This window comes from Falco peregrinus, chromosome 7 (assembly GCF_023634155.1).
Source record: "Falco peregrinus isolate bFalPer1 chromosome 7, bFalPer1.pri, whole genome shotgun sequence".
Taxonomy (NCBI): domain Eukaryota; kingdom Metazoa; phylum Chordata; class Aves; order Falconiformes; family Falconidae; genus Falco; species Falco peregrinus.
The window spans coordinates 68,157,946-68,230,034 of record NC_073727.1 but is presented as its reverse complement, the minus strand read 5'-3'; the positions used below and the strand labels follow the sequence as shown (position 1 = coordinate 68,230,034).

General features: G+C 37.8%; 2 long non-coding RNA genes across 2 annotated transcripts; both read left to right on the top strand.

Annotated features, from left to right (window-relative positions):
- The first annotated feature begins 7,520 nt into the window (after nucleotides 1–7,520).
- Nucleotides 7,521–23,208, top strand: LOC114012371 (uncharacterized). Its single transcript, XR_003554766.2, has 3 exons — nucleotides 7,521–7,691; nucleotides 21,220–21,262; nucleotides 23,116–23,208. It is a non-coding gene; the product is annotated as an uncharacterized LOC114012371 (long non-coding RNA).
- A 3,079-nt stretch (nucleotides 23,209–26,287) lies between these two features.
- Nucleotides 26,288–62,424, top strand: LOC129784936 (uncharacterized). The gene is made up of 3 exons (XR_008748238.1): nucleotides 26,288–26,388; nucleotides 51,662–51,836; nucleotides 60,205–62,424. It is a non-coding gene; the product is annotated as an uncharacterized LOC129784936 (long non-coding RNA).
- The last annotated feature ends 9,665 nt before the right edge of the window (nucleotides 62,425–72,089 follow it).

Sequence of the window (72,089 nt, the reverse complement as noted above, 5' to 3'; positions counted from 1 at the left end):
GGTTTGCATGGGCTCACTTCTCAAGCTTGTCAGGGTCCCTCTGGATGGCACCCCTTCCGTCTAGAGTATCAACCACACCTCTCAGCTTGGTGTTGTCAGCAAACTTGCTGAGAGTGCACTCAATCCCAGTGTCCATGTTGCTCACAAAGATGTTGAACAGCATGGGTCCTGGCACAGATCCCTGAGGAATGCTACTTGTCACTGGTTTCCACTTGGACATTGAGCTATTGATCACAACTCTTTGAGTGTGACCACCCAGCCAATTACTTATCCACTGAGTAGTCCACCCACCATATCCATGCCTCTACAGTTTAGAGAAAAGGATGTTGTGTGGGTCAGTATTTAATGCTTTGCACAAGTCCAAGTAGATGAAGTTATTTTTCCCTCATCAGTCAACAATGTAACCCCATCACAGAAGGCCACAAAATTTGTCAGGCATGATTTGCCCGTAGTGAAGCTATGTTGGCTGTCACCAATCACCACCATATTTTCACTGTATCTTAACATGATTTCCAGGAGGATCTGCTCCATAGCCTCGCTGGGCACAGAGGTGAGACTGACCAGCCTGTAGTTCCCTGGGTCTTCCATTTTTCCCTTTTTAAAAATGGGGGTAACATTTCCCCTTTTCTAGTCAGTGGGAACTTCACTGGAGTGCCATGACTTCTGAAATATAGTGGTTTTGCCACTTCATCCACTAGTTCCCTAAGGACCCGTGGATGCATCTCATCAGGTCCCATGCACTTATGCACTTTCAGGTTCCTTAGATGATCTTGAACTGGATCTTCTCCTACAGCAGGCTTTCTTCATTCTCCCAGTCCCTGCCTTTGCCTTCTGTGACTTGGTTGCTGTGGCTGGAGCACTTGTTGGTGGAGACTGAGGCAAAAACGTCAATGAGTACCTCAGCCTTGTCCATGTCCTGGGTAACCAGGTCTTCCTTTTCCTTCTGGAAATGGCCTACATTTTCCCTAGTCTTTCCTTTATCACTGACCCTATAGAAGCTTTTCTTATCACACTTGATGTCCCTGGCCAGATTTCATTCTGTCAGGGCTTTAGCTTTTCTAACCTGACCACTGGCTGCTCAGACAATTTCTCTGTATTCCTTCCAGGCTACCTGTCCTTGCTCCCACCCTCTGCAGGCTTCCGTTTTTGTGTTTGAGTTTTTCCAGGAGCTCCTTCTTCATCCATGCATGCCTCCTGGTGTTTTTGTCTGACATCCTCTTTCTTGGCATGCATTGCTCCTGAGCTTGGAGGAGGTGATCCTTGAATATTACCCAGCTTTCTTGGGCCCCTCTTCCCTCCAGGGATTTATCCTATGGTACTCTATCAAGCAGATCCCTGAAGAAGCTAAAGTCAGATACACTGAAAATTATAGAAAGTTATAATAAAGTGAATTTAAATAAAAGCTGTATGTCTTACTGTGGAAGGTGAACGTCAGTTTGGGACTATGCAATAAACCAAAAGGTGCAGCTTTTCTTCAGATTTTAAAACAAAATGCCTCTTTCTGATGAGGGAATCTAAATAGATAAATGAATGCCTGAGTCCTATGAGGACTATAATCCTATAATGGATCTCCAAGAAGGCAAAGTGACCTCTTCATTTTTCAGTCCTGGATACTGTTGCTTTCTGTAGTGATCTTAACCAAAGACTGTTGTATGATGAGGAGTTACTGATCCATAGAACAGCTGACCCAAGTAGGTGTAACTGTATGCTTTACTGCATATATTATTTGGCCTCTAGGACTGTGCTGTGTGGCACAAATCCCTTTGACATAAGATCACCAGTGATGATGCCACTGGCATGTCCTAGTATTTATCTTTAAGCGAAGCAGCATATTTTCATATAAATATAATTTGTTCAACAGCAGAAATGACAAATAGTGTTGTTTACTGGTAGGAAAACCCAATAATCACTGTAATGCTGTTGAACCTCACCATGGACAGGATGTGTGCCATGTGCTGTGCCCTGACCAGAGGTCCATCAGATGCTGCATTGTCACAGCATTCCCAGAATCAGAATGTGTGTAAGAATTTTTAATATGGTATAGAAATTCTGGGTTGTTAATAAAATAGTTGTCTTTCATGAAAGTCTGTGTGGTTTTCTTGTTGGGATCCAAAAGTAACCAGCATGTCCTGGTACAAAACACCTTCCAAAAGGAAAAATCATTATTGGACAGCTACTTCTTAGTTAATTGTGAGCAAAAGAAGACCAAAGATCTCTAAAGCAGTTGATTTATAGTTTCTTTAGTTCCCTAATTATGGCCTGCCCAGACTGCAGACACTTCATATGTCTATTCTTGAGTAATCAACCTGAGGTCAGCCCAGCACCAGTACTGAGAAAACTTTTCTGTCACAGTCTACAGATGAAGTTCTGTAACAGTTTAAAACTTGTACAGAAGAGAAAAGGGGAACAAGAGGCTTCAGTCTGGACATAGTCTAACAGGGAAGGATTCAGATATTGTCTTTTCTTTGACATTTGTAGTTTGCAATGGCACTGACCTATTCCATTCAATATTAGCAGCCCAGCTAGGTGGTTCTAGGTAGGTCTGGGTGTGCTCAGACTTCAACTTCACTGCAACATACAGTCCTGGCCAGCTGGAATGATAACCTTTAGCTGGCACAGGGCTGTGTAACAGGCAGAATGGGTGTGGAAAGCTGTCCTGAGCTCTCCACAAAGCCCAGGAAGCTAAAATGCATTAAGGTTAGAGATTAAATGACCGACAGATCTATAGAGCCAAATAAAATCAATGACATTTTGAACTAGAAGGGGGGGAAAAAGGGGGGAAAAAAAAGAATCCTGTGAAGTCAGATAAATTCTATAAGGGCGACCAATTTTGTACAGCTCTGGTGGTGTACTGAGATGCAGGATGTAGGGTCTCCAGGGCCAGCTTGAAGTGCTAAAATAATGTAGGAAAATAAAGAGTTACAAAAAGAAATGTTTCACTTGGGAACAGAGCAAGCAATAAACCTAGCCAGACACAATGTTTTTGGCTTATGATGTGAGAGAACATACAACATTATATCACAAGAGCTTATGAGTGTGTGAAGCAGGAAGCCCAGATATACTTAGCAGACATAAGTATTATTTCCCCAACACCAACTTTCTTTCTAGTTCCATTGTTTCCTGGTTTAATTATGCCTTGAAGCACAATAGCTTTTCCCTTATAAGTGATTTTATCTCTGGTGACTCCATATAAAGATGCTTTTAATACTGTTATACTGTTACATATCATGTGGCAATCCCTTATATAGGTTTCTTATGCAATTTGTAAACAAATACTTCCTTGTGTTCCTTTCTATGCAATTACACCTTCTAGCATTCTGAGGTAAGTAAAACCAGAATACCTTATTAACCACTATTTTATAGATCTATTTTAGTCTTTCAGTCTCTCCTCTAATAAAGGGTTTTCCGTGACATTATTTTTATCATGTACTTCCCCTTACAACTCCACTGTAATATTATTCATTAATCTGTTTGAAGTGACTAGGTGAGACTCCTTGTTAAGGCATGGCATTGTTTAAGACGTTGTTGTCACAGTCTTTCATGTGGACCCGTTTTTAATGTCAGTATTCAGATCTTTCCCTACTGCTCTGTGCCACCCCACCCCCCCACCCCCCCCCATCCCAAGCAGTTAGTTAAGTAGTCTCCAAGAAGTTGCACAGAGTGGAATCTTTTTTTAGCAAGGTTAACTTTCTCAGGAACAAAGTTTCTTTGACAATTTGCAGCCTACTGGGCCTAGTTTTATAATGTAGTGGATTAATCTTAATTTTTTGGTTACATAGTTCTTCTCCATCTTTCTTTCTTGTATGATGAAAAGGAATTTTGTGGATGTATATAAAAAGGCTATTTAAGACACCTAAGTCTGTGCATTGTGTTCTAGGGTATGTTGTTTCTAGAAATTAACTTGTTTCTCACCTTGAAGGTTCATTGTATCTTACCCAGTGTCTACTTAGTTTCATAGTAACCTGTTTAGTTGGTTGTTTGAAATACTTTCTGAAGTCCTAATAAATTTGTTAGATATCCCTTACTGGCTAGCCGAAATATCACAATCATTACTGCCCATTACAAACCCATATGATTTTAACAAGGTAATTTATGGTTCTTGCATCAATTATATTTTTAGGATTCTTGTTCATATTCACGTGTTCATTTTTGGTGGTACATTGAAGGTTGTCACTGATCATATCCTTCAAATTTGTCATTGATTTTTAAGGTAAGCTAAGCAGCTCAACTATTTAATGGTTAAATTCTTTCAAAACTGTCAGATGCAAGCTGATATGTTATGCCATGGGTGCTCTATGCTGTAAGATAATCATTTAGAATTACAGAATCATAGAATGGTTTGGGTTGGAAGACGCCCTTAAACGTTATCTAGTCCAACACCCCCTGCAATAGGCTGGGACATCTTCAACTAGATCAGGTTGCTCAGAGCCCCATCCAACATGGCCTTGACCAGGCATGAGGCATCTACTGCCTCTTTGGGCAATCTGTTCCAGTGCTTCACCACCCTCATTGTAAAACATTTCTTCCTTATATCTAGTTTGAATCTACCCTCTCAGTTTAAAACCATTATCCCTTGTCCTATTGCAACAGGCCTTACTAAAATGTCTGTCCCCATTTTTCTTACAAGCGCCCTTATACTGAATATACACTGAACAACCCCAGCTCTTTCAGCCTGTCTTCACAGGGGAGGTGTTTCATCCCTCGGATAGTTTTTGTGACCCCTCCTCTGGACCCACTCCAACAGGTCCATGTCTTTATTGCACTGAGGACTGCAGAGGTCAATACAGTACTCCAGGTGGGGTCTCACGAGAGCACAGTAGAGGGGCAGGATCACCTCCCTCGACTTGCTGGCCACAATTCTTTTGATGTAGCCCAGGATACAGTTGACTTTCTGGGCTGTAAGCACACATTGCTGGCTCATATCTGGCTTTTCATTCACCTGCACCCCCAGTTCTTCTCCTCAGGGCTGCTCTCAATCTGTTCTCCACTGAGACTATATTTCTACTGGAGGCTGTCCCAATCCAGGTGCAGGACCTTGCACTTGGCCTTGTTGAACCTCATGAGGTTCGCATGGGCCTACTTCTCAAGCTTGTCAGGGTCCCTCTGGATGGCAACCTGCCTATCAGGTGTGTCAACTGAACCACTCAGCTTGGCGTCATCTGCAAATTTACTGAGGGTGCACTCAATCCTATTCTTTATGTCATTGATGAAGATATTTAACAATACTGGTCCTAGTATGGACTCCTGAGGAGTCTCCATCTGGAGATCCATTAAACTATTGACCACTACTGTTCTCCAGTTTAGCTCCTTAACTGTCTTTTTGGATGCTTCTGCATTCAGTGGGGCCTTAAATGTACCTGAAAAAATTAGCCTTCATCCTGGTTGTCACTTTCAACAAAGAGAATCATGATACATAATCATTAATTCCTTTCCTCCAATTCCTTTGTTTTTCTGTTTTGTTCAGATTCAGATCTCTTCCACAAGGTTTTTGTGTGATTCAAAAATTCAATATTCGTTTCTAATTCTAATACTTCTCCCAAAGGATTGTGGATAGCCCTTACCTGGTGTTGACACTGCTGATGTTCCTGGGCTAGAATGAATCATCTCCTGGGCACACTACAAAAAGAACTTCTTGCTGAAATACCTAGTACCACATTTATCTTCAAAAAAGACATTAACCTATTTAGAAGGAAAAGAGCTCTTCTGACTGGAAGGAGGATACCCAAGCCTGGACACCTAATCTATATGTTAAAAACTGTGATTCATGTAAACAGAGTGCTCATCAGACCTCATGCATGCACACAAGAAGAATGTGCATGTTTCCCTAGCGAGTCTTCAAGATGACACATGAAAATAATTGGACAAGTTTGGGTTGCTAAATGAACAAATACCTGGAGATACCAAAGCAAGGGTATTTCTGATGGATTTCTAGCTGAATTGTTTAACTTGCTCCTTTGGGCAAAGGAAAGCTAGAATTACTTTAGAGCTTGCACTGCTGCTATTCTATCAATATTTGCTTGCTTGACGTCTAGTACTGCCTTTCAAATTCCCTGTAATGTTGTATCTTGTATTTTGCCTGTCAGAATTTACACTGCTTTCTTTTAAATTTGAGTACCATCCTGCTGCTGCTCTTTGTGGAAAAGAGCTTCAGCTTTCATAAATTACCACACCTACAGAATGGAGCTGTGAGAGCTTTATAACTGAATATTCAAACACTTTAACCCTTCCAAAGCTGACATTTTTTTGCCATAAAGCACCGATTTTTCTATGTTTTTAAAGGCCTGAAAGTGTTCTTATACTTTGTAACCAGAGATATCTTTAAACTGCACCAATGGATACATTCCCAAAACACTCACAGAGGTCTCAGCAGATCAGATATTTGTCCCGATCACCATTGTGCCCCAGACATCTCCAGCTACAGCCATGCTCACGCTGTGTTAGAAACAGCTGTTTGATACGGGGTAGAGACTGAAACCTCAAGCAAGCCAACATCAGGTGTAATCCCTGACTGCGTACTTCATCTGTTGCTGCCATCAGAAAGCAAACAGAATTGCTAATTTTTACAGAAATTGAAAACTTGAATTTTATCAGTTGGACAGAAATTTCCATTTTGAATTAAAATGGAAATTATTTGAAATCAATAAAGAAGAGGAAAATTATTAAGATACTGGAAAGCTACAAAATAGAGTCTAATTTATGCAGATTACAGAGCTTTCGAAGTACAGAAATACTCCTTAATTCAAAGGAAACAGATGAACTGCTATCTAAAAATGGCAAAAAAACTGCCTTGACTTTCATGTTGGAAGGACATTTATTTTCTGCAGTTTTTGCAATGAGCTAAAATGAGCAATTTATTTTGTATTTATTTATCTTCAGACATGTTTCTATTTATGCCCACGTTGCACGCTCAATGGAGTCTTAAAATAGCAAGGCCGGGCTCACGGGCTGACTCAGTGGATCAGCATGTGGAGCAGGGCAAACGCAGCCGCTGCCCGCCAGGAGCAGGGCTGCATGGCAGCACGTGAACGTCGCTCCTTCCCGCTGGGTGTCTGTGGGCTTCTGCGGGAGCCGCTGGTCCTGTCCCCCCATCGCATTGCTGAAATAGCCACAGTTAATATTTGACATCCCTGTTGGTCTTATCAATTGAAAGGCTAAAAGCTAAGTAAATGTTGGTGGAAAATATTGTCTCTCAAATTTTGTGAGCATTGGGATCAACTTGAAGAACAATGATGGTTAAGAGTGAAATGTTTCCACTGCAACCTCCGGCAGCACACGCACTGTGCGGACTAGTCACAGTTTTCTCTGTTCAGTAACACTGGCCAAGTGCAGGGCCCCTGTGAGGAGTGACCGGGGCTGCCCTGGGCCGGGCACAGCCAGTTCCTGCAGGCTCCAGCCACCACAGCCAGGCCCCACGGCCTTGTGAGGTGGTGGGGCCTCCGGGTAAACCTGTTTATAAAAGGTCAAAATCCTGCCTTGCAGGATGTGAGAAAAAAACATGAGAGAAAGAGCCCTGTGAGCACCGAGGTGAGAGCAGAAGGAGGGGCAGGAGGTGCTCCAGGCACTGGAGCAGAGATTCCCCTGCAGCCGGTGGGAGACACCACAGTGGAGCAGGTATTTCCCGGCACCTGTGGACGACCACGGTGGAGCAGACATCCACATTGCAGCCCATGGAAGACCCTACACTGGGGCAGGTAGATATTTCCCAAAGGAACCACAGGCTATGGTGGAGCGGGTTTATCCTAAAAGACTGCAGCCCATGGAAAGACCTACGTTGTACCATCGAGACTGGGGAGGAGGCAGAGGAGTTGGGAATGAAGGAGTGAAGCTGAGCTGGGGAAGAAGGGGTAGATGGAGAGACAGTATTTTTTCGTTTTTCTTTTCCTTTTTTTTTTTTTTTCTCCCACTACCTAAATCTATTTTAATTGCCAAGAAATTAAACTAATTTTTCTTCAAGTTGAGTCTGTTTTGCCCATGATGGTTAAAGGTAAGTCATCTTCTCATCTTTATCTCAACCCACAAGCTTTTCCACCTTATTTTCCCACCAGTCCTGTTGAGGAAAGGGAGTGAGAGAGTGGCTGGGCAGTGGCCAGGCAGGCAGCCAACTTCAACCCACCACCGACATCTCTCATGAACACTAAATTAACTAATTTCTTTTTTAAAGAAATAAATTACTTTTTTTTTTTTTTCATTTGATGCATTTCTCAATTCTGAAAATAAAAGGCAACGTGTGATAGAAACTCGCATTCTAGGAGCTCATTGCTTGCTAATGGAGAGCAAAAGTTATTGCCGGAAGACTGTTAGATTTTTCTAGTCTAGCAACTTTGCATGTCATGTAAGTGCACTTGCAAACCAGTATCTGCCATCCTTTTTCACAGACTATGTGCAAGAAATTGTGTTGCCTGTTTGAGGCCAATCATTTTCTGATGAACAGGATAACTCAGTTCTAATGCCAACAAGACTTTAATTAGAATTTATGTAAGTTTGTCTTCTCCTTTTGTAAGGAGGTCTGTCAGGACTGTATAGTTATTTTGTAAAACCCAACAGACTTTTTATACTTCTAAGCATATATTATGAATGCACTTTAACTTTAATTAGAAGATGGGTTGTTTTATACACTAGTTTCTTCTTAAGATGCTTTCTGGTAAGTATGGAGAGTGAAAATTCTCTGAGTACCTTCCTGTTCCATCTATTTCTCCATCGATTTTCAAAGCCAGATCCAAAGGGCCTGGCCAGGTAGCTTCATTTTAGAGAGCATGGCATCAGGTGATTAAAACGATAGTGGCAGACTTGTCAAAGTAGCTTCAGGTGAATATTGACATGTTTCATCTGTGAATAAACACTCCAAAGTCTTATACAGTGAAGGTATGCATAACTCTATGCAAATAAATGAAATTAATTACATTCAATCAAATACCAGCTTCTAAATAGACCTTTCTTAAAAGGAATCTGTTTTTTTATGTTATGCTTCTAAGAAATTCTTCCTCAAAACCTAGACAAGACAGATTACTTATGAGCTAATATTGTATCTGCTGCCAAGAGTCTGAGATCCCATAGAAAATGGAAGAAATTACTGCAGTTTTATTAAAAACAAGCAAACAATCAAACCTTAGCATTGCAATGGGAAGATATTGTAGCTCTCACAGCATTGTTTTTCTGTGCTCTGCTGTCCCCAAGGAAAGTACGTATTGAAATGGACGTCATTGGTACAGATGCTCAGCAGCTACTTCCGAATATAGTTAAGAATAGACTGTTCCGCAATATTTTTCTAAATGAATTACCAGGTGCATTTTTGATATAAGACAATGTTTTCTTACATTTCTATTTTCTTTTGGAAAACTGTCCAAATTGCTTTTTCTTTACCTGTTTTTATTAAGTTTTTATAACTTCTGTATATTTGATATCTTTCTTTTGTGATTAATGCTGTGGATTTGTAGTAACATATTATGTTGTTTAGTCTTCTGCTGAAAAAAAAGTGGTTTATCCCCTGACAGCAGAAGCTTCATCTGAATTCGCTCTGAAAATACATGGTGAATCTTTGGCATCAAACCATGTGTTGTGGTTAATTTATTCAGTTGGTCTTTTTTATTTTTATTTTGTTTTATTTTATTTTATTTTTGCTTTTCTCATCACTACACAAGCTTTCTCTGTTCCAAGTTTTCATCTTTGTTAGTATTGTTATTTCCTTCTCTCTCTCATTAATTTATTGGGGAAAGTTTGAGTTTTTCTTATTTACTAACTTCAACACTAAATTACTGATTTATCGCAACTTTGTTATATATTTAAAAATAATCCAATACTCAGCCAGAAAAATATATGAATAATTCTTTACAGAGTAACACTCTTCTGCTGGAAGCATAACAAGAAATAAGTATCTCCCATACTGCCAGTTAAATGGTGAGGGATTAAGTTTATTGACAGGCAGGGAAATGCTGATTGTGGCTATACTGTTGTTGCTAGCTGAATTCTGTGCTATTTTAAGGAAAGTATTGATGTGAAAATTTTAATTATAGAATCGATAGTGAGAGATCAGTTTACTAGGACCTCATTCTTTGAATATCCATAATTTTCTAACCCTCCTCCCTCCATATCTTATGGTAACAATAAGTTAATAAACATGAACTGCAAGGGAGGAATATCTGCTTCCTTTCAGGTCAGCAAGAATATTATCCAATATTATATACCAAAATCTGGCTGACTGAGTACAGCGTAGGCATTAGAAAAGTTCCTGCTGTAAATTTAACATTGGCCATATCATTATTCACAAATATGAAACAAAAGGAAAAAGCATGAACCATCTGAACTGTGTATTTCAGTATCATCACACTGATTTTTTATATCAATATTTCCAGCACAGATCCATGAAAGAAAACTAAAGTTTATGCTGAATCTATCTTCTGTTAGGTGGAGAGTGAAAGTGACCTCTTAGAAACTCAGAATGGGAATATTGTTCAATGGTCTTATAGTGGTGTTACATTTGCCATAATTCAGTCAACTTTTAAAGAAGACATAATGACATAATGTTTAAAAGGATCAACAAGTGAAATAACTAGGAGGACCATTGCAATGCAGAAGATGGTAAAATAGGCAACCAGATTTGCTACTGGGATTTGATAATTTTCAGGAATTGTGTGTCTTTTGGATGTAGCAACAAGTGTCAGTATAGGTAAATACGAGATTAGATATACCTTGAAGAGAAGACATAGTCAAACATTATTAGATTATTTCACATACAGTCTGGAGTTAACTAGAAAATGGGTAATAGAAAGTTACCAGATAAGGTGCTGAAGTAAGTCTATTAGTGAGCAGATGGCTTGTGCTTCTGTGTGCATGTTTTGTAAATTGCTTAGATCCTTGTTTACAGTAAAGAAATTCATGAGAAATGAGAATCAGATTATCACAGTCACATAGCCACAACCACTAAAATTTACACAGAGCTGCTTTAGTTCTGGTTTTCCTATGATTTGTGTTGTAGTGGTAAATTGTATTACAGCACTTCTTGGCTGGACTTATTCACAGCTACTTTTCCAGGTTACTATAGGTCATATATTTTCATGCACCTTTTTTAGCCATATATGAGACTGGGTTTGTGTCTTTTGTTTTAGGGAGAGTACGATAGCACTTTTTTTCTAAACAACTATATTGGTATATTAGTAAGCTTGTTTAGTTCTTTCTCTGCATTTGTATCTTTATAGTTTATCCTTAGCCACATCTATATGAAGTTAATCTATGCTATATTTAGCATATTTATTTGTATGCAGACAGATATTTCCTTGAACAAACTGACCAGACGTTCTGAATGTGACATCAGATTAAAAATATTGCAGAGTGTTTTTGCTGAGGACTTGTTAAAGTTATGTTGTTAGAAATCACTGGTACGTGAAAGAAATATGCAGTCATTTCCCACTGGATTTGTTTCCATAGTGATGAGAAGGTTTTGATATTAGCAACTCTGTAGATATGTAAAATTTAGGTTTTGATCCAATTCCTAAAATCACCTTTTAGAATTAAGTTTTTGTGTTCTGCTGGTATCATTCTAACTATGTATAGCAACACAATCTATGACCATTTTTCTTTGAAGACTATGATGTGGGGATGAGAATTACCTTCATTAGTTTAGACACTTAAAATTAATTGTCTAAGTCTAAACTAGTCACTTTAAACTCCTTTTATATTCAATAGAAAAAAAAATCTGCCACTTCCAGGGGAAGTTCTTATTATTATACAGTAATATTCTATGCAAAGTTGCATAGAATGAATTTTACCCAACATCTGGGGCTTGTTTTCAGTGCTATGTTACTTTGAGGCGTTGTTTGTGTTGCCTGTTATCTGACATCTGGACACACGTAGGAACCTTTTGCTTGAAGTGGTACATTACACTTGAAACACACATGATTTTGTGTGGCTTGAACATTGTTTTGATGTGTGATCACTCTTGTTTAGCCTAAGCTATCTCAAGAAAGGTTAACCTGTGCATAGATAACTTCAGTAAAACACCGTGGAGAAAAAAATCCTAGGAATGTAACTGACTCACATCATTACTTTTCTATCATTGGAAGACTAACCTTGACAGCACCTCGGACCTGATCATGCTCTGCACCAGGCAATCAAAATATTTCTGAAGCCCAACTATAGGCTTCAGTGCAAATCAGTGAATAATGTCTTGGGAGTCAAGAAATGTTAAGCTACCATCTGATGATCTAAACACGTAGATGCTCAGATACTGGTCTGAGCCCCACTGGGCATATAGCAATGAGCCACAGTCTGAATTATTCCCAAATTCAGTTCAGTGTCTTATTCAGTATCTCACGCTCCCTATTCATGAACTGGGCTTGTTCAAAATCCAATGCATATGAAAAAATTGTAATGAGATGAGACTTTGAGACTAGGAAAATTGTGGCTTTGAGTATAATGTCTTGCTGGGAAGTGTGGTTAGATGAAAGACAACAGGTGTTACTATGAATTTATTTAATGTCACTAATGTTGAGGACTTTGGTTGGTTTTGCTGTTTAGGAGCACAGGCAAGAATGCTGAACATTTACTGGGTGCTTTTCCAAAGTTTCTTTCAGTCCAAACCATAAATAAGATGGCTTGTATTCCCTGTGCTGGAATTCCCTCCGGGTTTTCTGGGTACTTTGTACAAATGCTAACCTTTCACATCCAAGGATAACATTTCTGCAGTTTTTTCCCACAGAATTCAATCAGTAAATAAGTTCCATCTTTCTGATTTGTTATGCTAAACCCCTTGAAGTTGTAAGCCATTAAAATCTTTCCTAACAACTCAGTCATGGTAGGCATAAACTTATTTTCTTTAAGGACTCCCATGGTCTGATACTTATACTGCATTAGAATCTTTCCATATGTTTCTTCTTTGCCTTTGTTTGGTTTTTTATTTTTAATTTTTTTTTTTTAGAGATGTGTGAGCTCCTCAAGATTTTCAAAATATAGTTGATGCAAAATAAGATAAGTGTCATTCTCCACGGTGGAGAAAGCTGCTGGAAAAGTTGAATCTTCCTGATTAGCACTACCAAGTGCAGTGTGAAAGCTTTGGTCGCAGCCCCACATCTAAGCTAGGGTTGTTTCTGTAACTGTTTCTGGTTATCTCCATATGTGGGCACTGTTTTTTGTGCAATGTGAATACCAATGCATGGAGTTAACCAGGAACTGTCAGTCGGAAATGTCTCCATATATAGAAAATTATACAAATACATTGTTTTGCTGTTTCAGATTAATGGCTCTCTTAAAATCATGCTATAACTTCTTGGATCTTTCCCACATAAGCATGTTTGGCTTAGTTGCTTTTTGTACACAGTTTCCAAGAAGCTTCTGAAGAATCCACCCATGTTCTTCCCTTCCATAGTGACTCTGGTATTTAGAGTAAAACGTTTAATCTGCTTCATTTCCCATACAGTTTTGCAGAGGTATACTGAAAAACATGTATCCCATTATCCAATAACCCCACTTGTGTCTGAATAAAGGTAATATCTTTCTAACATGCAGGCTTCAGAACACATAGAACCTGTTTGGATAAAATTTTAAAAGGTAGAGGCTTCCAAGAGAAGTTACGAGAATGACCATTGAATTAAAATATGTGTCTCCTAGAAAAAGAATTAAAAATTTTGTCTCAGTTAAATTACTAAAGGCGATGATACAGCATAACTTGCCCTCAGGCATTTCTAAATAACTATACAAGCAGCAGAAATGTGGTTGTGGAGGGCATTCAAGTATAACATGGAGATAACAAGGACCAGAGGTGGCTCACAAAATTACAAGGTTTCAGATTAGAACTAAAGATGCTGTCTTTTCAGAAATGCAACTACCCATTAAAGTACCTTACTACATATGCTGAAAATGTTTCCTATCAAGAGTGGATCTTTTTCTAAAAAATAAGTACAAAATAGACACCCACCAGCAAAGATAAAGGAATGATAAAGGGCAAATGCTCACATTAAAAATTCTGATTATTGTCCCAGCTTCTCCAGCCTGACCATAAAATGTTTTGGTGAAAGAAAGCCAAAGTCAAAGAACAAAGTGGAAGGAAACTACCCCTCTGTGTGGATTTAAGAGATACACTCCTGTGGGGAGAAGAGCAAAGGAGAAAAATTAAGTTGGAGCTCTGAACTGTGAAAGGCTTCTCAAGGCCATGACAAAATGATGATCATTTTGGGCTACGATAGGTATGTGGGCAGCTTGTTTGCTTTTGTTTTCTCTCTGGTATTTGTCCTTACTGCTACATAGACAGTGGTTTTGTTCAGACAAAGCTCTTTGGCAACTGTATGACAGGTCACAACCTCCTGAAAGGCACACAACATACATCTAAACTCTGTGGGATAAGAAGGGTAGCAAAACTTTAACTTACAAGGTACCTTAAATCCTTTTATGGTCTAGTGAAGGAATTCCAAGCACTCACCCCAACACAGTTTGATGTGAGCATCAAGCTTAATGATTATCTGAGTAACTGTGACAATGATTAGACAACCCTCTGGTTAATCAGTCATGACACGTGGCTATCGTCTTTTCTTTAAGGAAATGGCTCAGCACCAGCTTTTTTATTTTGCCTTGTTGTCTGTGTGTTTTCAGCAATACCTTCTCTTCCATTCCAGGACCTCAGGTGTGACAGCCTATAGTGGAAATAGCCAATCAAACTTACAGTCTGAATAAGAATTATCCCGATTTCTTTTCTCTGGTAATAGTCAAACCTTCTTTTTCTTGACACATAGAACGAGACCACCTCCTTGATTTTTTTTCTTCTCTGAAGGACTAGTTTGTCAAATGGAAAGAATAACTCTATGTTATTTCTACCTCTTTCTTTTTTGTTTGGTTTTTCAGGTGGAGTTTTTCTTTGGTTTTAAATTTCTGGCCTTGCCCTTCATAACAGCAAGTTTTCAACAGCAGCTTTTCCAGAATACATCAAGTAACTTTCATTACCTACCAAGCTCTGGTCCCTGTTGTGACTATTAAAATCTGATTGATTGAAAATCTAGAATTAATTGATTTTAAACAAAGAGAATAGTTTTAGGGCCAAGTTGATTTTTTCCTTCTGTATCCAGCTGAAGTCCGCACAGAAGGCAACATATGCCATGTATTTATATATACTTTGTTTATTTAGAAGATTTTGTGCTTCACAGCTGTTATAGTCAGTTCGTCATAGTACTGTACTTTGCCTGAACCTCAGTAGTGGAACGGATGGGCAGAAAAATGAATATTTGGCTCAAATGCACCCTGATGCAATGAAGATTGATAGCTTGTAGTTTCCAATTGGCCTTCTCTATCTGTAGATAAGGGAGGTGGCAAAGAATCCACCTGAGTGCATTGCATTGCATTTTGGTTTCTCAGTCTCAGTCCAAAATTCAGATATATTTTTTTCAGTTTGGAAGCTAAGCTGAGCAGGAAATGAAATTACTGCCAGGACATCCAGTTTTTCATACCATGGACTGGAGCAGCAAGAATGACATAAGGGAATTCCAGCAACTCATCTGTTTAATTGTGCGACTGGGACCCATTTGGCAACCAGTCTTAATCATTGCCCATACTCTTCCAGTCACACCAAGGAACTGCTCAGTTCAGTCTAATTCCTATAACATACATTCAGCAGGACATCCCATGTTAGGGTTTTCTTCCACCTGGCTACATATCCTATCATATTTCTGAAAAGTTCCATGGTGTGAAAGACCCAACATAGGTCCCACCAGATAAACAGTTATGTTCCTCCTAGTAAGCAGAGACAGTGTGATAATAAAAAGTCTGCTAATATATTGTGCAAATTATTTCCAGGTTTGTTCCATTTCCCAACACACAAGGTTTTATTTTTAATAATCCATTGAGAAATGGACAGGAAAAAGAAGAATTTCTGCATTGACCAAACATCACAGGCAGATACCTCATTTCTTCTTCTCCTCAAACGAAAAAAGAACGTCAAGCACACCACCACCACCACCACCACCCTCCCAAATTAACCAACCAACCAACCAAAACCCCCAAAACCCCCAACCTCCCCAAAATTTTTAGTTGAGCAGGATAGGGTGCAAGCAGAGGCAGAAGGAAGAGGAAGGTTAGTGAAAAGGTGAAGAGGGAATCCGAAGTGAAGGGAGCTGGTCAGGCATCTCTGTTGTGGCAAAACAAAAGGAAAGTTTAAAAAGAAAAAAATGGAGCTAGGTTACTGAGAAATGGGAAAGAAGATAAGGAAGGGAAGTGTCCACAGGCAAATAACGAAGCAAAAAATTAATCTAAGTATCGAGTCCTGTAAGGAATATTAGAGGACAAGAGGGAAAGAGCCAATAAGTAGGAAGGGCAAAAATAAAAGTTTAAGGGGAAATGTAGAGGACAGTGAAGCAACATATTTCAGGAGCCCATGTTATATGTATTTTTGTCTGAGAGACAAAGGTGAATTTGAATGACTGAATAGATTCAGCAAAACTAGACCCAACATACAGGTGTGCTTAAAACATGAATCACCCTGGATAAATGTGTCTAGGTTGTTTATTGTCTGCAGACCAAAGAAGGTTAGAGGTAAATAAGGCACAGATGATTATTGTCACAGGCAGTTACCTGAAATGAAATCCACCTCCAAGCTACACTTGATCAAATGGCTCATTCTTAATATTTGTTCCAAGGTTAGCTTTCCTGTGGCAGATCAACCTGTGATGAGCCAGACAGGTACTCTTTGTTGTCAAGTACTGTTTGAATGTTTTCAACAAACACTTCTCAGCTTTCTGTTTGCCATTGGGTATTTGTGCTGTGTGAACAATCAAGAAAATTAACATGTGTGAAGATATTATTTGTTGGTGGGATCTAACCTACCTAATTTAGGAACTTTATTTGTGCCTGTTTTTAAGTACCTAGGAAGCTAGTTGGGGTTCCCCGCCAGTCGCAGGTGGAGGGCTTTGGGGATCTCCAGAAGGCAGTCCTGTGCACTTCAGTTTGATGACTACATGTTGACTCTTAAAGATTTATAATACTGTCTGCATGGGATTTTCATGAAGCCTTGGCATCTCAGGGTGCCCAAATTCTGTTCACTTGGCGTTACTATTCAAATAAAACCACATACATAAAAAAAATAAAAATTAGATATTCAGGAGCTTCCACCTTGTTCTTTTTGAGATTTACTCATTGTAGATGACATGGTTTCTGATGAGAGAGATTGTAAACTCATCTCCAAGCTATTTATTTCTAAAATGGATTTTGTTTGGGATATGCTTACAAATGAAGTGTATGTGGTTTTACTCTAGCAAGTCTTATAAAATAATGGATTTATCAACTTAAAGTAAAGGTATTTTAAAGCTTATTAGGGGAAAAATATGTAAAAGCTGCATAGGTATAATTATTTTGGGGGAATACAGATAGATATTAAAATAACTGAGAATTTCTTCATTATTTTAACTGTCTATAAATCACCTCTAGGAGCATATCTCCTTCTTTATTTTAGAATACTTGCAAAAATATGAAGTGGAAGAAGCAAAAGCTGGGAAAAATGAGAAAAAAAAAGTTACTCAAAGAATGAAAAGGATACAAAAAATCTAAGAACAAACATAAAACTCTCTACTAACCTTACACAGATTCATGTTTCAGTTTTAGGTCTTCTGTACTGCTGAAGTCATTGAGTAGATATAAGATAAATAGATAATAAATGTATATACATTTAGAATTCTGATCAAGATCAGCATGGTTATACATGAGCAATTGAACTCTCCTCTCATTAGCCGGAAGGCTTCTGAATTTCATGCAGTGGCCGTCAGCCAGTGTGGCAGGACTGTTTAGGCCTGCCAAAGCTATAACCTGATGGCACTCTCTCACACAGCATAAAAATGCTGTGCAAAAAGTTGGAGAAGATTTTATTTTTTATAGCAATATGATAGCAAGTTATATTTCTCTGACTTAGACATATGACATGCTTATGTATAGCACTGGGATTGAAGGCAGACTTATGTCTTAGAGCAGTACAGCTATCTTTTTCATTTCCCATGCAAACAGACAGAAAGCTGGCGTAGGGGAAAAAGTGTGCTGTAAAATTAATTCTAAAGGAACAAATAATTCCCTAAAAAGTCTGTATATAACAGCGCTCCATTTTAACATAGTTAAATTGCTTCAGTCTAAAACAAAGATAAAATTTTTACAGTTCTCATTGTCATTATCAAAACCCATAGGATGAAGTATAACTTTAGCAAAATATTATGATTGCTGCATTTTTTATATAGTTACTTTAGAACTGCTGAGCCAATTAAAAAAAAAAACCATCAGAAACTGTGTTTGCATATACCAGATTCCATTGTCACATGCACAGGGTAAAAAATAGGCAACTACTGAGCTATTAAGTTTGATAGCCATGCTACTGAGAACTGCTAGCTTTTGGAAGAGCATGTCAATTTATATATATATATATATATATATATATTATATATATATAAAAAATACAGATGTAGCAAAAGCACAGTGAGCATGATTAGTATGGATAATCTTTAAGCTTTTGTGGTGGGTTGATCACAGCTACCAGCCAAACCCCCACCCCTTGCTCACTCCTCTCTACAGGAGATAGGATGAAAATAGAAGGAAGACAAGAAGAGTCATAGATGAAGATAGTGATGTTTTGATAGAAAAAGCAAAATGTGTGTGGGCAAGCAAAACAAAGAGAGGAATTTGTTCACTGCTTCCTTTTGGCAGGTGTCCAGCCCCATCCTGGAAAGCAGGGTCTTTTGACCTGTAGCATTTACTTGGGAATACAAATGTCATAACCATGAGAAACACCCTTTTTCCTCCTTTCCCTGAGATTTTTATTGCTGAGTGTGACATCACTTGTTGTAGAATATCCCTTTGATCAGTTGTGGTCACCTGTGCCAGCTGTGTTTCCCTACAAACTCTTGCTCCTCTGATCTGTGGCTGTAATGGCCATGCTGCTAGAACGCTGGTAAATAGCCCAAAGTTCGTTTGCATGAAAGTATCTCTATCAGGAGTGTTCTGGTTTTCACAGTCTGTTATGACCCATGACTTGGATAGGTGCAGACTCCAAAAGAACGTATCTACTGCATTTACAGAGTGTTCTGTGAAGGTACTGTGGAAGAAAATATTCCAGTGGGGCCTTGAAAATAGCCTGCTCTCTTTAGGGCTATACAGGGCTAAAAGGGACTGCTTAGAGAGTGGTGGCCTTATGAAATTTGAACGATGCTTTACTTGTCCACATTATGACATGCTGCTTTCATTTTCATTAGGCTGAATAGCGTGTCTTTTGCCCTAAGGCGAAGTCCAGATTTCATAATTTTGAGAATAGATTGTCAGTTATTTGGGTATCTAGTATAATTTTAGAATATTGTGAGGTTTTGTCACATACACAGAGCACACAGAAACTGTCCCAAATCACAGAATATGGACCCCAATCTAGAGTGTTTCTAGTCATTTTGCTTCCAGTGTATGTTTTCATGATCAGTAGCACAGAGGGCTGAGCACTCTGAGTTCAGCAAAATCTGGCATATTACACAAGCTTCAGGCTTCAGTGATACAGTCTGGGATGGCAGCCATGGATACAGCTCTGGCAAAAGTATGAACTCTTATAAATGTTAATCATTGAGAGCAATTCAAAGCCTGACATGCAAGTTATTTCTTCTTTCCTCAGTCTAAGTTTCTGACTTAAAAATATATTTATTTAACAAAGTTGATCTAATCACCCCCTGGCTGTAATTGCCAGAATATAACTAACTAACTAAATATTGAAGGTGGCAAATACATCCTTGTCTTTCACACTTTTGCACGCTACCTGTGCTCTACAACTACTTAGATTTTAACTTCTTTCCTTGTGTTAAATAATTTATCTTTTTTTCATTTTTTTTGTCATCAGTATAAGGCAGTATTTAGAGCCAAAACTATCAATAATAATAATTATACAGCACTTATAAGTGAGGTTACTTTGCAGATGAGGAATGCAGCACATTATCCTGATGAAATTCTATGATGTTCTAATATTTCTTGACCAGTTGAAAGTAGACACAAACTTGAAAGGAGCCTTATGAGAGGAGATAGAAGAAAGTGGGAAAAGAAACAGTACAGGCAGCTGCACAGTCTGTGCAAGGGCTTTTATAAACCATTGCTGCTGTTTGGAAATCACTTTGATGTGAAATTGAATTAGGTAATCTGTCTCTCAGCTTACCTTTCCACCATGTCCTCATCTCACCCCTCCAATCATTTTTGATAAGTAAGTTACAAATGTGCAAGAAGCCTTTTAAAGCATTTAACTACTTGATCAAACCAAATTATGTCACTCTCACCCACTTTTTTTTTAGTTGTAAAAGAACTGAGAAAAGATGTATCTGTAAAATGAAATTCACTGCCTTGAAGCCTTGACTCCAGCCTGCATACCAGTCTTTTGTAGAGTTCTCTGAACATGACAGGAAACAGGAAAGGTGTAGCTGTGTTGCTGTCCCCAGTGAGATGCTGTGAGAAGAGACAGTGACACATTAACCTGCCTTTACTGCTTCTAGTTTTTGTGATCAGCTTTCCTTTCACTCTCATCTTCGCCTGTATCCACCTACCTCTGTCTTACAGTGAGGTTGCAGGCATCCATTTCATTTGGCCTTTTAATTATTTCAGGCTACTATCAAACAGTTTAGCCATATTTTATATTAAAAAGCAAATTTATGCTCATATGCTAGCACCCAGCATATTATGATTTTGAAACAAATATGTGTGCATATGCTAATATAGACAAGAACTAATGGATAAACTAATGCATGTGAATATCAAATTAAATATAATCTAAATGTATAGAGTATCACTGAATTCTAAAACGCCCCAAAAAATAGTTAAATCTAAGGCATGCTTCTAGTAGTACCTTTAATTCTTAGGTTCTCTAGTATTTCTAATTGTTATCCATATTGGCATGTTTTATTGTGATATTGCATATTTTATCAAATGGATATTTGAACGTATGCAGTACATTATGTCTTGAGAGGTGGGTACATGGCTCATTCCAACAGGTCATTGGGATTTTAACGTGATAATGGTTGTCAGTGCTATGACATGCTGAACCATGTACCAAAGAACCTTGTCTGAACTAGACTCTTGTTTTGTTTTGTTTTTTCCTGGTGGAGCACACATAAAATACAAAAGGGGCGTGCAAACTCAGTGTAAGACAGAGGTAGGTGGATACAGGCAAAGATGGGAGTGAAAGGAAAGCTGATCACAAACCCTGCTGCTTTGCACATCAGGAACTCAACTGGATTTTTTGTTGTCTTGCAGATGTGAAAAATCAGCGGGAATCAAAGATGGTTCCTCAGACAAGGTAACATTAGAAGGAACTTTTTTCCTCCCTATGTCAACCAGCAAGACTAGAGCAAAGATAATTTTGTCAGTCCGTTTGTTTGCACGCCTCCTGTACACTGAATCAAGCATAAGGTTTTGTCTTTGTGGTCATAGCATTTTGCAGTCCTGTTCTCTCTTAACTGATCTATCTGCCACTTTCCCCCACTTCAACCCCACAACACCAGTCTCTCTCCTTAGCTTTTAAAACTGCCAAACACATACCACTGTGCTTTATTTTGTAATACTTCCATAGTCAGGATTAAATCCTTAAAAATAAATACAAAACTAATTCAGTTGTGTCATGGTTTAACCCCAGCCAGCAACTAAGCTGCTCACTCACTCCCTGCTCCCAGGTGGGATGGGGAGGAGAATTGGAAAAAAGGTAAAACTTGAGGGTTGAGACAAGAACAGTTTAATAATTGAGATACAGTAAAATATAATAACAACAACAACAATAGTAATAATAATAGTAACAGTTATAATGAAAAAGAGGAATAAAACCCAAGAGAAACAAATGATGGACAATACAGTTGCTCACCACCTGCTGACTGATGCCGAGCCACTCCCCAGGCAGCGATCAGCGGGGCCCAGCCAACTCCCCACAGTTTATATACTCAGCATGACGTTATGTGATACGGAGTATCCCTTTGGCTAGTTCAGGTCAGCTGTCCTGGCTACGCTCCTTCCTGGCTTCTTTTGCATCTGCTCGCTGGCAGAGCATGGGAAACCTGAAAAGTCCTTGACTTAGACTAAGCACTACTTAGCAACAACTAAAACATCCGTGTTACCAACATTATTCTCATTCTAAATCCAAAATGCAGCACTGTACCAGCCACTAGGAAGAAAATTAACTATCACATCTGAAACCGGGACAATTTCTCAATATCAGAAAGAAACTTTCAGGAACTGAGGTATGACCGCTTCAGAACTTGAGCAAGAATTAAGTGTATAAAAGAGAAAAGAAAATCTGCATTCTAGAGTTTTGATGAAGAGCAAATAGGTCCCAACCTGGATGTGCGATCTGGAAGAAAGTTATAAAAGCTGACTTTCAAATTACAGGCTTTTCAAATGGAAAGGATGAGTCCTTCTGAGAAAGAGCAAGTGTTATGGTTGAGGGTAACTGGAACATTGCAATTGTGTTTGAAATGCTAGACAGAATGAAAGCATTCCTTGCATACTCATTCTAACAATACACACTTTCCCCCAGTATTTTGCTAAGCTACGTCTTCTGCTCTCTCTGAAACTTCACAGTGAAAAAGTTAATTGGCTTCCTTGACAGTTCATTCAGTAAAATCACTATCTCAATCTCCGCATTAAACTGCCTATTATTTTTTTTTTTATTTTTTTCTGCAATATAGGTTCCATTTTTGCTATAGAGTAATAGTAAAATTTTTGACAGGTGATTAGTAGGACTACTGGAAATTACATTCTTTATCTTGTAGAGGGAAACCAGTATATAAACATATCAGGCACAGTTTGTTTTCTGGTATGCTGGCCGGTCTTACTAACAATTCCAGAGTGGGTCTTTCTCTTGAATACTAAAATCTAGCAAGGCAGGAAAGTTGCATCCATCACTAACACCTCTCATAATGCATTTTATTACTAGATATTTTAGATCTTATGCATTAGACAGCAACTATTGTAGTCCTAAATTAACAACAAAAAATAGATATTTTTAAATAAACTGTGGATGAATTAAGCTTAACTAAAAAATAGTAGCTGAATAATGTCTTTGGTTTATCCAGTGCCACTCCTATGCAGAATGTTTTTGTTTCTTCCCCAGTTTTCTTGTGCATTTAATTCAAATGTCATTTTCTTGCTTTTGTCATTCAGTCTGTGGCTCCTTATTTGAGACGCATCCATTGTACTCTGTGAAGATACCCATGACAGCTTATCCCATGGATAAGCCCTCAAAAACAAAAAAAAGGTAAGGCAAAAGGGGTCAATGTCTCTTCCTGTGTAATGTTTTATAAAGCAATGATCATTACATTAACATAGTTATTGATATAAATATATATATATATATAAGCGCTACTATCAGTGAAACATAGCTTCTGGAGAAGCACATATCCTTGGTTTGAAGATATCAGGAGAAAGCATGTACGATCCCTTTTTCCAGTTTATTTTCCTTTGGTAGGTATTCCCTTTCAACCAATTGGCTTTGATATCTCACTTTTTTTGCTTCATCCTAAAGTAAAGAAAAATAAAAACTTTTACTTTTTATGCAGATGGTACATAACTCATCTAGAATCCTATTGGTTGCTAACATTAAAGTCTTTGGTATGGCCAGAATGGTAAGCTTGCAGAATCAATGCATAAGACTATTTGATTTTCAAAAATTATTATCGGTTTTCTTCAACATGTGCATATAAACCATTTGAAAATGACAGCATCTTCTGAAGATGTGCTAAATATTTCCTAAAATTGCATTTTTTAATTTGGGTGTCCATAAATGTTAATGCCCTTTGGAAACTCTGTGACTCATGATAGTGACTTGACTTCTGAGGCTATACCAATTCTTTTGTACAGACTTTGCTGTTTATAAAGTTCCAGCAGGCATGAATGAAAACAGTAGAATATAGCCAAGTTTATCATCTAAAGCAAAAATCATACTGATTTCTGCAAAGCTACTTCAAATTTATAGCACTACAAATTGGAGACCAACTGGAACAGATGGTAATAATTATTAATGGTAAATACATTTAATGAAAATAAAATAAAGAAGGTTGTGTGGCAACAAATACCTGAGGAAGTTAGGGATAGTAAATTTATTTCATTGTCTAAGTCTCTGCATGTTGAAGTACCAGTTTCCAGATGTATTATACATGTTTGTGGATTTTTTATGCTTTGTTCTTGATAGTAAAATGGAATTGAAAGTTGGAGCTGGACAGAAAATGATTTTCACATCCCCAAAGAATTATTTTTTTTTTTATTTTCAAAATTTTTTCCCAGACTAAACCAGGATGAAAAATTGGACTGTCAAATGTGTTTAAGAACTGAAATTAAAAGATAAAGAACAGATTCTATTTAAGAAACAATAAATAGAGTTTTCAAGGGGTTTTCAGCCTAGGAAACAAATGTATGGCTGGATATGATGAGAGCTGCTGAGGAGGCAGATAGGCAATTATTCATTGTTTCAAATGAAAAAAGTGTTGGGAGCATGAAATAAAGCTTGCAAGTGGCATAAAGTGCATAGCTATTCTTGAAATGCTCCATTATAAGATACTGTAGAAGCTGAAAGTTTGCCTATGTTCAAAAACAGAGATTATGTCCTAGAAGAAAAGTCATCCATGCTTATTAAATATTTGGTGGTCGCTGAGCAATAAATTCTTGCATTTCAGAATGTAGTCTGAAGAAGCAGAACTGTTTGCGTGTTCCTATACTCTCTCCTAAGGATTTGCTGTTCTATACCTTTAATCTGACTTAACACAGGCATATACTTTTGTATTTTTACATTTATCATATGTAAAATGCACAGGCACAGATGAACATTGAAATGAAATCAAATTGAATTGTTTCCTTCTGCTAATTTTGAAAAAAAAAATAAAATTGGGGGAGTCTTTGAAATATTTTTCTTAGTTGCTGTAAGTAAGGTTCTCTTAATCGGGGAAAAATAGTCTTTTTTTGAGAAAATATTGTAACAGAGAATTTCAGAATTTCAAAAACCAACTCAAAGGCTGGTAATGGAAATTTGTCAGAAGTTTCCCTCTCTGATAAACTGTATCAATTTGGGTGAATTGGTGTTTCTAAGGAAAGAAATACTAACAAGGTTATTCTAAACCATTTCTTTGTTTAGATTCTGGATAAATTGTTAATCTTTTAGCAATTAATTTGAATTAAAAAAACATCTTGCTATAATGAAAGTATTCTGAAACTAATAATAGACATTGGCAGAGTACCTTGTCTTCAGGGCATTTTGTATATTAACATGAGCCATGTCATGCACCAGTGCTGTTAGATTACCCACGTAAGAAATCAGACCTATGAACGTGCTGGATATTTCCTTATTTGGAGAAGGGAATGTACAGGACCCATACAATGATTAATAAAGCACATCCCTTCTATCTCCATAAAGTAAATTAGAGAAACTCCATAAACAGGGTGAGGAAATCAGCATCTTCTACATCAGACTTGACTAATGATAGGTTCTCTGCCCTTAGCAAAAGTTTGAGAACAAACTCGTACTAAGACATTTCAAACTCGACACATATACTCACATATAGGAAACATCTGTGTACTTGTCTGCACATGCGTGTGTATGCATTATATATTTGAATACGTGAAAGAATATAATCTAGTCTTAAAATGGCAAGTAATTATGTCTGACACTGGTTCTGTAAAGTCAGTGGACTTGTCCTACACTCATTTCGATTCTATTTACCGCCAAACCCCCTAACTCCTTTAATGACTTATGAAATCACAGAACTACCCTGATGCTACCTGTGGAAAAAAGACAGTACAGATCATTTAATATTTATATTGTCTTTTTCTTTATTTTATTAACTTGATAGATTCACTGATAATGGAAGTATTGTTGCAACAGTATCTTTCAATTCAACTATTTAAATGTGTACCTAGTGGATTTGCTATTAACAAACTAAGAATAACATACATGTAACATATTGTAAAGCATTATGTTTTGAAATCTATCAGATAGATTCCAGTTTCACACTAGATGTGGAATCCCTGTTCAGTTTCTGATGGGAATATGTTCCCAAACCATTTTTATCACTCTCGCAACAAAACCTAAAATTACCAGAGGAATAGTATAGATAACGCAAAAGCCTGGGGAGCAGTAACAGTGAACTGAAAGTCACTGGGATGGTACTACTTGACTCACTCAGTCCTCTGAGACAAGCAAAAAATATGCCAACTATATTAAATCTTGCAAACCATATTAAATATGCTATACATTTTATCCGTATGTATAAAAAAGATGCATGTAATATAGTGAGACATATACATAGATGGTGAATTGCATCCTGACTTTGGTTTATGTAGGATGAACAGCAGAATGAAGTCTTCTGGGAGCACTCTGGACAAACAGGCAAATGCAGCCGCTGAGTACGTAAATTGAGGAAATTGAGTAGGATAAAAAAAAAATCTGTAAGTAGTTTTTACTAATGCTGCCACTTCTGGAATAGAGGAATTTATTGAAATGGTGTGGTTATCTACAAATAGGCACTTCTAGGGTATTCATCTCATCTCAAATGTACAAAGTACCCAGTGAATCACAAATGAAAAGAGTCTCTTTTTCCCACTGACTATAACAACAGCTTAGTGTAACTACCTTGCAGAAAGCCATCTGGATTGTAATTTAAGAGAGCGAAATCTCACCCCCTCTGTCGGGTTTTGGGGTGTGTGGTCTGTACAGGCTGTTTATCCCTGAAGAGCGTTCATGGAAGAATGATTAGAAAACAAATAAGCTGATGTTATTTTGTAACACCGAAAGCACTCAATCTGTTTTACTTATAAAAAAGAAACACAAAGTGGGGGCAAATAATGTTTTAAATGTAGCAAGAAAAAATATAATTAAACTAATGCTGAAAGTCACAATTAAGAAATAAGATGTGGGTGGTTTTGACTACAAGGATGGCTTATTAAAAGAAAAATGCACAAACATTGTTGGTATCTGGGCATCTTTCAATGACATTGCATGATTTGGGGTATTTGAAGATCTTCCTCACTTCAAACAAAAATTAATTTAAAGATGTTTTAAGAGTGCCATTGCTTCTTTTTGATAAGAGATTGTGTTGAATTTAAAGGTAACTCTTTCTGATATTATAATTCCTTAAATTTTGAATCAATCTATGAAACCAATGTAAATATTACACAATTAGTCAATAATAGTGGAAGACAAGTGAGGAAAATCTTAACAGAAAGAACTTCTGTTTTCATGAGTCATTAGATATCATCAGTACCTGCTACGGTAAGTTTCTTCAGTAATTTCACTGCTTCCTAGACACAAAAAGTTTGATAGAGTCAGCTTCAAGGATGACCACCAAAGACTGTGCAACTGAGAGATGGTATAGATAGTGCCTGAGGTGTGAATGTAAGATTAAGGTACCTTTTATTCATACATCTGGTATCATAACATATAGGAATACCATCAGAGAATAGGCAACTGTTGGAAAACAGAATCTGACTTTAGAGACTAACCTTAAGTCATTGGTTTTGCATATTGAAAAAACTCTTCCATTATGCAGTGGAGTTGAACATGTTTTTTTAGTAAGCTTTTAATGCTGCAAAGCAACAGTATGCATCAAAAAAGTTGAGTAAGATAGCCAGTAAATCACAATCCTGTCTTGGAGTTTATATTACAATTTACCAAAATTAGCTGAGATGCCCAAAGTGTTCCCCCTTTTTCTTCAGGACATCATAAGTTTCCAAGCCCTGGAGTACATTCTCCCTAATTAGGTAGCTTTCCAAAAGTCACATATAATTTATAAGGATTTGGATAATCAGTCTGTCTTCAAAGCTGGCTGGTAGTTGCAGGGATATAATGCAGTGTTTAGAGAAAGCAGAGGAATCTCATCTTCTTCAAGGTGCAGGGGATTATATCTGGGTGGGGATTTACCAGGGGCCTACAGCTAAGAGGGCTACGACCTCTCCATTAGCAAGCGTGGAATAACACAAACGTGGCACTGCGTGAGGAAGCAGCAGTCCAACAGCACAACCCCTTCCTGCTCCCTCATCATCCCTGTAGCAAACAAAATCATGTCTTAGGCAGAAAACGAACCGTGGGCTTGGATAGCATTGATTATTTAGTGTATTAGCAGAGGGCAAAGTTTACATGCAGTATCAATTAGGAAATATTTGGCAATGAAAACAAGGCCAAAGGCCTTTTTGTTTTATGGCCAAATCCTGCTCACTTTCCTCACATGAACAGCTCTAATGAAGTCAGCTGGAGCTCAGTGATTTCACTCCAATCCTTAAATCTCTTGTAAGCTGTAGCTGAAATCTGAAAGTATTTTAAAAGGAAACTGTTAAACTCTGTCCCTAGTTACAGATTTTGCTGCTTCCTTTATCATCCTCTTCTCAGATCACCTCTATCCAAATGCTCCAAAAAAAGCCCTGTAGATATTTTCTTCTCATTCTTTTTCTTTAAATACTGTAATTCATATTTATTTCCCTTAATTCTGTTATAGGTTTCTTAGAAATTCAACACTGTAGTGATCAGAGCTGCTCTTTGAACTTTCCCACAGTGTGGGAGGATTCAGAATTACTGAATGCTGTATCACACGTTAAAAGATAGATTTCCCTTTCTATAGGTTAAGTTGTACCAGCAAAAGCAGCGGTTTGTCAGAGTACTTTTCTAGGGAAAGGGTGCCGACGACTGGGGTGGGATAGACGAATTGTGTGACGTGTTAGTGCTGGGGTGCAAGTGCTCTTTGACCAGCAAATACCTTAATGCAAGGTAGTCATGGCTCAGGACTCCTTTGTTCTTTGTCTGTCTTTTGATTAATCAGCCCTCTGAGCAGCCGGGGTGTGAATCCCCACAGCAGGGCAGTGCCTGCCCCTGCCCCTGCCTCTGCCCCTGGGTAAGGACAGCTCTCCCGCTGCTACCCTGCTGCTGCCTCCTGTCTTTGCAGTCAGAGCATCCCCTTTCTTTTGTAACATGCACATCCAGCTTTACCAAAGAAAGAAGAGACCAGAGAAGATGACAATGCTGTTTCTCCCCCCTACTCAAAGAGTTAGCAAAACCTTGTCTTTGGCTATGATTGCTAATATTAATCAGAAATGCCAATACAAATTCAACCTTTCAGTTTGCTACTGATTTGGATGACTTTGAATGTATTAATTATTAGTAATTCCTAATCAATATGTTTGGTGATCATATATGATCCTGTTATTCAAATAAGAGAATAGTAATAACTAACTAGGAGCCTGCTTTTTTTTTTTTCCTTTTTTGAAACAAAATGCAATCATGGCAAACTCTTTCATTGGCAAAAGCATTAGACTATTTTCTTGCAAAGAACTAAATTACTTGGAAACTGTTCAGACCTAACACCTTCCTAATACTTGGGTTGTCACGTAACAGTTTCCTGTGATTTCTTAAATTTCTCACATGAGCCTTTGGATTCACAGAAAAGTGAGCAATGGGACAAATTACTCATTTTATGAAAAGTAGAGGAAAAAAAATTTCTGATTAAGCCTCTTGTACCACGCTCTCGTGTTTTGTGTTTTCTGTTATATATAGAGATTGTGCAAAGCTTCAGTTGAGCTTTGGATATTAAATTCTGTGTGGTAAGGAGAGTAATATTTTACTAGAACACTAAGGATAGCACAAAAGGGTTCAAATGCTCCTTTTATTTACATTTGAAAAAGATCTTTCATTAAGTCTGAAATATTTTTGAGAAATAATTGAGCTAAAATACTGGTTTTGTTGAGAATTTTTCTTGCTCAAAATAAGTTAGAAAGAAATGAGAAGTTAATGCATAATAGAATTTCAAGCTTTCTTACAGCCAGGTGGCTTGATTTAGCTATGGGAGCAAAACTCCAAATCATGGAGAATAAGGATCTAAACACAACTAGGTATCCTGAATCCATGTTTTTAGGGAAATGGAACTTTTAAGTTATTTCTTTGAAATCTCATTTTCCTTCTGTATCAGAAATGAAACACTGCCAACTCCTTGCAGTTTTGAGGGATCAGGGCTGTTTCCCAGCTTCTCTAGAAGTCTGATCTCACACTGAAGTCAGAGGTACAAGCCTGTCTTTATAGACTCTGTCCACTACATCTCCACTAAATGTCTCCAATAAACGCCCCTAATTTGAATCTTGTTACTGCTGTTTCTGAGTTCCTATCTACCAGCTGGACAACAACCTCAAAGTGAAGTCTTGAACAGGATCCTGTGCCCAGAGTCAGGGAATGGAGCAGCTGATGCTCCATGATGATTTGTCTGCATCCCATGTGGTGGCAGGAGTCATCTGTTTTATTTCATGTCTGCAAAGCAATAGAGAATTACAGTTTGGCTTGTCAGGCTATTTCGCTCTCTGAAGTCTTTGCACCTCTTGAACAAATAAATCTCATCCATTTTGTCTTATCAGCTCCTTTTCTTCCAAAGCATCACCATCTGATAAAAATGCTTTCTTAAATGTTATACATGTAGGCAGCATGGACTGTACATGTTCGGTTATTTGTTTATCTCAAAACTGATAGGTAGGCTTAAACTTATTTCTTAAACATTATTTCTATAGCTTTTGAAATTTGACTGCTGTGAATTCTGTCATTCTGGCAGTCTCTAAACTTTTACAAGGTATAAAACAACTCTGGGGTTTTTCATGGAGACAATAAAAACATTTCCAATCTGACAACAAAGTAATTATTTGGACAAAACTCCATTTTGTTGCATGTATCTGTTATGCCTCCCAAAAATTCATTCTGATACTTGTTCCTCCTCATTTGCCTCAAATGGCTTCTCTTCAATGAGAACAAGTAGAAAGTTAGACTGCAAAATAATTTAAGTCTGAATGGTCTCTGTTTATGTTTCCTCCACTCTTGAGCCCAATCTCTAGCCAAGCCAAGGCTGGACTGCTTCATGCTGCCGAATGTAGTGCATCCTGATTGTTCCAGTCTGAGTAATTAGCTGCAGTAATCATCAGTCCTTAAAGATCCATCAAAATGGTATAAATCTAGGGTAAATCTCTGTCAATTTGTTTTTGTCAAAACAAAGCATGAGAAATGGATAAAATCATGAACTTGATTTTGACCTCAAACATAAAACTTCAAGACCTGTCAATTTAAAAAAGACTGGGCTTGAAGTTTTATGTTTGAGACCAAAATCAAGTTCATGATTTTATCCATTTCTGATGCTTTGTTTCCCATCTCATTAGTATTGAACAGTGTTAATGTTGACTTAAAAAATCCAATGGGTCCTGATAAATATTTCCAACAGATCTTTGTGTGTTTAGATTTTTGGGATTTTTTTCATTAGAAAAACAGTTGTTTTTTGAAGGTGTGGTGTTAGTTTTAGTATGAATTTCTTTTTCTTCTGCTATACATGTTTGTTTGGATACTTCCTATATTTTAAAATTATGAAACCTTATACCAGGAGATCAAGCAAGTTCTAACAAAACCAAAGATATTCAGAAAAATAGATGAGAGAAAGGTACTTTAAGCCATGCCACGATTTTCTTTTTGGTTTCAAATTATTTGATTTCAGGACTTTCTTGGTAGAAAACACTAAATACTCTAAGTATGCATCTTATATCTCTTTGTTCTCCCTAATTATGAATGAGTGAGCCCCAGGGACACTGGGAATAACAATTCCTGATTTTTATTTTATAGCGGGAATAGAAAAAGGACACATCATTTTGCAGGTGTTGAAAAAGTCTGAGCCTGAGGCTAGCTCACTTACATTTTCAGACAAAAAGGGGATCCCACAGCAAAATATCCCCCAGATTCTCACAGAACTGAAGAATATAGAACTAGAACCAGTGAAAGTTTGGGGAAGAATCTAATTTTTAACATAAATTGTTGGTTTGAACCAGCCACAGTTTTTGTTTGAATTGTGGTTTGAATCCATTCATTTTATTTTGACCTGCATGTGGATTCTGTTGCATAAATTTTATTGTCCTTTTTTATACTTCTGTATTAAAGCACAAGTTTATTTCTGCCCCTACAGGTACGTGCCAAACCCCTTGTCTTTGCTCTGTGGGTGTGAGTCATGGTCTGCATACACTGCGGCTGGCAGTCAGTCTGTCCCAGTGCCATACAGCAGTGCCGCTGTCATATGCTGACTGCAGAATTGTTAGGTTACATCCAAAGGCTTCCACATGGAGGGAAGAGGTTGCCACACTATATGCAGAGCATGCCAGAGCGTGCAGGAGCTGGCCGTGGCACTGAGGCGTGAAGCCAAGCTTGCAGGAGCATGGAGGATGCACTGTTTTCCAGCCAAGCGCACGCTTCCACAGTGGCAGCTGTAGCCAGGGGGAGCCTGGTTATGGATGGCTAGTGTCCTGTAGCGTAAGCGCCCAGCCTAAAAAGCATTGAACACGTGCAAACTCTGGTTTTGTTTCTGCTCTCTCTCCTTTTACTCCTGGGGGAGGGTAGAAAGGAATTAGATGAGGAGGGGGAGGAAAAAGGCACTTCACAGAACTCCTGCAGCTTTCCCTGTTTATCAGCAGGCAGCTAATGAGCCCTGCTGTGCCCCACGCAATCCTCTAGAAGTACATTTTTCTGAGTAACCCCCACATGCAATGCTGCAGGCTGGGGGAAGAGCGGCTGGAAAGCTGCCCAGCAGAAAAAGACCTGGGGGTGCTGGTCAACAGCTAGCTGAACATGAGCCAGCAGTGTGCCCAGGTGGCCAAGATGGCCAACAGCATCCTGGCTTGTGCCAGAGATAGTGTGGCCAGCAGGACTAGGGCAGTGGTTGTCCTCCTGTACTCCACACTGGTAAGGCTGGACCTCAAGTATAGTATTGTGTTTGGCTTTGGGCCTCTCACTTCAAGAGGAAGTAGAGGTGCTGGAGTGTGTCCAGAGGAGGGCAACAGGGCTGGGGAAGGGTCTGGAGCACAGGTCTGATGAGCAGCAGCTGAGGGAACTGGGGTTGTTTAGCCTGGAGAGGAGGAGGCTGAGGGGAGACATCATTGCTCTCTACAACTACTTGAAAGGAGGTTGTAGGCATCTTCTCCTAAATAACAAGTGATAAGACAAGAGGAAATGGCCTCAAGTTACACCAGAGGAGGTTTATATTGCATATCAGGAAAAATTTCTTCCCCAAGAGGGTGGTCAAGCATTGGAACAGGCTCCTAGGGAGGTGGTTGAGTCACCATCCATGGAGGTATTAAGACATGCAGATGTGGAACTTTAGGGACATGGTGCGGTTGGACTTGATAATCTTAAAGGTCTTTTCCAATCTAAATGATTCTATGATTCTGTGATTCTCTTAGTACCTACTTACAGCACAGAAATGGTGGACACATCCTGAAGGAGACCATCCAGTCAGAGGGTCACAGGGCTCTTCCCTGGCTGAGATGACTTTTTTGGTTGTACAGCTGAGGTCTGGTTGCACTTTTATGTATACTCCTTCTCTCAGGGACTTCTTCCAGTGCTAGGATCACTAATTTAGGTGGCAACAGATGCCCTGGGCTCACACCTGCGCATCAGCTGAACAGTGTTAAAATGTGAAGAACACAAGTTTTGAGTCCAGCTGGGCATCACAATTAATGTTACTACTTCTCTGCCTAGATTTTGATTTAATGAGTTAATTTTTTTCACCTCCTGATTTTTGTGGGTTTAGATTCAGAGCTCTCTTATTCTGCTTTGTTCTATTTTTTTTTTTTTTTGAGACAAAAATCAGTCATTTCACCACTGCTACTGTCTGACTCTGTCAGCTTTCAGTGAGATCATCTCTACCTCTCCTGAATCAAACTAAACTGGAAGCAGCTTTTTACTCAGTGAGTCAGTTTTGCTGTATTTTTTTCTAATGTTGCGGTTGTAATTTTTTGCTTTGGGTATGCCATAAAATGTATATGTAAAACATGAAAGAGTATCTCCTTTTAAAACAACAGAGTATACTGCAGTTAATTAAAACGATGTCAACTTTCCAACTGCATGATCTGAGCTGACCTGTATCAAATGAATTAGAACAGCACCCACTGTGATGGACTTTGGCATGTTGCCATTGTTTTATTTCCCTGTAGTTTTGTTAAACCTTTAGGGAGGTTTAGGGGAGGCATTTCAGAATAATCACTGTATCCCTCAATATAAGACAGAGTAAGCATAGTAAAATTAGTGTTTAGGTTAGGAACACCAGCTGATTTATTTAATAAATCAAAGAAACAAGCTAACTCAGTTGTCTCAAGCATTTACCCTTCAGATGTCATTTATCTTTCTCTTGTCTAATTTAATTTTTCTCCTCATTTCTATTTGACAGAAATATTAAATTTATAACTGAATATCTAGGTGGGGAAAGCTGAAATTCAAATGTACAGCACACAACATGATCCTCTCTATGGAACATCAGATAAGGAGTTGGGAATATCAAACATTCAGGTCATGGTATTCTTGGCAGCTGGCGGGTTTTACAGAATTAAAGGGATGTCTACCAACAATCCCATCTCTAATGCGTTGGCTCAGTATCAAATCTGATAGTTTTACCCCACACTGCTGGCACATTGCTCCTTCAGTCCATGGGACCTGCAGTCAAGATAGCTAATCTTGTGAATTGTGGCAGTAATTTCTGACAATTAGACACGTGGCAGGTAAAAGCATCTAGCAAACCTTACCCTCAGGGATGCACAGTCCACGAAGTCATAGGAGAGAGATTCTTTGCCTTCAGAATTTCTCTGACTTCTGCATCACCTGGTGTTCTCTCTCTGGAGTTTTCTTCATGTCTGTACTTAGTCACAGAAGAAAGCATTTTGGGCCTCTGTAATTCCATCACAGAAACTTTTTATGTGCTCTTAGATGTTTGTGTAAGAAACCTCTGAGCACATTACCAAGCCTGAGAAACAACTAAAGCAAGATGGGTGCCAGAGAACAAGAGGTCTCTGGAAAGCACTGGAGGTTTAAAAATTACATGATCTTAATTACTCTGAAGTCTGCATGTTTTCATTTCTTTAATTGGAAGGCGATCCATGTCACTCAGATCAACTGCACATTTTCAGATTGTTTGGCTATAACCTAAGAGAGGTGGTGCTGTGTTATTGTTATGACTAATTCTGCCCATGTATTGGAATACTAGACAGGAATATGCAGAAATAGTATTGGCAAGTTTCAAATAAATGATCAGGGCACTTTCTTCCTTTAACATGCTTACCTAAATGACCCATTTGAACTGTTCCTTTCAATTTAGCTGTAGTGTCAAGTAACCATGACCTTTTCTGAAAGTTATGGGAATTAAAGGTAATTACCTAGCTATTTGGTCTTTGGAAACTCATAGTGTATTTCCTGCACTGGGGCAGTGTTACAATATAACACCTTATAGAGAGAAGAAAAAAAGCTTAATTCAAAATTAACTATTCTGTCCCCCAAGCAGGAGGTAGCTGGATTAATATTATCCATGACTACATTGCTCCTGGGAAACAACTTCTATCCAGCTATGAAAAGCCTGGTTTTTCAAGCAGACTGATTTATTTACCTGCATAGAACAGAGGTATTAAGCTGTGTAGTGAATCTTTGGCTTAACATCAACAATATCCAGGAAGCTTGAACTGTCTTTCTGGACATTACATAATAGAGATTGCCAAAAAAATCTTCAACAATTCCAGAGCCAAAATCCACCTTACTTTTTTATAAAATTGACAAATAACATCTACAATTATATTAGCTGGATCAGGTTCTAACCTCAAAATCATTATGAAGAAAACTTCCTTTACTTTATAATGAATGAAAATAATATCTAAATGCTTGTTTAAGATGCTATGGACGTTTTGGCGAACATTTAAACAGCAAACGTATTATCATTTGGAGCATTTTATTGTGAGAATACAATGAATCACATCAGAGTAACATTTATGGCTGGCATGACAGTAATTGTTAGCTCTTTCATGAAGTTCTGAATTCCATCATGCAGTACAAATAGTGAGTGAGTGTAGAGGAATGAAGGCAGTGGGTTGATTAGCATTGATAACATGCAGCTGTGGCCTTGCCTCGAAGGCAGTGGGTTGATTAACATGGATGATATGCAGGTGTAGCTCGTTCCTGCTAAATAGTTAAATAGCCCTGAGGATGGTGGGAGAGGTGGTTGGATGGAGGAGGAGCAGTGTGGTCTGGTATCTGGAGGAAGGAGAAACAGCATAGACAGTACAATCTGACTGAGGGTAAAAGCCTTGTTACAACTTACTGGTTTGATTGTGCTGCAACAATTTGTGCCCTGTATGAGGTTGAGTTTGAGTGTATGAGGTGACTACAACAACTGGTGCCTGATGTAGCTGAGACAATTGGGAGAACCTGTGACCTATAACAGGCATTGTGAGACATGAGCCATTGACAACTAATTGATGTGGATGTATTGCAATATTTGTTATCTATCTTAACTCAAATTGCAACTAGTAAGAGCTGTAGTATGTGGTGTTGGCAAACAATGGAGATGCCATTATGACTTTAAGGCAGTTCTGATCAAGTTTGAGCAATTTCTTTAGCCCTCTTACTGTGGCTGAAAGCTCCAATTTCTTCTGCCTCTCTGCAGAACTGGGGAGCTTAGACCCTGCGCATTGCTAGCTACACCTATGCAGGTGCTGTTTGGCTTGGAGCACTGGAAGGGTGACCTAGCACTATAGACATGCTCTTAGAAAAAGCAGTCAAAAGGACAAAGCTGGTAATGTCCCTTAGCAGATCTACCAATAGACAGGGCTCTATGGGACTGGCAAGATTGTTTAAGACTTTTTGCCAAACCTTTAGTTTAATTGCCATCTTCTAGCTTAAACTCTGACACCGATATGCTCTTGTCTCGTATGTTAACGAGGCACAGAAAGAACATTACTCTCTGAAATACTACTGCTGTGGTTTAGATTTATTTATATGAACTTTTGGTTTTTGTCTTCAGTAAGGCATCTCACAGAAAGACTGTATTCATGGGATAGCATACACTGAACAACTTTTTATTTCTCAAAACACTTTCGGCTGTTAGCAGGCTAACTCTGCACACTGACAACAACAAAGACTGTTGTTGTCAAGGTTTAAAATCATAATAGCAGTCTCCATAGTACACTGTTCAGAAGTTAATGTGTTTTAAATCACTGTGGCTTGCCTGTAACAGGACCTACTGCACATGCCACATTACCTTTCCTCCCAGCACATGCTTCATGGTCTGTTACCACCCACTGCTCTTGGACAGTTCTGGCTTCTTTGTAGTAAGAAGCTACTGCAAACAGTCATTGAATACTTTGGAGTGTTTGCTTACCTAAGCAAACCCTTTTCTTGTGACTGGCTCTAGTAATTTGTGCACTGAGCAAAAAAACTGGCTCATTCTACCACCTCCTACCATCTCATGATTTCCTCAGGTTTCCTCCCAAACACTTCCTTTTTCTCATACTGTACACCCCACACAGATTAATCCTCTTCTCCAGTCATCAAATATCTTGTATCTCACACGTTGTCATGAGCAATCTCTCTGGAGGGGAATTCCTGTTAAATGTCCTTCTGAGTAAGTAGCTGAGTGTGATAATAATGCTCTACATGAAACCATGGGAAAATATGAGATCTGGGGCCTGGATTCCTGATCTGAGTAGATCTTCTATAGTTATCCAGGTGATTCAAGGTGCTTTATTTTATCTTTTGCTTTCCTGAATATCTGCAAGATACCAGAATAAAAATCCCACTATTAGTAAGGCTCCCAGGTGCACTGTATAGTCTTTTATCAAGAAAGGGTAGGTGGTGTATGACTTCCATGTATTGGGCTGGAGGCATTGCAGTGGTTCTAGTAACTCATGTGTCTTGGATAACTGTGCCGAGAGGTGCTGCTCTGTGTGGGTATAGAACAGTGTGCTTAATCCAGGCATTAATTTAGAACTGTGTAAAAAAACCCAAACCAACAAAAACCAAAACTGATGAACTCTTGACGTTTTTTAGTAGGAGATCACTCTGTGTATGGGGACTGTCTTTTTGATAGGGGCTAACTGTGAAGATTGAAAGATGGGCTTTTACATTTAATTGCTGTTGTTTGCACTGCCAATAAAGCTAAATCCAGGAAAGTAAGTTAAAGTAATTTGAAAAAGTAACTTGAATCTTTAGCAAAAGATTCTATCAGAACAGTGAGACTACTCCGCTTTTTATGTTAAAACATTCAGCACATTATAAAATGGTGTGCAAAAAGAGTTATGATGAGTCATAGGAATGATTCATTCAGTCCCAGTTCTGGCTACAAGAAAATGTGGATAGCATGTCAGCAGTAGTTTGGATAACAGGACACTTGATTTAAAAAATAGTGATATAGAAACAAGAGGGAAAGGCACCTGCAATGGCAATATGTTATTTTTAGCTGAGTTTTCTAAGAAAGTAACATATATGTGACCATGTTTTCTGTGCCTTTCAGTCTTCTTCCCATCCCTCTTCTTCGGTAAATAGTGGTAAATAAAACCCTGCTCATCATATCTTTTTATTGGAAATATTTTAATGTTTTTATCTGTGATCTAGCAAAGAAGAGTGCTTGTATTTAATAAAAACCGATAGAGATCATCAAATTAGAAGAATAACCACAGAAACACTGTGGCAGAAGAGGATGGGGCAAGATGTGCCCTTTGCAATTGCATACAAGCACATTAAATTACACCAAAAAACCCTCACCCCCACAGCTCTGAAGCAGAGAAACCCTTATAGCCCCGTGTCATTCCATTTTGATATTAAAAGGAGAATAGGGCAGAACCTCTGAAACTTTTGAGCTAATCTTTTTGAAACAAAGTACCTCTTAATTCTTCATAATTCTGCCTTAAGCATGGGAAAGTAGAAATTAGTTGAATTAAATTAAGGAGCTGGATTTGCACAGTTCTTAGGAGTTGAGTATAAACTGGACATTCATTTATAGCAGGGATCCTCAAACCTTTTAACCAGGGGCCGACGCGCGGATGAAGTGGCAGGCAGTCATCTGCGGCTGTTTGGTTCCCCCCCCCCCCAACCCCGGCGGGGGGGTCTGTAAATACCGGGGGCCGGATTGAGGACCCTGGGGGGCTGTATCCAGCCCGCGGGCTGGAGTTTGTGGACCCCTGGTTTATAGGATACGCAGGAAGATCATTGCTCCCTGTTACAAACCTCAATACATATTTCATATTAAAACCACAACATTTATCCCTAGTGCGTGTTAGAGCTGCCAGCAGATAAGGCCTCTGACAAGGTCTTCAGTTGAGGTTAACTGAACAGTATGTGGAGAACTAGTGGCCATGAAATGAGACCTTGCTGGCCATGACAGATAGCACTGTGGGAAACTGACCAAAGTTACAGAGTGCTGTGACCTTTGATGGATTTCACAGGTGTTCAAAGTGTTCGTGAAAAATATCAATACTTCAGAGGCAATTGAAGGGGAGCATTGGGGTCCTTCACAGGGGCGGACTCCTGCAAGACCAGCAGTACCTGGGACACTATATCACTTATGCTACGTAAAGCATTTTATATGAGGAATGTGGCTAAACTGGCACCAGTGCGTGGAAAGCAGGTAAATGTTTGTTTGGAAGGAGGCTGGGATGGAGAAAGGGATGTACAAGGGTGGGATGGCAAAAAGGAGGATCAAGAAATGGGAGAAGTGGTATATAAATCATGTGATCATTGCTGCTTAGAGTTACCTGCCAGGCAGTGTTGTGATTGATCACCACAGTATAAACAAAGGCATTAAAGCAAACCTGCTGTTCTGACCATACCACCTGAGGTGAACCTGCTGCTGTGGTCAGGTGAAAACTCAGAGAGGCTTTTCCTGGCTGAGAGGGAATACCTGACTGAATGTCGGATTCAGTGGAGGGCTGACCCTGGCTGGATGCCAGGTGCCCACCAAAGCTGCTTTATCACTCCTCTCCTCAGCTGGACAGGGGGCATGCTGTGAGCATACACCAACTACCTGAATACTTCTACTGACTATTCCAGATTCCTCATTTTAAACCTATGATTTCCTAATTATTTTTTTTTAAATGGGTTATTTCCCAAATTAATTTGTCATATGATTTCAGTGCTATCCCTCTCCGGACTCTGGTTGGTCTTTTAGCTTCAAAAATCCCACTTTTCAATACAGATCAACACGGGAAATACTCAAGGAATGAGCATTATAAGGAAACAGAGCAAGCGTAGACGGGTTTTTCCTTAATATGTCTCCCAGCTCTAGAGATTTTCTGAGCAGGGGGGTTACCTCTGAATGACTATATTAAAAAATAGTTTTACAAAATCAGACTGTTAATTTATTTTATATCAGTAGATTGTTTCTAGGCTACCAGGATTTTTTATGTAATTCTTTGGAGTTCTAGGAATGGCTTTTTCTATAAATGCTCTTACAAGATCATGACACAACTTCCAGCCCATGCTTAATAGAGCTCCTCCTCACTAGGGAGTAAACGAGTATAGCTTGACCTTAGAAATCTCACAATGTCCCAAAGTACTACTTGGCAGGATGTGAGAGAGAGGAGCATGCAAAAATATTTCATAAACCACAAGATTTTCTGTTTGTGGAATGATAGTAATACTTTGTATTTACATACTGCAATTCAATCTTCTTTAGCAATATTAGTTTAACCTCCTGTCACTCCTGATAGTATTAGTATATTTTTTCTTATGTCATAAATGAGGAAACAAGTCCAAAGAGAGTAAATAATCTGCCTTTAACTATTTTGGTGAACATAAGAGAGAATGAAAGTTAATCCAGTGCCTCAGTCCCAGTTCTGTGCCTTACACACAATGTTCCAGCCAAGGATAACACACAATTCCCATTTTGCTGTGGTTTTTATCTGACACATGCTATGTGTGAAATTTATTAAAACTTGTAAATGTTAGTAACGGAAACAGTGGTGTCAACTACACAGGTCATTGTCTGGTGATGGCAAATTAATGTAATACTTGTCATATGATAGTTACATACTACATTCTTTGTTTTGTTGGTTTCAGCTAATAGATCATAAACACCATCTTCATCTTCTGTTTGCAAAGCTGGTTAGGTCCTCAATATCAACATCTTTTCAATAAATACTCTGTCATTTGGCCTTAAGAAAAGCTGCAGCATTGGCCAAAAGGGACAGTAAGATAACTGCCTTCTGCCCAATCTGGAGGAACAGCTCTCTTACTCTGTTTGAAGAATACATCCAAGTTTATGCCACATGAGGAAGATTATGCACTTTAAAAATAATCTTAGTTGCTAAGACCTAATAAAGCAGTTTACTTGCCTTTTCCACTGTCTTTTTGCTTAGGTCACTGATGGTGGACCTTGCCTTTTTGGAGGCAGCTTTCTGCCAGAGCTGTCTCAGTTAAGCATCCCCTTCTCTAATTTTTTGGTTCTGTCACAGGCAAATTCTTGGCATAGTGGTATATGGCAAACGATAGAGCAACAGTTTCTTTAGATAAGTTACCTCCATCAAGAACACAGACTTATTTTAATATAACTTAATTTTAATTCTGAACTGTTGTTACCAGATCTATCTTTGACCCTGCACTAAGCCTGTAGAGAATTTGGATGTCAAAATGTCAGTTTGCTCAACCATTTGTTAGCCTTATTGTTGCAGTGGAACTTTATTTTGTCATCCACAACAGCTGAAAATGGCTTATTCTGCCAACTGTTCATAGAATTGCAGACAGGTGTTTCTTCATAAACTCATAAAAGTTAAAATATTATAGCAAAGCTTAGCTATACCAAGAATTATGTGTTATAGGAGTAAATTTTGCATGATTTCTGGCCTGGACTTCAAAGAGGCCCTTGAACAATGAGCATCACCAGATGCCTCTGCTCCTTTTAGTATGTATATAGTGCTGAGATCCCAGTAGATTACCTACCCTGTTGCTACACCTAGGAGAAAAGTGGGGGGTGAGTAGGATGTGGAAACAACTATCCCTATAGACATTTTTTCCTTTTATGTACAGGCTTTGGGAGTGTAGGGATGGATAAAACAAGAAGTAATAAAAAATGGGGATGAATGGTTTAGAAGAATATTTTCACTTCTCATTTTCAAGACTAGTTATATCCAGTATTAATAATATTATTAGGTAATATTAAAATTAATAATAATAGTATTAAAATAAGTAGAACTGAATTAAATTTTTCTGCGATTGTCTCAACAAGAATATTACAAATCTATGAAGGTACAGGTTAATAGTGAACCCCATGTTCACTCTTGTTTATTTGAACTGATTTCATTTTCTCCTGTTTTTTTTATCTTTCATCAGAACATGTGCCTCATGTTTGTGCTATTCAGTGCACATCAGGCAAATTTTCTGCTTTGTTCTGAGCTCTACTAACATACTACAGGTCTGACAACAAGGCCAATATACTGAGAAACCAGGGATGCTATATCAATATTAAACTTTATGACATCAAAAGAAATTTATCTATCTACATAGAAATTACTGAACAATTCAATGGAGTACAGAGATGCCTTATTAATGCCTTTGATGCCTCCTGCACAGTGTATTTTTTGTTGTTATTGTAACAAACTGAAATTTCAAATATTCATGGTAAAGCAGGTAAAGCCTTTTCATTTATGTGGACATTAACCACGCAGGCTGTGTTTTGCTTGGACACAGTTAAGTGTAATCCAGTATCAGTGAGGTAAGGTAAATCCTGGCAGTACTCCTCTGCAATCACAAGTAAACTCCTTATTTTGTGTTTCATTCCATCGCTTGTACCATGAGAAATATCTGAGGCAAAAAGTTGGTATTCTTTGTGCCATCACAGAGTAGCAATTTGATTTTGTCCATAATTTTCTGGATATCCCAAAATGTTTGCTGTATAACATTCACAAGGAAACAGTTTAACATGGCGGTTAAAGAACTGAAGCTTAATGCACTACTCATAGCTTTGGTGAGAGTGATTATGGTGTCCTCGTTTTGGTATAATGCTGCTTACACCAAACAACTGAGCAATACACTGTGACAGGCAGAACAAGAGCTTAATCAGAAACCTTGAGAATGTATGTTGCAGTGGCTAGTTCAGGTAAAACTAGTATAAAGTTTCAGGTTTTTTTCATTTACCTCAAGTGCCATGAAGTTCTATGCAGTAATGAGACACCTGCATGAGCAGTCATGCACTGTTCTTTTGCTGCAGACATTTACTATGAGCTGCTTCTCAGTCCAAATGAAATGTGGATACCATGATCTGCATGAAGCCTTTGATTTCAGTCTCCAAATTCTACACTTCCAAGTTAATCTTGAGCCTCCTTTGGAAGGCTAAACATCAACTCTGCCTGCAGTATCACCTGCAACATACATTTACAGGAGTTATTGGAGAGAACAGGGAACTCAGTGTTAAAACTGTATGTCTGATGTGCATGCCAAGCCCCTGATGAGGGTCACTGTTCTCTAGTGACAGATTTGATTGTATCTTAGACTTTACCTGTCTGTTACAGACCATTTTTATCAGATTAAGACCACAGTGGTGACTTGTGCCGTTGGCATCTGGAGTAGTAGTGCCATATGTGTATGAGAGTCAGCAGATTCAACTTACTTGAAAGCATCTTGTAAGAGAAACATAAGGAAATTGGTGGAAATATTTGGATCAATTGTTTTCATCTTCAGCTTAAAAATAGGTATAAATTTTCCAACATTAGTAAAACTCAAAAAAAAAAAAAAAAGGCTAAGTGCCACATTATAAAGTTAGAGTGAACTGAAGGGAGCAGAAAGGCTTGAGAGAGAGCTGATATCAGAAGATTGACCAATATGAAAGAGATGACTGATTTTAGGCCAGCCACTTCCAGCCTGCAGTTATAGCTTCCTCCAAGTTCTCAATCCTTCGTAGTTTAGCTGAAGATCATGAGATCATAGTGAGTCTGCTAATAGAAGCTGCTACCATGAAATAGTCACAAACTTAATATAACTTCCCACAGCAGCCATGTAGTTATCTCTTCGTTCCATATGCATTCCTCTTTTGGCTAAATGTGACCATCCTAATTCAACGTGCTTTTCACAGCAAAAAAACAGATGGCTCCAGGGACACTTTCTAACAGTTCTAACTCAAAGTCAGGATACTGGTTCTATTCTACTCTGGAAAGAACAGGAGAATAACACAATGACCTTATATTTAGCATACTTTCCCAAGGTTCTCACTGAAAATTAAAAATATTTTATGTATCTCCGTTTAATGCAGAACTGATTTTGTGTGGGAAGACAGGGAATTAGCTATCCAGACATATTATTGTGTCTCTAAATATTGCAGGAAAGGTTAATTGTCTACAGTGGAAGAGGCTGTACTACAACTGATTTATTTGCCACTGCCATACCTAAACTTTAACAAATGAATATGTTAAAGTAAATTCAACACTACAATATTCCCCAGCTAAAGCAAGCTATTCTGAAAACCTTCAAACATATGAAGTTCATCACTGAACTTTAGTTCTTCATTGCTTTACAATAACCAACATAGCTTTCCCTAAATATGTGACAAGGTCAACACTGGGCTGGAAAGAATTAAAATCCCTGGCACTGCTCAAATTTAGGACCTAGTATGTCTCACATTCCCAGATTAATCTGAGGGTCTCCCATTATCCCAAATTCTATTCCCTGAGGCTATCAGCATCCAAGCAAACATCAACAAAGAAAACAGGACAAGAGAAAAAAATTGTCCTAGACATCATCCAGTCAAGCAAGTTGTGCATAAAAAGAAAACCTACTGCCACCACAGATATAATTGTGTGATCCCAACTTCATCTGCATCACTCTGATATGTGTTAGTGTAGTCTCCAACCTTTTCCTAGCCCACCTATAACCTAACTCACAGGTTATAGTAAACTATATGTAGCTGTACAGTGTAATTCACACTTAAGTCTCCAGGAGGAAAACACCAGAGGTAGACAAATGATACACAAAGTTGCATTAGGTATAATAAAACTTCCTTCTCTCTGATGGAATCTGTATTGGGTTTGTGTGGCAAGCTTTTTTTTTTTTTTCTTCTTCCTGTGAGGCGGTGGGGAGCTCTACAGGGATGGCTTCTGTAAGAATCTGCCAGAAGCTTCCCCTGTGTCTGACAGAGCCAACACCAGCTGGCTCCAAGATGGGCCCACTGCTGGCCAGAGCTGAGTCCATCAACAATGGTGGTGGCGCTTCTGGGATAACGTAGTTAAGAAGCGGAGGAAAAACCCTGCACAACAAATTGCAGCTGGAGAAAGGAGTGAGAATAAGGAGTGAAACAACTCTGCAGACACCAAGGTTAGTGCAGAAGAGGGGGAGGAGGTACTCCAGGCACCAAACAGAGATTGCACAACTGTAGTATCCATCTTACACCTGAGACAATCTGCAGCTGCTACAAGGTTGTTTCACCCATTGGGAATCCATCAGATATTTGACCACCAGGTGGCATATAAACTATGTAAAATATCACAAAGGGATTGCAGATATTATGATATAATTACCTCTTTTTTAAGAATATGGGTATTCAAATACTTACTGATCCTAGCTATCAACTTTGAATATTATCTGTATATTTTTAAAAAGTAGCTAATAGCTCTTAAAATGTATTAGTTTGCAATGTTATCCCATGAGGAAGGGCCCATATATGACACATTAATCAGCTTTGCTAATCACATTGTATCATACCTTTAATCAAGTTTTGTTTTTGTGAATAACAAATGACTTCACAGATGGAAAAAAATAGGTTATGTTATATTGATTTGCATAGAAACACAACCAACCACTTTAAGAAGCCAGCCAAAACTCAACTATTTTCCATTGTTAAAAACACATTTTAGGAAACTTTTTGTAAGCTGTAGTGTAACTTCCAGTGTAAAGATAGAAATGTTCTCAATGATATCAGTTCCTACGTTCTTACCATAAGAAAGTGTAGAGAAAATGGCTTTTAGGGCCAACAGAAAGGCAAGGTAAGTGGTGTTAATAAGAAAACAGAGGGCCTGAGGTGGCAGACACAAATTCTGAAATTAATGTAGAGACTTTCCTATGGTGAGATTCATGACAACTTTGTAGGTTTGAGAGGCTTTTCCCACCTTGCTTTTATGGGGTGGATGCAAATATCGCATACAAATTTCCACAATGACACATACATACTAGGCACTAGTCCATGTTACTCTTTTTCAAATTTCTTTAACTTTTGCTCTTTCCTGCTGCTTCCTTTGTTCCCTTCTTCATCCTCTCCACTGCATTGCTAGAGGTCCCCTAAACTCCAATTTCATCATTTTTACTGTAGTTTTAAATGATGACACAGAGAAGTCGGAAATTTTCTTTTTAATCTTTGTTTCTTCCTTTGGCAATGTTCCTTACTTTCTCTTCCCTGCTCATATTTTTTGAGCTTTCATTCTTTTCATCTTGTCCCGACACTCTGACTGTTCCTTTATTATCTTACTCAGTGCCCTCTATTTTTTTGTGTCTCTTTAACGTTGCCTTCCTTGAGTTTCTGTTTTAAGTTCCTTTCTCTTTTATTTTCTAATATTAATTTTTTATTAGTTTTAAGACTGTTTTGTCATTTCTGATGCAAGTTGTTTAATCTATCCAACTTCTGTCTCAGCCTCATATTTCTGGATAACCAACTGAACTTCTCACCCTCCCCCATGACCCCCTCCTCACTCTCTCTTCTCTGTCACCATTAAGAACTTGTGGCAGATTAGTTTAATCCATCCATGATTCATGCCTGATACAGAGTCAGATTAATGTAAAAAATGTATTATAAAAATTGCTTGCAGCTTTGTAAGCAGGATGAACTGGTTTGGGGTTGACACCTTCAGTCTAGGCCAATAGCAGAGAAAAATATGTAGTTAACAGTTTACAATATAAATCTCTTCCTAAGGTGAAGTTAATCCAAATGAAGATGTAAAGGCTTCCTGAGTAATATGTATTGTCTACATGCACTTTCAGGAAAACTTGTTTGCAGACTTTCCTGCGTGCAAGAACCAGTTGTTCTAAACCAGGAAGGTATGGAGATCCCAGCGTGTAGTTTCTGTGGGACTCAAAAGGATTGAATAGGGCACCTCAGAAACTAGTGGAGTGGCAAAGGTACCTTACAGCAGTGGACCGTAGCTCTGCTTTCCTTGCTTCCAATGGTGCAGAGCACAGAATGGGACCTGCAAGGAGACATGGTGCTTTCTGTTGCTTTAATGAAGTCCAGGTGGAATCTTGTCAGTTATGGACAAGCACAGATTAGGAATGTTAAGTAGACCTCCTCTTCTGATCTGTTTTTCCCAGTAAGAGTTGTTTTACTCAGCTATCGAAGTTCTATAATAATAGAAAAAATTAAAGTAGACAGAAAATCAAAGTAAGCTTTAGCCTCTAAGAAAAGGATAGCAGAAGGTAGAATAAAGATAGCAATGACTTTTTTTTTTTTTCCAACAGTTATGTCAGAAACATAGTCAATAGATTATTCAAAGTATCAATTGAGCAAATAAATTAATATCTAGATTCAGGGAATCCTTAAAGTTCTTAGCCATGTTTTATAAAAGACTTCAAAGGTTAATAAAATGTGTATGACAAAATCCTTATGCCTGAAAGGGCTTCACTTTTTATATGCTAAAACATCTTCCCACTGAAATCTTATGGAGCTCAGTTTCTTGCATTTAATCAAACCACCCAAATAAATTTACAATCTTGTATGATCATGTATCTTAAGTCATAAGAGTTGTTTTTTCACTTTAAAAATCCTTTGTTACATTTCTTTGCATCCTATGCAATTTCAAATGCTTGATGTAATGCTTTGAAATAATTTGAAAAAGCATTCAAGCAGAAGCTGTGGGTTTTTTTCCACTAGCTAACAAGACTACATTCATTTGTTACACACAGAATGCCTTCTCTTTTCATGGTTTATCTGATGCCAATAGAGTTCAACATCAGGCTTCTCACTTTCAGCTGGATGCTATGGGCAAAGTCAAATCATTTGCTGTTAACATTGTAAAGCACTGCATACTCTTAGGACACGCTACAAATAATAATGTTTATTCATCGAGTGTCTGGAAACACACTCAGAAGTGATTCTTCCTTTTATTTGTTTGGTGACTGCATGCTGCTAGATCTTTGGGATCAATAAAAGCAAATGCTTAGTCAGAGCTAAGAATGTAAAAAAAATTCAATAATTTTTTTCTTATTCTAGTTGATGGAAAACTTCAGTGAGGAACTTTGATGCACTAAAGGCACTGTCATCAGTTAAAATGGATCTTCTAAGCCCTCAATACAATATGCAGTTTCATTTACATCACTCACTGATACATTTTACTCACATCTCTATATGTCACCCCATACACTAGGCTGTATAAAAGCATTAAATAAGTCCTTCAGATTTCATGGATGCATGTTCCCAGCATTAAAAGTATAAAAGTAATGGGATTTGCAAGTCGTACGGCATTGGAGGGAGTTTGCCATATCATATTACTATGACGTCCAGAACAGCTCTCCTCAGCTGATGGTGATACTTGCCCTACGAAGCCTGAGGTCTGGTGGTGTATCAGGCAGATATCCTTCTCATAGCTCTAAATAAACCAGCACCTATACTAGAAGTTGTGGAAGTGTGTCAGGGCAACGTTCACTCCAAACTCATTAGCTCAAAGGCAGGTCTAAATAGCCTCAAAGCAGACCTGCACTAATGCACCTGCATCACTTCAAAAGTCTGAACTACCACAACACAGTGACTAGGTAGAAAGATAGCATTGCTTGCTGCTGTCTCAGGTACCTCCAATTTCCCACAGCATTTAAAGGCTCTAAACAACTGCCTCTTGCGTCTGCTTTGCCATTTCATATGCTTTGCCCAAATCTTTTACCTCATTCTAACCCCAAACTTTTTATTAGACTACCTGCACTTCTACTATCCCTGTTTTATAGATATTAAATATTTACCATTTGCATAAATGAGCAGTTAAAAGCAGTTTAAAAGTAGTTTGGTCAGTTACATTTTCTCCTTGGCGACAGGCCCCCTCTTCAGTTTTCTGTGCTGGCTTTTCTTATCTGCCTGTGTGGTGCATCCAATTAAAGAAAGGCCAGAGTTTATACTTGGATCTTAACAGTGAAGGAAAATGCGACACTGACAGAATTTTAAAGATAATTGCTTCCTGGTACTGATTTTTATTTAGGTATAAGACAGCATTCAGCACACCATTTTTAATCATATTTTACATTTCTGTGCATCTTTAACAAGCCCACTCAACTGAATGGTGAACTAGATGATGTAATACAACTTTGATACATAACAGCTTGCTTTAACAAGTTAACACCTGTCAGCTGAGCAGCTATAACTCACTGTTTCCACATCCAGGGTCCTCTGTGGGCAGCTCACATTTTTTGACAGCTTAAGCTGTTGCCTGCACCTCACAGCTATAGGGAACTGAGTGGGAATTGCTGCCCGCAGCTCCATTCCAGGCACAGGAACTCGGGAGATGTGGTGTCTCGGTGGTCCTGAGCAGGTGCTAACACCTGTGAAACCACTGCATTCATAACAGAGGAATGGTGGCTCTGCAAGTGTAGTGAGGCTAAGCTTGTCTCTATCATGGGATGGAGGTTTTGCCGAAATGATCCCTTTTCAGAAAAAGATCTTCAAGAGCAGAGATGGTGACAACTTTGAGAACAGTGCCCATTGTTAATGACAGATGAAAGAGACACCAAAGGAAGGGTAATCAGAGATGGATTTTCATTACCCTCCTTTCTGCTCACTGAAATGACTGACATGAAATTCCCAAAATTGTTATCCCTGCTTATCATCGATTTTCCTTTCTAGAAGGAAATAAGACAAGTAAGACCTGTATTTTGCCCCTGAATTTTCATTTCAGCTACTGATGGCCTATTTTAACTCCTTTAGCTACTTTTTGGCCTCAAAATAATTTTGAAAGAGGTCCTACACTTCAATGGCATGCTGTAGCTTTCAATACTGTTATTAGTGTCCCTCTATCTTCCAAGGGAGGGTTTCTTTCCATAGTTTCTCAAGGCGGATGTTTTGATAGTATGAGAAGCTTTGCTTTCACTGTCCTTTAGAAATGATTCCTTCTAATTATATACCAAGATCTGAAACAGCCAAGCTGCATTAGTTACTTTGCTTCACATAAATATATTAGTATCTACAATGCAATTAGAAATGTTAAACCTTAGTTCTAGAGAAAAAACCCTGCTTTTCTACTGTCACCTCTTTTTGAAAAGTTCATAAAGCTTTTAATAAAGCAAAGCATGTTCTAAATGTTTTTATTAAAAATATAAAAATTATTGGAATTCAAGTAGACAGAAATATTTATCCCAGTAAAATATGTAAAATATTTTGGACATATTATAGGCAGTCATATAGTTACACATGACTGTAACATCAGAAGTTACCATTATGATCAGTCAGTCCAACTTTGATGTAGAACAGTGCCACTACTTTTCACAATATGTGCATTAAATTAATTCTTTTTTTCGCTTACTATCCTTTACCCAGAGGATTTAATGCCCTTTTTTTTTTCTTTAATATAACCTCCCACTACACATCACTGCTTATTCATTCTTTCCTTTCTTTTATTCATTCTTTCCTTTCTTCCCCCCCCACCCCCCGCCCCAGTATTAATTTTCTTTCAGAAACAGATATTTTAACTGAAGAAACTTATGTAATCATCACTTTGCATACCATGGGGCTAAGACAACTTTGTATCTCAGACTCATGAAAGCAATGCAGTGTCCTGCACCTGTCTGAAGCAGCTCCATCAGCAATATAACTCCTTGCCTCCTCAGGATCACATAAGTGACCCCAGAGCTGCATCAAGGAAAGCACTTTTCTATTCCTTATGGACAGCCTTCCAGGGCCAGTTAAAGGGGGCCAGACTAGCTATATTGCTGATTGCCATGACTTTTTAGACACTTCACAAGGTGCATGTTCAGAGTCATGTGCAGCTGAAGGAAAGTCACATGTGAAAAGAAAAATTGGGCATGGAAGAAGATGATATCCATCATGTCTGAGATCAGTTTTATGCAGCAGATAACCAACATGACAGAATAACCAGAGTGACAGAATGACATCTGTCATAGAAGGAAATTAATTGCCCTCTAGAGATGCTTTTTGTCTTTCTCTGAAGTGTCAATGATTAACTTGAACTACAAATCTTACTTTTGAGATGCCAAAATTACAGAAAATGAATGCTACCTAAATGTGTGATCTTTCCAGTAGGTATGGTGAACAAAAAGCATTGGGACATATTGAAACAAAATATCTTTACTGTCCAGCTGGCAGAAGCAGATTATTTAACTGCAAGAGATTTTTATTTTTATTTTTTGCTGTAACTTCCTCAAGAAATGTATTCCCCAGGCAGACTGACTATATTTCAGTTACATGAAGTGTATCTCACATTTTGTAATTTTTCACTCAATGTAATCAGCATTTGAAAAGAATTCATTGAATTTTAATGTTATTGAATTTGAATTTTAAAAGCATTTTGAAAACTGGAAGCAAAAAATCAGAACATGAAAATATGTTATGAAATAATAAATGATGAACCTCTGTAAAACAGTATTACACTGGAAAGCAAGCAATCAACAGAATTTCCTCTTAGAGGCATGTATGCTTCACAAAATACCTGCCTACCTGACCAGAAAATACTGTTGTTATCTTACAGGTTATAAAACCTTGCAATATCTCTTTCAAATAACAAACTCTGAAATTAAGCCATTTATGGTTCTTCTAAAGTTTGTCAGCTGTATTTCATAGTTGTAGCTGATACTGCCCCAACAATTTATATGGTTTGCTATTAACAGGTCTATCAGAATGTAATTATTTCATGGCCACCTTTTCCTTAAATCTAAGTTGAGTGCAATAGAAGTAGAGTTTTAATTATTATAATGCAAAGAAGCTTACAATTTTATTTTTTTTTGGAGCAGTCTGGTTATCACATAAAAAAGAAGATATATTTGGCTGGTACAATCAGGAGGAATGTAAAGCTCCCACGCCTGCCTTCAATAATTGATGAAGTGGGTCAGTGACATTTTACAGGGCTGTGATTGAATTGCACCCTTGAGGATAAATAGCGCATAAACCTTTTCCGCCAGCTCTTTGGTAAGTTAATATTGGCAATTCCAATTTAACACTTATGAATGTAAGTATTGCAGGCTAAGTGATATAAAAGAACAGCCACAGCTATTGTCTTTGGTTGGTGCTCTTTCCCACAAACACTATTGAATCCAATGAAAAACAGAGAACTCATCTGTCAAAGAAATGCATGTGACTGGGCTCGTTCTGGGCAGAGGGGAGTGCTCTGGAAGAATTTAGAATTTCTTGTATGATGAAAAATGCAGATTTTTATCAAAAATGCCTGTCATTAGCCCATTTGGGAAATATTCTTGTTGATTCCTTGGTGAGGTGGTACATTGAATGGTTGTGAGGTTTCAGATGCGTGTTAGTGTTGACAAATTCTATTAATAATTTACAGTAAAAGGAAATATTTTATTAATGCCATCTGAAATCAATGCACAAAATTAAAATGAAGCATTCCCAATTGTTTAACTAAGCTATGGGGCATGGTTGGAGAAAACAGGTATTTAATTTTTAGAATACATTGTTCATTTATTTTTAAACATTTCATTTAAGCATAAATGAAATTCTTTCATGCTGTCATTATGAATATTTAATTTCTTCAATGTCACATATAACTTTTATATAAACACACACGTAATTAGCTTTTAGCTTCAACTGAAAGAATCTGGAGCTTACTAACAAATCTGCACGGTTGCGTACAAGTAAATTGATATCAGCAGTTCCTCCAGACTGCATTTCACAGGCAGTGTTTTTCTCCGCTGTTTGGACTTTTCTGGGCTTTGTTGGTGCTAGTGAACTAAACAGGGACAGGGCTGAAGCTCAGTCTCTGGTCTTGTGGGTATCTACATCATTTAATGCTAGTGCACTACTTGATATCATTTTGGTCCATGGCAGGCATCGTTTTCCCAGAAAGTGCTTGGGCTCAGCCTGTGCATAGCCTAGGGCTGTCCTGGTGGGCTGTACGGACAGTGCTGCCTTGCTTTGGGGAAGATAAGTTTTTAGCCATACAGATGCAAGCCATACCATGTCACTTGTCCTCAGGGTCAGAGAATGGTGTCTGACCCATTTTATTCACTAGCAGAGATGCAGACATACCCCATAGCTACTTTAAGAGCTGCTGATTGAATGCCAGCTCCATTTGCAAGGGTGGCTACGTCCCTGTGGCATGCCGTGGACTGGAGGGGAGCTCCACGGACCTCTGCTGATGGATGCCACAGTGCAGCTGGTAGCTCTAAACTTGGTTTAAGAAACACTGTAAAGTTTAATGCAAAGCATTGGGGACATAAGGCCAATTTCTACAAAAATAGTTCATGCAAGACTCCTATTGAATTCAAGAGAAATTTTGCCAAGATGAGGTTTGTTAATTAGCTCTGTTGCCATTGAAAATGTAAAGCTTAAAACTCAGGGAATGGAGTGTCCTCACAAACGATTGACCATCCACTTGCTTTTCCTGAAGCAAACCACTGTGCTTGGTGTGAATACTGAGGGGCCATGTGGACCACTCCTTTGGAAATACACAGGCTTGAATGTAATGATGGATTTACCAGGGCATGGAAGGGAGAACAGTCATAGCATATACATTATAGGCAGCACATATGCTCAGTGTCACACACAGATTTGCTGTCACCACTGTGGCTGCATCCAGCCCCAGGAACTTGTGCCTTTCCTGAACATATGGCCGGAGCTTAGTCCCAGGAGTTCATAATCATGGCATGTATGCTTTGTAAAAGGGATGAATAGTTTTACTGGGAAGCAGTTTAATCAGTCTGTTGAAAACTTTCTTGGCTGGAAAGCTTAAAACTGGATAATGAAACTGAACCTGTAAGACCACTTGTGAAAAAAACTTGTTTTGTTTCTGTACCTGTTTGAAAATGTAATATTGGGAAAACATCATCTTAGATTTTAAATTCACTAGGTGAGAGCAGACCCAGCTACCTAAGCCTCCTAATTATAAGCATCTGGTATCACTTTTTATGTGATAGGCATATTAATTCGAGCTAGTTGGGACTTTAGGAAAATTACTGTGGGATTTTTAAATTGGAGAGTGCTCATTCCATGCTCATTCATGCTTTGCAAATATGCATTTATTTCTATAAAGCTTACATCTTAGAGATTTTTTTAATTCAGCACAAGACTGGGTCAAGAAAGCCCCTGTCGAGAAAGCCCTTTATCCCAGAGCCTGGTGGTGGTACTTGGAAGTATAGGAGGCTCCATTACCACGTGGGCCTGTAGCTCCCTCTCTTTTTTTTTTCCTTTTGAAGAACTTTCATTCTGGCATATAATGAAAAATGATATCGAACCTTTGGGTTTTGTGTGTGCTGTTGTGTGTGCCAAAATTCTTGGTTTTTCAGCCAACAAAGATCAATCTTGGTAATCCTGCTTTAGGAATGCAAGTCCTACCTGCTGCCACTACTCCAGGCCTCTCATCTATCTTGGATGCTTGGCAGGGGCAAGAAAGAATGGCTGAAGGCAACTGTTCACTTCAAAGAGCAAATATTCTGCAAAGAAATCCTCTCATTTCACCTTTCTTAAACCAATAAATGCTGTGCAGTCTTGAACTGTACTCTTCCTACGTAAGAGTCCTTGCCAGGACTATATTGATACTGGTATTTATTTAATTTTAAAGGGCATTTGGATTTCAATGGTGTCAGTACATATGCCTGCCAAAGAGTATGGCACCATGGGCATGACTTTAAAACCACTGTGCACAAGAAGTTGCAAAACGTGTATTTTCCTAAGCATAGTTATTCACTATTAGTCAAAGAAATACCTTTGGAAGTCTCTAAAACATCCCTGTTGTAAGTGCGGACAGAGGTGCTCCCAGTGCCTCTCAGATGCTTTTCCCAGTAAGGCTGATGCCGATATCCTCACCAAGCTCAACTGCAATTTGAGTGGAGTCACAATCTTGATTTCTGCTGGCTGTGTTAGCTGGCCTTAAATCCTTTAAACTTTAAGGAAAGGCTTTTATATCTATGAAGTAGCCCATACAGAATTCCAGGTAAGCCTGGGATTGTAGCCTGGCTGACAATATCCACAGTGTGGTGAGAAAAGGGATGTCAAATATTCTTTTTCTCCCAGTAACCTTGAAGTGACAATTCCTGTGCTTGAAAATCTTATACTGTCCTGTACTTTAAAAGTAAGGTATAACTTCTTAAAATATTTAAAATAAGCATTCCTATCATGAAATATATTTATTCAGATTTGAAAATGACATGTATAACTGTTTGAAAGCTAATTACTTATTTCTGGTGGTATCTGTAAACTTTCAGGATTCAGAAAAGAAAATGAATTCAGTTATGTCTCTAGTTATGTTAAATTACTGGATTGAACTGTTCCCCTAAACCCCATTTTGCCATGGCAAAATTCCCATTGAAATCAACTGGACTTCTGTAACAGTTAATTTTTCAATTATCTCTATGGGAATTATTAATGTCAATAAAATTTTTGGTGAATTAGGTCCATGGCATATACGCAGGGCTCTAACTTTCTGTTTCATCTTCTGATTTTCATACTTTGTCTAGAATATGGAATTTAGGAAGAAAACAGCCACAGGAGAGATATCCACATTGCTAAGAGATTATTTTTATTTAAAAAATCACTATTAATTGAAATTTTTCACCAGCTCAACAGATATAACTGTAGGGAGTTTATTAAAATTATTATTAAGAAATTGTTATTCATTATAATTCTGCTTTCACTGCAAGAAAAAATATTATTGTAAAAAAACAGATAAGTAAAGTATTATACTAAGATCAGTGGAGTTTATTGTATGGCAATGAAAGATTATATATACATCATGGAGTTTTTGTCGAGTAGCAAGATGGATAAGATGTCTTGTTTAATACCCATTAAACAGTTAAAAAAAAATAAATTCCACAACATACAAAAATTTGTGAGTCACTGAAAAAAAAAAGGCAGACAGAAGATAGTCTACCTGTAGACGAAATTTTTCTTTCTCAATAGTTTCACGTTCTTTTAAACTCTTGTGATGTAAACAAATTTGCATTTATAGAGCTTTGCTGGCCAACACGAAGTCTCAGACAAATTAAAAATTACAGGGAAATTTTTTTCCACAAGTATCTGAAATACAGATACTACCTTCCTGGTGAAAAATAACATGCTGTACAAAGATTTGAAAGGTATAGTTTTGAATGGACTGGGGAATTTTTCAGGTTTTGCTGCTTAAAACTTCTGATACATGCCAAACAAAATAGAGCACACTTGTACGTATTTGGCATATGGTGCAGCATGGTGGTATTCAGAAAAAGGTCCAGCAACATTTTATTTTATTTTTTTGCCTATTACTAATTTGCTTTTAGAAAATCCATTAATTTATTTCAGAGATTAGGAGTTAATAGGAGTCTACATATTTTTCAGGATATTTTTTATTTACCTGTGTATTTAATGCAAAGTTTTGGGAACATAAAGGTAAATTCTACAAAACTAATTCAGGCAAAACACTTGTTGCATTCAAGAGAAATTTGGCCATAGTTAGTCTTGGGGATTAGCTTTATTGCCATTGAAGAGCCTTGTTACACTGATGGTGGTCAGACACTGGCACAGGGTGCCCAGAGAGGATGCGTTGCCTTTATTCTTGGGGAAATTCCAAACGCACTTTATATAAACTGGGCATCCTTCTCTGGATGACCCTGCTTTGAGCAGGGAGGGTGGATTAGGCAACTGCAGAGGACCCTTCCAGCCCCAACTGCTTTTTGTTTTGTGATTCTGTTTTAAAAACAACATTTTCAAAGACAGACTATTTTTCAGTTTTTGTATATTTGTTTCTGGAAAACTGAGTTGGTACAAAGAAGGAAGATTAAAGTTCAAATAACTCCTCCCCTGAAGACAGGGAAAAACTGTTATAAAACCTCTTACAGTTTCTCGGTAGGTTGATGGAAGACACTTAGAAGATCATTGCATCCTCTTATTTAGCACTAACCGATTGCTTGAGACATAGGGAATCAAATCTCTCTAAAAAAGATGATGCCATAGGAGCAGCTAGCAGAAAAGAATGGTTTGGGGGGCTGATTAAAAGGCAATCTCCACTGTGATAATATTCCTGATGCACAGGGGAAACTAACCTGTAAACAGGGGTCAGTTGACCTAAAGACCAGGGGCAGGTATTCAAAAGATTCAAAGACTTAACCAAGGCTTCTCCATCCATATTTTGTAGCTAAACCATGACCTGACTTTCAAACATGTTGACCACAGATATGTATAAAGAGGTGCATTGGGTAAGACCAAAACTCCTGTCTCTGAAAGTGGATGGTCAAGGATACTTAAGGAAGAAGGCTAATAACACAGCAAAATAGAGTAATTTCCTTCACTGAAACCTTTGAGCACCCCTCAGTCTCAGCCTGCGAATTTTTTAAGCCAAAGTGCCACATTAATGAATTTAAGAACCAAAAAGTGTGTTGTGGCCATGAGAGAGATAAGCCCAACATCAAAGCTGTAAACCAAGGAATTTCCAGACATGTTCCAGTGAATCTTCAGTTAGTGAGATTGCCCTGAGTTGAAATTACTGAATTTTGTTGTACCGCTGGTTAATTTTCTTTCTTCTAGATGATGTCAGGGCAAGAAGTACAGCTTACCACATCCAGACCTTGTTGATCTGATCTGTAAGTAATGTAAAAATACACACTCTCAAAATACAGGACCTACCTCTACTTTCAAGAAGAAGCAATAATGATTGGACAAACATCTATCTTTCATCTTTTAAAAGGAACAAATTATTAATAAAAGTATTAATTGGATAACCTCCCCATATGCTCTTATAAGATTATCTTATTTTTTTACTGAAGATGGTCAAATACTTCAGGAACTGGGGCCTTTACATTTATTAGGAATATATTATAGGATCCATCCCCTTTAGATTATTGGTTGGAATACACACCAGGTCAGTGATTAATGAAAATTGTTATTATTTCATGGTTGTTCAGTGACCTGTCTGGAAGGAACCGATGTCCTCTGTTTTATTTTGGCAGGTGTACGATCATGTCTGAAAGCCAACAGAATTGTGTAGCTGTCCTCCATGTCTGTGCTACTAAATCCATGACCTCTGCAGGAGGTCATGGATTTAGTAGTTCTGGAAGCTAAACACTTCATTGCTTCTCAAGACCTTTTCTCTGAAATACCGCTGACTTACAGTGCTGTGCCGTGATTGCCTTTATTGGTCTGCTGCAAAGATGAGAACTTTCAGACATAAGGGAAATCTTTCTAGATGATAAAGCCTTCAAGTATTTGAGAAAACTGACAGGCTGGACTTACATTTTTAGAACAATTTGGGCAAATATTTATCAGGAATGGTTTAATGTCACAGGCTTGCAACACAATTGAGGTTCTCTGGGGCTGTGAATTGTTTGTGATGCCTCTGCAAAAAAACTAAGAAAGCCCACATTACCTATGTGAAAAGACAGAAGATTTTTTGGGGTGCAGGAATAGAAGCTCAAACAGAGTTGGTGCTGCCTAACAGCAGGAATGTGGATGATCTCTTGGAGTAATTTCCAGCCTATGTTTTCTATGAAGCTATGATTTCATAATGTTATTGATTCGACTCTTTCCATCAGTTCCACCACCAGAATCAGATGGAGGTACATTAAAATAAGAACTGTAGGACTGAATGTCTGTATGAACATCAGTGTCAGTCCCCAAGGAATGCAGCGGAAGTGAATATTTGAAAGATAATTCTAGCTGATGGCAAGATGATAGCAAAGCATGCTTTAATAAATACACAACAACAAATTAATATGCTACAATTCCAAAATCCTAACGAGAAGTTGGGTTTCCAGTTGGGAGCCTGTATGCTTGTGAAATTTAACAGTAATTGTTTCCTACCGTACCTGTGACACACACTGTGCTACATTACCTATTGTATGTCCTTTAAATGATGAATGTGTTTGTCCCTCGCAATCTCATGAGCATAATGATTTGTTTACTTTTTTCACTTTCACTGCTAATCCATATTAGAAAGTTTAACCTAGTAAACAAACTAGAATCCAATCAAAGAAAGAGGTAATAAGTGTCTAGAAGCCTGAAGCTAGGCTGGCTAAAAGGATTGTTTATCAGAACAAATGCTCAGTGGTGTAACTGTTTGTTAGAAGTTTAGTATTGTATGCAAAAATGTATGCTTTTCCTTCACTTAGACATTTAATCCATCTATTTATTTTCCTTCCACATAATAACAGAACACATTTCAATAACACCATTGCCATAAACTGATAAAAATTTAGCATAAAAACTTGAAATTGTTCTGATTTATCAGAAGCTTCATCAGTTTTGAAAACTGTTTTGAGAGCTATACTGCAGTGATTTAGCCTTGAAAAGAAATAGTTTTGGGTTTTAAGCATTTGTAGTACATCTTCAGAAAGCCTGATGTATTGAACTTCATGCAAAGTAAGAACAGGAGATGCAATGCGTTAGTTCCCAAACTGAGTGGAAAGAAAGTTTGATTTATTAGCACTTGATCCTGTGAATCATGTACCCACCCACAGCTTCATAGATTAGGTGTTTGCCGCTCTAGGTTTGAGCTGAGAATTTAATGAAACAGGATTTGATGAATTCTATAAAGTTTTCTTCTCTATAATTAGGTTGTTATACATATGGAAATAAAAGGATTTAATTTCCAGTCATCTCTCTTGCTATTTTTCTGTGTAATGTTTAGAAGCTGAAGAGTGAAGGCTGAAACAGAGACCTGAAAAGTTACGATAATGCTAATATGTCAAAAAGCACAGGACATAATATTTTGTCCCTATGCTTGCCTTCAATGCCTTCAACGCCTTCAACCAAGTCAAACAGAAGCCCATGTATCTGTTCTCTTTACTTCACCATGATGGAACTACTGCTAAATGTATCACAAATGAAAGTTTAATATGAGTGTACATTTATTTATATATTAGTGTTTTATTACATAATGCTAATTTTCACATTGAAGTGTGTCCAAAAGTGATAAAATAAACCTTGCCATATTATTTTTGTTACTAGTAGAATAACCGTTTATTGATCTTCTAAGCAGTCATTTGATTGATAGTTCTGAAATTGCCATAGTTCTCATTATTAAATGAAGAAAAGGCTGTTATTTAGGTATATATGGAGGATTAGAAAGTTTGTTGCAATATGACTATATTTTTCAAGGAACACGGAAGTGTTGCAATACTCTTAAAGACATAAATAAAAGCTTGACAATTTTTTATTTAGAAAACATGATAACACAAGATAATAATTTCTCAGAGCTAGAAAAAGCAAATTAAAGCTTAATTTACACCAAAGTTAAGAGGAAACTGAAGAACTGGGATTGAAAAGTATTGACAGAAAGGAGAAATGAGAATCAGTCTAAGAGTACAATCTGTGAATCATGGTAACTTAATAATTGCTCCATTTGATTTGTTTACAGGAGGGAGCAAGAAGGGTGAGAAATCGGATCAGACACATTAGTCTGCTGACTAAGACTGTAGGCTTCAGTAGACTGTGAGTGAAAATAATGGATTATATATGTTTTTCATGACCCAGTTTTCTGACAACCAGTTTATTCTATATGCGCTGACACCACTCCTGATACATACAACCTCAGAGAATAAACTCAGCTATAATTTGAAATGTGCTGGCAATGAGAAGAAATTAAATTAAATTGTATATAGAGGATAAATGTTCAAACCTGAATCAGTATTAAAACCCAGATTTGTTTACACTTATGGCATCAGGGTTGTTCTTAGGTCGGTCTTTACAAAAAGAGCTCAATACATGCAGTGTGAGTCTACACTTTCCCTGTTTTTAATCTAATCAAAATTTGCATCTAGTAAATATGAATCAACCATATATAAGTGCATAGAAAAGCAAAGTGTTATTAAATAATCTAATTAAAATTTACATCTAGTAAATATGGATCAACCATATATAAGTGCACAGAAAAGCAAAGTGTTGTTAAATATGCATACTACTGACTTAATCATAGGAGTTAAGGGGAAACTTGAGAAAACTAGGATTTTTTGGTATGTTTTTCTTCTCCTTAATCTAATCAGACAACACTAAAAGCCCAAGAGGTATATAAACTTCAGTAACTAGTTATATTAAACCTGTGTTTACTTAGATGATTTGTATGAGATAAATAAGTAATTACCCAAAGGACATTAAAAAATGGAATATATGAGACTGCATGTGAGCAAGCTAACACAAGGCAGAGAGCCTGACTGGTGCATATTTAATAAGAAGAATTCCCTGTGCTTTTATATCGTCTTCTATTCTATAGAAGTCCTTATATCACCTTTATCACCATAGTAACTCAGCACTTTGCAGTCTTCTCCTTCTATTCATTGTATTATTTTATCAGTTTAGTAAAGGATAAAGTGTTTCCCAGATCATCCACCATTTGGTACCCTGCCTTGTGGGCATCCTGCCAAGAAATATTGTGAATAATATAATAATTCAGCAATCTTCTCCAGAATAAGAAGTGATCCCTGATTTATACTACCGTACAATCAATTTATCATTGTATTTCATCATAATATTTAAAACTGAATTAATCATGAGTGCTTAACATCTTTTAACCACTTGATAAACATTTCTGTATCCTTCTGAGTCTGGAGTATCAATTACTATGGTCATAAACCTCGCACAGGTTGAAGACTGGCTCTAAACTGTCTCTGTCAAAAAGCTGCATTCAAAGAAAACAGTCATTATTTAAGCTCACTAGAGGGTATTTTTAAAATTTTCCTCTATTACAGTACCCCCAAAAGGAAGGAAGGTGCCAGGAAAGCATGTTTTGTAGCCTCACTTTGCTATATTATTAAATATGAACAGCCATAACAGACTAGAAAAAATTAGAAGGTATTTTCATTTTCATGCATATTTAGTCATTTCCCTTTGAGCTATAGCATATGAAATTAGATAAATATGTAGTTACTAATTAAATGTTACATGCTCTCAGAGTGGATACATCAGTTAAAAGGAAAGAAAATCTGCAGTTAGCTAGTTTCATACAAACAGGAATGGTAAAGATTATATCAGTGAGTAAAAACAGTTTAATAGATTGTATTCAAAAAATTAGGATATTTCTCTGTCATTTAAGCATTTTTTTCAAAGATACCACCTCCATAGTTTCTAAATATGCGTTTGGCTTACTTTTATTTATTCATACTGAAGCAGTGTGCCTAGAGGCTTTGTCAAAAAGCTTGAGTTTATCTGCATGAATACATACCTCACTACCTTGAAACAAAGCTGACGTTTCTGGGGTTTGATCATTTCACTGCAAACCATACATACATTTCTCCTAGCTTTTATTTAACATTGCAAAGCGTTCTTCTTCTGTGTCACAATACTTCAGTTTTGTGCTTACAGATTAATCATAATATATGATAGCTAGGCTGGATGACCCAGAGAAGCATTTTAGCTTTTATTCTGAATATAACTTTCCAAAGTCTACCTTTTGATTTGGTTTTATTCTTAGCAGCACTTCTTTACGCACACTGTTTCTTAATGTTACCAGCAAAGGCTCAGAAGGATAAAAATGTTTTTTTCAACCATAAAGTACTATCATTACGTCAACAGATATCTGGTCTCACTAAATCCTGCCATAAGAAATTTAATTTAAATGAACATACTACTTTCAATCCATTAGAATTACTGTCATGACTTGCACAGTTTCACTCCATTAATTTCAGTCATGTTCTGTTCTTTCTCAGAGGAAGGCAAGGTACAAATAAGAGTATAAAATTCATCCCGCAGTGCTTCAGCCAAGAACTGCAACCATACAGCTCACAAGAGTGACTATGTGTGCTAATCAGTAGGGTAGGTGGGACCAGATCCTTTGGTTAATGCAGCCTGATAGAGCTTCAGGATCTGACTTGCAGATTTTAAAATATGAGATGATGAGTGGCTGGAGCAAGCTAAGTTGTTCAAACTACACTTAAATACTTACTGTGATATTTCCTTCAAATAAAGAGTTAAGGATGCCTGGTCTAGATAGATGAACCTAACATTTACAGAGGCTTATTTATCCAGCACCATAGACTCGGTGATTCCTTTTTCTGCCTTGCCTCAGATGGCATTTATGTGCTTTCTCCACTGTAGGGAGTTTTTCTAGCCAGCTTTTCACACCAAATTTACTGATTTTCTTTCACATACTCCTCTGATTAATCTTTCCTTACTTACCCAACAGCTGAGCATGATTAAACTCCAATGAAGAAAAGGAAAGATTCCACTACTAGGTATCTTGTGAAATGTTAATATTTATTTTTAACCCACAGGGAAAACTTATTTAACCGAATTAACTAAAAGACAGAAATAAAACCAAGTTATATACTTGTAAACGTCCCTTTAACATATCCAGTGATCTTTACTTATTAGTTAGTCCTGTGTTGGCCCTGTTTTGAGCTTAGCTCCACAAGCCTGCTCTTGCTGCAGAATTTCTGAATCTGTTTTAGCACAATGGAAATGTTTGGTGTAGACTCAAGAGTTACAGGGCTAAAAGTGATGAAACAACGCTGTTTCCAATTCTCGTGAGCCACACAGGCTGGTGGTCCTGAACAAGCCTCTCTAGAGCTTCTGCCTCAGTGCAGGTGCCAAACGTGAATGCAGTGTAATGCTTCTTTTCCTAGTAGCAAATAAAAAAATTACACTTTCAGACTGTGGTTGGACAATAAGGAAGCTAAAAAGTGACAGATATGTTGTCTTAAAAGAAAACTTTCCCAAGTAGTACCAGAAGAGCTTCTTTTTTTGGGTATGTTAATGTGAATTGCAATTATTTATAATTTTGTGCAGAATGCAGTTTTTTAAAAAAATCCACCCTTAGCTGCTTGTTTCAGGAAGTGAGTCAGTTTTGCTCTGCTTTGATTATTTGGCAAGCGCATATCCCCTTGCTATTATGTACATTTTAGTCTGCATGTCCACCACTGGAACTTGAATGTGATTATGTTTGGCCCAGTAGGTTTATGTCTTTCAGAACTATAACATTACTTCACTTGAACAGTTATTAGAGCTGCAGAGATCTAACTACAATTGCTAAATGGGATAATGCAAAATGAATGAAGTGAAAGAACCCCTGGAGGCTTCTTGATGTTTACTCTTTCAAGTAATGCATTCTTCTTAGTCTGTCAGCTCATCACAAGAGAGAATTATTTAGGGAACTGTGTGAACAGCATTGCTTCACAAGTCTTACAGGCACCCAGAATATAAAATGTACATTATTCAATACAAGTCATAAATAGACATTTTCCTGTTTTCTCCAAACCTCTCTCACTACAATGGCTTGTCTCGTTACAGCAGTCCAAATGGGATAGCAAAAACATAAAGTAGCAGCATACAGTTGTGGTTTATATAGTATGTGCACACTCTGTTTACTGTCATAAATAAAGCTAACCTACTAGGCTGATTATCACTTATATCCTGCTGAGGATAAACTAAGACTGTGACATTTCATTCTTACCCAGTATCTTTTAATATTTTAAATATTTAATATCTATTATTTAGGTCAGCCACAGTAATGGTATTGTTAATGATGCTGCATGTTTTAACACTGAATACAAATTTATGCAAAAGTAGCTAACTCTACAGCATTGCAGGTGTGACTTGTGTGACGGGTGTTACAACTTAAGGATGTGCAATCCTAGTGACACCATTGGCATAACATGCAGGAAAAATTAGACAGACACCATTCCTGTGGAATTTTTGCACATGTGCTTAAAAGACACCTGTACAGTACTATGTTTCACTAACAGAACAAAAATAAGTATTTGAAGTGAAAAATAATATATATGATTTAATAGCACTAGAGCTAATCTTCCTTGTATTATAAAGGCTAATAGTCCCTCCAAAGTCAAGGAAGATTCAGGCATATTTTCTAGAACTGTTCTAACCACTCTGAGCTGGGTGGAACAAGAAGTAGTCATCATCATCTGCACCCCTGAAGACGGAACAGCTTCTTGATGTGCAGTAATAGGAGAAGGCAAGAGGGAGTCATGGATTAATCTGTGACCTTCTAGGATGTAATGGTGCAACAGAGCGGCTATGCCTGTGCCACAGCATAGTAAACCAAGTCAATAACATTTACCAGGGTACACAGTGGCAGCTATGACCCTGATCTCTGGACTAGCAGAAAGCTGAACTTCTTTCGACAGTTGCAAACACCCCTAAGGGTTGCCTGCTTCTGAACACAGCTATCAGCACCGAGCATGAACACACAGAATTCATGAAACAAATATGTCCCTATCACCAGCCTTCACACAATCTCAAGTTGTTATATGTTAGAACCTGTGCACTGTGAATAGAAAGTAGGAAAAAATGTTGACTTCTAGAACCATGGTTTAACTAGATGAAGGTCATAAAATTCCCTTCTTTTAAAAATTGTTCTGTCTCCACCTAGTGCCATTGAGAACCTAATAAAGCATTGGAACAGTCTGCTTAGAGAGGTTATGTAGTTTCCATCCTTGGAGAATTTCAGTAACTAGCTGGACAAAGTCCTGAGCAACTACACTTTAATGTTGACCTTGTTCTAAGGACATCAGCCTAGATGATCTTGTGAGTTCCTCTCCAACCTAAATGGATCAGTGATTCTGTGATCTTTTGGGGTCACACAGGATACCTGTAACCCTAACCTTTATGCTTGGCACCAAGGATAGATGAAAATAAATAACCCAGTATTGTCCATGTCTCTTCCACTGGGTCAGACAAACGGAGTAACAGGAGGCTGAGGTGATGGCTTTTTGCTGGACGATGGAAGGACAGGCAGAGCTGTTGTCTGCTGAAGTTGTGCAATGCAAGTTTTACCCTTGGATTTAAATTTATTGCAAAATTATTTCAAAATAATGAATCTGACCTATTGTCTTAGAGATCCGTTTCATGAATATAATTGCTTCCATTTTCTCCTAAACTGTGACATAGAAGGGACAAAATATACCATAACTAGCTTCTTTCTCTTCTCTGAAGATTCCAACACACTTATTTTGAAACAATTGGATTCAGAGACTTTGATGCCACTGGCACAGTGGCAAAATGTACAGATTACTATTTTCTTACTCTTGTTTGACTGCTGTTGCTGTAATTCTTTCATTTCATTAATATAAATTAAGATTTATATCTTAATCCACGGATGTGTTTTAGAACAAACTGTTGAGTGTGCTTACATGCTCTGGGTTGCAAACCTCCATTGTGAAACAGAGTTTGCTAGTCTATGTTTAGCATTGCTGTGGTTGTTTTTTATTTATTCCCATCTCATCATCCTATTATAGACAATGAATGTATAAAACTGCAGAGGCTGATGTGTTCCTTGACTGTCCCCAAAGAAGACCCACTCTAATAGATAACCAGTTAAATGATGAAATACGAATATAAATATGCAACAAGCATCTGTAGTAAACATTACCTCAATCTTCATTCCTGTATTCAGAAAAAGAAGGCATTCCCTCATGAAAAAGATTTTTGGTATCTAGCTTTGTCACTATTCACAAGTTTTGGGGGAATGAGGATGTTTCAATTCAAATGTGCAGAGGAAACCATAATCTAAACATGTCACTTTTCCTACGTCAAAAGGAAAACCAGAAAACTCAAATTAAAAGCCTGCTTTCCTGTGGACAGAAAGTGAAGTATATGTACTACCTTAATCTCTTGAATTATCTGCACTCCCCCCTTTTTTTCCCCTTCTTTGATGAAAAGGACTCCTGTGTTCTTCTTTTCTTTTTTTCTCATTCCTTGCATACTTCACTTTCCTAGGTATATTATACATTTCCTAAATCAGTTCTTGTTTATCTAGGTGACTTACATGAACTTCCTTTAATAAGTTTAGGTTTTTTAATGTCTTAATATTTAATATATTAGCCTCACAATTACTTTGTCAAGTGAGAAATTACTACAATTCTTTATTACTAATAGGAAACTTAGGCAGGGATCCCACAAAATAACAAATGTGCCTGATGTGGGAGCTGGATAGATAAGTCAGCGAGGGGATAAAAACATCTTTGCTTCCAGAGAAGACCTTAGTCATGAAGTAACAGTTTATTCCACAGAGATCTTAGTGAAAAAGGAGGTACAATCTACATGTCCTCTGGAAGCTGTGCAGCTGTTTAGAAAATAATGTAAATGGATTGCGAAAAGCACAACTGAGTCCTCTGTGCTTAAGCTTGTAATGCTCAAAGGGTGTGTAGGGAGCTCAGGTGCCTCACTTCAGTGTTGATTCCTCTTAAGAGATGGGACAGCTCCACTAGTTTTCCCTCCCTTTGCAGAAGCCTGTGGCTCCCTTCTCCCATCTCTTTTCAGCTTCCTCTGGCTCCTGCTGCCCATCAGTAATGTGATGGCACTAGCCTGTTCTTTGTCCACCTTCTGCCTCAGTGTCTGGAGCCCCAAGCAACTCTGCTGAATACAAATGAATAGTAATAGAATCTACTCCCTGTATCTGCTTTTGTTCTCAGGGCATTGCCCCTGGGCCCTTCAGTCTCTTACTATGTGAATTCAAGGAAAAGCATGTTTTTCCTCTAACAGTATCTATGAAACAAGTGAAACTAATATATTCATAATGAATTCTCTATTTAACTTTGACACAAACCCAAAATTTTGATGGCCTAGAATGTTTGAAGCTGATTTAGAAGATCGCATACTGTTGCTTAAAGATTTAGAAGGTTCCTTCTCTAAATATACTATACCAATCACAGTGCAGAGGACATGAATGACAATCCACTGCTTTCCAGATTGGACAACAGTTGTTTTATCTTCTGATAGAAAAACACATAGAATTCAAGGAGAGATTTGTAACCGTAATGTATGACATCAAGCCAAACCTTCTACATAATAAAACCACAGTTAAATCTAAGCAAGCAAAACCATCAAAATGTCTCTGGCACCACCTACAGAAGTAATTCAGTATTAGCTTTAAAGGTTTTCTGTTAAAAGAGAAGGAATAAAGACCAAAAAATGAAAAGGAATAATAATAAAATAAATAAATAAATGAGGAGCTTCAGGATCTAGAATTACATGGATGCTCAGCCCCCCACTGATGAAGTGCTGCTTATTAGTAGCTGCTGTGCTTTCCATGTAACATATTCAAACTCCAAAGTGTGCTTACGTGCTTGTGAATGGTTTACAGGAAACGATTAAGTGACAAGATACAATCTGTAATGTGTGGAAATCAGTCTTTACTATGGAGAACTTACTTTCTAGTACTGGAAGACTATGTATATAGATTAATCACATATTCACAGCTGGATTTTTGAATAGAGCCTCATTAAACTGGTATAAATATATACTATATTGTTGTGTGGTTGGTTTTTTTTCCTCATCAGCATCAAGATCAGTTTGGTACGGAAGAATGCTGTTTCATTATATCCACTCCAGCTGTGCTCTTCTTCCAAAGTCCCAGCATTTGCCAAATGTAAAACTTAGCACTTGCTAACAACAGTAAGCTGGTAAAGTTGATTGAACTGAAGTAATATGGAGAACAGACTAGGTAAGGAATAAAAAGAAAAAATGGAGAGAAAATTTTGGTTACAATATTCTTTGCTTCTTCACTAATTGCTGAGGATGTGGCAGTTATTATCATAAACAAAATAGACACTACTGAGCCCCACATCAATGAAAGTAAAAAAATAGATGTTTTGACACAAATGAAAGATAGCAGCAGAAAATACCAAATAACATTATGGTTGTATAAAAAGATACAGAAACAGCATGCTACATAGTTGTGTTGTACTCAGACCTCTATAAAGTATTTCCCAGTAATGGTGATTGATACTGATACTGAAATGGTGATACTGAAAAACTCAGTAAGGGCTTGTGCTTAAGTACGGGCTTAAATCTCAGTGGGAAAAAAAATATAAATCATGAGCTAAGTGATGACAAAGTCAAAAATATCTCTTTCATTTCATCAGGGTCAGATTTTATTTGTGGATTCCTTAGAGGTAAAGAAAGTATTTGTGTGTCCTCCAGACACCAGCCTGTGGCACAGCTGTGAGAGCAGGAGGCAGTGCAGAGCCGTAGGGGTCTGCAGCCCAGTGGACCCAGTTGCTGGGCTGGGTGCCCAGGAGGCAGCCAGGGCAAGGCTGGCAGATGGCTGGCAGGTACGTCTGTTTTACCCTTAGAACTGTTCATGCTTAGTTATACCAAGTATGCAGCATCTCTGTGTCAGGTTGTGCTCCTCACTGGGCACTTCAAGAAAAGAAGCAAGGTGTGAATATGTTTATGGAGTAGCTTAGCCAAAATCTTTGTTTTTCATGATGTTTTATAACTTGCCACCTGACATTTTGTTCTGGAAGTTGCTGTGTAGTGTCCAGGTAGGTATAAGATTCAACAAAACTGCTGCATATATTCATATTTGCATTCTTCACACTTTATGGATATATAAAATGTCTATAAATGTTCTTTACTGGTACTCTTTATTGGAAGTAGCTCCCTGATGAAATAATTTCAGCTGATGGGCACTGATGTAGCTCAGAGGTAAATTTGACTTGAGATTGATTTTATATCATTGCATTTACTTAAAGATTTTTCTTTTTTTACCTAAAGCAAATTATATATAACCGTCACATTTTGAAGTGAATGAGTAATTATTAAACTGGAGATTGTTATGATCCTATTAAAATAAGTCTATTCCTGTACTAAAAGCAATGATTCACTGTTCATAAGTGAGCTTGCTTAGACCACGACATTAAATGCTAATCCTTCAGCCAAACCAGAGCTAGAACGATTTTCTTCTTGAGCTGCAATATAAAATCCAAGTAAACAAACCATTTAACCAATGTAGGAGTCCCACTGATATCAAATATTAGTGACCTCAAGTCCCATATTGTCACAGAGGGCTCTGGAGAGTATATAATCCCACCTAGACTGTGAGGAAGTAGATAGCCCTTTAGCTGATGGACTGCAGAGTGCTATCCAGGTAGCAGTTTCCACCTGATGGAAACAAGGATAGAAAAGGAAGGGGATGTCAACCTCATTTGTGCAGCAGCTTCTTCCAGGTGTAGCATGTAATGTATTTACCAAAAGCAACATGCTTTTTTTCATGGGTGAACAGTTAAGTACCAGTGACATTATCTCCTGCTGTTAACAAAAAAAAAAAAAAAAGAAACAAAAAACCCCCACAAAAAAACCCCAAATACACTACCAAAAAAACCCACACCAAAAAAAACCAACAAACCCCCGAACTGCAAAATTACTTTAAGTCAAAAAAGACCATGCAAAAAACAATCTCTTATCTATTTTCAGTTGATTTGCTTTGAATATTTGAGACCACTTTTTGTATTGTCATTTTCACTTTCTTCTCTAAATTAGGAAATTTTTTCTTTTCTTGGGGAAAAATTTATGTCTGTCAGGCTTTGGTTACTTTTATTTAAATTCTTTTAACTGATCATATTTCACACTCATGGCATCTCCACTAACACATTACAGTTGATAACAGCAAGGAAAAGCTGCATCTATTATCTTTTATATAGGCAGTACAAGATTAACATGCTATTTTATTTACCTAATCTACTCTGTTTTATTATTTCCATAGCAACTATTGCAACTTATTCTGGATTTATCCAGTGTATGTAAGGTCAAAATCAGAACTTGATGGTGCAACAGCGATTTCTTTCATAACAAAAAGTTTTCATAGATAATAACTCAGTTTTGTATGCTCTGGGTTGGTTTCATCGAATTAACTTGAGATGCCAATTAATATGGACCACATAGCAGGTTATGTTATTGGAACAGTTTATTAATGCTTTCCCTTGAGTGAGAAGATTATTTAAATTGGTCAGTTAGCAGTCAGAAGGTCTGTCAGTTACAACTCTACTGCTAGCCTTCCATAGACTAGGTGGGTTTTTTGGTATGCTATGGAAAATGACTTTCATATAACTGTTTTCCTCTGAATTCATGGATTTGCTGTAAATCTCACTGGTGAGAGGGAAGTGTTCTTACACTGTTGACTGAGTAGGTTTTTTTGGCAGAGTTCTTAGCAACCCTGCATACTCTCAGTGACAAAGTGTTGATTTTCAGTCTTCCTATGAGATTGAGTAGGGATGGAGAAAGTTGTTTTCTTTTACTTTTTTTTTTTTTGTTTGGAAGCATGTGTTTCCAACACTGCTGTTGTCATATTGGCAGTGAACAGTGAAGATTAAGGTTTTGTTTTAGGAGGCAGATGCAATTCAGAAAGTTTTTTACTAATTTATATAGTGAGGTTACGTAACTTTTTTTCTTCTTCTTTTTTCTTTTTTTTTCTTTCTTCTTTTTTCTTTGGAGTCCTTATAGTATATTTGGCCCTCCAACAAAAAAATCACAATCATATCAGAAACTCCACTGATGGGCTTGAGGAATAAGCAATCAGAAATCTGTAAGATACCACAATCTGTGACTATGATGACTGATGCCCCAACAAAGAAGCTGAATGATTTTAGTTATAATATCCAAATGGTGCATTCCTCTAACCTCGTGCCACTGACTCACTACTTGATTAGGTACAGCACACAACAGCTCCAGTGATGAGAGAGGCAGCCTTCAAGGATAGATTGCAAGCTCTTCTTATCACAGACGTTCAGAAATCTGTAGGAGGTAGATGATCTTTTCTTGCGATTTCCACTGTCATTTACACCTCATTTTTCACTACATCAATATTTGCTAGATCTTCCAAAATCTTAGGCACAGAAGATTAAGATAGTCCTTGTAGTTAGTGCTAGAAAGAGTTAAGCTTTTCAAAAGTTACTTGTGGATTAGGCAATTCTCTGAACCTTGAATCCACACATGCACGTATGTAATCAAATATAAATACATTACAATATACTTCTGATTTAGAAAAGCCTGAAAGTATGAGAAATCTGAATTTTGAAGCTGAAAACTAATAAAATTGCAAACTGGAAGTGTTAAAGGGAGATTTTCATCCATTGTTATTCTGAAGTCTGAAAAATTATATTGCTTTGTGTAAACAGTATATGTTTACTTACACAGTCTCACATAGCACATTGCTAATAAAAATACAGCAACCAGAGTACTCCCAGCCTCCTTAGAAGTGAAATGGCATATTCACGCAAATTAACAGACTCTGGAAACAAATTGGTTTTATTTCAGAAATCAAAATATTGAACTGTCTTCTATAATTACATATATATATATATATATAAATGATATAGCAGGTTCTAATAAGCCATCTGGTAGAACTTGCCATAATAGCATCACTTTCTAGGAAGGCAAGATTTTAGGCAATATTTTTTTGCTAAGCCTAACCTAACCTATATTGTAAGTCTGTTGACTCCGAAGGGGAGAACATCTTGTTCACTTCCTCTCTTCAGCAGCCTTTCACAGATCTGAAGAGAGTTTTCGTGTCTT